This window comes from Lycium barbarum, chromosome 6, assembly GCF_019175385.1.
Source record: "Lycium barbarum isolate Lr01 chromosome 6, ASM1917538v2, whole genome shotgun sequence".
Lineage (NCBI taxonomy): Eukaryota > Viridiplantae > Streptophyta > Magnoliopsida > Solanales > Solanaceae > Lycium > Lycium barbarum.
The window spans coordinates 22,702,757-22,767,158 of record NC_083342.1 but is presented as its reverse complement, the minus strand read 5'-3'; the positions used below and the strand labels follow the sequence as shown (position 1 = coordinate 22,767,158).

At 34.9% G+C, this 64,402-nt stretch overlaps 3 protein-coding genes and 1 long non-coding RNA gene across 5 annotated transcripts; all 4 read left to right on the top strand.

The window, feature by feature from the left end:
• The first annotated feature begins 4,536 nt into the window (after positions 1-4,536).
• LOC132643614 (uncharacterized) lies at positions 4,537-9,439 on the top strand. 2 transcript variants are annotated; one of them, XM_060360086.1, is made up of 2 exons: positions 4,537-4,694; positions 8,675-9,439. In XM_060360086.1, the coding sequence occupies exon 2, from the start codon at positions 8,700-8,702 to the stop codon at positions 9,228-9,230; it is 531 nt and encodes a 176-aa protein (XP_060216069.1). In that variant the 5' UTR covers positions 4,537-4,694; positions 8,675-8,699; the 3' UTR covers positions 9,231-9,439. The 2 variants fall into 2 exon arrangements, with proteins under 2 accessions (XP_060216069.1, XP_060216070.1); XM_060360087.1 differs by having other exon boundaries at positions 4,565-4,694; positions 8,657-9,439.
• A 3,291-nt stretch (positions 9,440-12,730) lies between these two features.
• LOC132599643 (uncharacterized) lies at positions 12,731-22,788 on the top strand. The gene is made up of 3 exons (XR_009566910.1): positions 12,731-13,041; positions 13,547-13,611; positions 22,486-22,788. It is a non-coding gene; the product is annotated as an uncharacterized LOC132599643 (long non-coding RNA).
• Positions 22,789-33,628: 10,840 nt separating this feature from the next.
• LOC132643937 (glucan endo-1,3-beta-glucosidase, acidic-like) lies at positions 33,629-35,500 on the top strand. Its single transcript, XM_060360471.1, has 2 exons — positions 33,629-33,698; positions 34,476-35,500. Exons 1-2 carry the CDS (start codon positions 33,629-33,631, stop codon positions 35,426-35,428), a joined length of 1,023 nt encoding a protein of 340 aa, XP_060216454.1. The 3' UTR covers positions 35,429-35,500.
• A 7,530-nt stretch (positions 35,501-43,030) lies between these two features.
• LOC132599642 (glucan endo-1,3-beta-glucosidase, acidic-like) lies at positions 43,031-45,596 on the top strand. Its single transcript, XM_060312945.1, has 2 exons — positions 43,031-43,163; positions 44,556-45,596. The coding sequence occupies exons 1-2, from the start codon at positions 43,097-43,099 to the stop codon at positions 45,509-45,511; spliced, it is 1,023 nt and encodes a 340-aa protein (XP_060168928.1). The 5' UTR covers positions 43,031-43,096; the 3' UTR covers positions 45,512-45,596.
• Positions 45,597-64,402: the final 18,806 nt, after the last annotated feature.

Genomic DNA, 64,402 nt, shown 5'->3' with positions numbered 1-64,402 from the left:
ACTCCAGGTCTACACTTAAAACAATTAATGCCTAATAGATTTCACGTACAAAATTATGAGATGTAACAGAAAGAACATATTTCTTCTGAACAAGTATATGACCAATTATTAATTTGGTAGTTTCATAAACTAATCACTAGTTAAAAACTCAACGAACACCATATCAAATATTCACCAAGGATTTTGTTTTTTGGACATAACATAATGCAAGAATGTCATTAGATTTTATATCTTTTGTTCTTTCAAACTAAATTAGACACTAAGTCTAATATTAATTTTATCATAAGTCAAGAACCCCCCACATTTTAAATATTTCAAGTACCCAGTTCTCGGGCAACTCAAAATTAAAAGATCATATCAATAACAATGCTTATGCACACGAGACTTCATCAAACCACGGCTAATTCATACCATCATTCATGTTTCTATATATACTGAACTGAAACATATTACTTTCGACCATATTTCAAAATATATTAAAATTAACATTGTCACACAGTTATGCCATGCCTGCAGTATTAACATACTGTAATTTTTAATTTTCATTAGCTTAGAGAAGACTTCAATCTCTGTTCTTCACCAAATAATTGCATGTCAGACATATAAAAGGTCTTTCAACTGATTCTTTGTAACCCGTACTTATTTTAAAAGTTTGATGCCTTATTCTTATCAAACTAAAATATATGTATATTTTTATTGATTCAAAATAATATGCAAATATTTTTTCATGATCTCAAGAATAATTTCTCAAGTATAAAAGTAAGCCTAATTCATGTCTCAGTGCCATGAAAAGAATCTTCCACGTATTTTAAGCATGCTACCAAATTGTATACCAACTAATTAACTTCATGGCATGCAAATAAAATATATTTTGAAATCATCACATAATGAACATCTAGCCTATAAAATTCATAGAAGTTATACTTCATAACTCACAATGGGTAGAAAATATATACTGTATTAAATAATTATAAATTGAGAGAGAGAATAAAACCTGTTTTGTTGTCTTTCAATCTCTCCAAATAATGGTGTGATACAATAGAATCCCATTGTCCATATTCACCACTAATCATGCTTCATACAACACGGATCGAATCCATCACACAATTGCTAAACTTGCTTCACACATGTGAATGAACAAACTAGCGTAATGATAAAGAAAAGACGTGTCCATTTCGAGCAGTCAAAGCCTTTACTTAAAAGGTGTCAATGACTACACTCTAACGGTTCATACAATGGAAGTTATTCTTCTTCTTACTATTCACAAATTGTCTGCAGACTATTCTCCCTTCAAAGATAATTCATAAAAAGGAACCCAATACTTAAGGAAAATAAATTCAATATGTGAACCTTCATTTACTCAGGACAAAGCCCCTTCAAAATTTTCCTCTCTATTAGACATCGTTAGAAAATCGGTATTGTTTTAGAATTCATAAAACGGCGAAGTTTTTATATCTTCAAGCCGAATACATTTACTTGGTGAGGTTTTTATCTCTTCAAACCAAATAAAGAGTCAGTGAAGATTTTATATCTTCAAACCAATGAACATTACTAAATCGGTAAAGTTTTTATGTTCTTTAAACCTAGTAACTTGGAGTAGAAAATCACGTAGATTTTAATCTCCAAACAACGGAGTAGAAAATCACAAAGGTTTTAGTTTCCAAATATAGAAAGTACAAACCACAAAGGTTTAATTTCTGAAAAGAGTACTTTCTTCTCTCTGAAAGTATGTATATCTCTGTTTGCTTTAGTGGTTTAATTTCCTTTTATAAATTTAACCACTGGTTTCTTATCCAAAAAGAGAGTCTTTAATCATGAATTGGGATTCACCGTCTTTTCCTTTACTTTGTGTCAAAAGTTCATTAATATGGGAATAAGACTCAATCGGATGTTGCCAACTACCATGTTTTGAGTAATGGGTTTAGGAACCAAACACACTGTCATGTTTGACAACTTCCATCTTCACTTCCATGAATAAAACTTTTTACTGTATAAGTTTTCAAACATGAGTGAACAATTCATTCCCTTTGAAGCACCGGTTCAGTTTCCTAGAGATGCTGCAACAGTAGTTTTTCTTCTTTTCCTGCAGATTAGTTTTATAGCAATCAAGCATAAATTCCCAATTCGCCAAGTAATATAATTAACCATTGGACAAAACATCCAACAAAATGTTCTCTTCCTCAATAATCTTTTTTCTATCATCTGTTGATAATTTTCTTTCTCGTTTTCTTTCCAACAAAGTAGAACACAGATAAATAATAATAGTAAAAAAGGTAAATTCCTTAAAATTGTTGTCCAAAACTGTGCTCAAAACAATAAATGTCATTAGTAAAATAATGTTCAAACAATGAAATGATATTTTAATAAAACCGAAAAAACAAAATGACAAAAACACTATTCGAGTCCACAGAATCAATGTGTGTCCTTAAGGAATTTAATCTCCTCACTGTACCCGAGGTTATGGATTGCTTCCTCCCAGATAAAATGGATATACCTGTTGATGGCGTAGCGGTACCTCAAACCCCACCAACTTCGTCGAATGCAAATTCAGCAATAAATGACACGACTCTACTATTATTTTGTTTTGAAAACAAATGCAGAGAACAATTTAAGAGGGAGAAAAAATTCAGATTTGATTTCAGATTTTTGGTGTATCAAATCTGAAGCAAAGCCTTTGAATTTATAGACAATGAAAGGGTGAGATGGAGTGGTGCAATCCAAAATGTGCCTTTTGGGTACACTTCAAAAGATAAGTTTCTCATTTCCCATTCACACTCTAAAATCCTAACATTCTCTAAGCATATAAGTTCATTTGCGATTAAATACTACCTTTAGATGCTTCACAATGTAAGAAGTGGTATGAAACTAATCTTAATAAGAAACTAACTTTCATAAGAATGCAATGTTCCTAATTATGTATTAATAAAAAATAGTTTTTGTACGTTCAAAATAATCTAGCATGAAAACACCACATTCAATAGAATTTTGAAATAAAATTTATCTATAATTCATTTAGAACAACAAAAAAAAGAGTTGGAATTTCTCGTTCAATCAGAAGTTAACTCATACCCTAAATGGACGATCTAGCTACAACACGTACAGAAATAGTTTGTGCCATCTCCACATTCAATGCAATTCACAAGCATTGATTTATTGTTTCATGAAGGCAGACACATGTCCACGGTACTATTTATAGGTTCACCTGAATTCAGTAGCATTTGTCCAAATCATGTATATAATTACAAGAATTCATTACATACATATAACTATTAAACTGTGAACTCAGTTATTATTACTCTATATTAACTGAGGTAATTCCACCCATAAACTTTAAATTATGAATCTTCATTTGCATGAGGCAAAGGTGAAGATCTATTAAGAGAAACTTAGATATAATTAAATTAATCCATATATCCAAATTTTAACAGAATTGCTTTAGTATGGAATTGTCTCACTGGTATGTACAAACGTGAATAAGGAAAAGACGAAAACATGAACAAATAATTGGCAAGCTAAACTTGAGAAAAATATTTGAATTTGAGATATGTGAAATACCTGAACTTTAATTTTTTCGTGCAAGTAATCCTACATCTTCAAACAAAAATGTAGAAAGTTTGAGACAGCTAGACCTAACTTCAGACAAAAAGCTCGCTACCTAATTATTTGAAGTTAGCCTTTGGAAAGTCAACTTCAGATACATATGTCTGAACTTCAGACTCACGCATCTGAAGTTAATTTAAAGTGGTTAAACTTGTAAAATCTAGGAATTGTGGCTATGACATAAAAAAGGATCCCAAAATCGGCTATATGTGCACTTGACCCTACAGGATGTATATCCAAGCCCAAAGAATCATTCACACAAATGCCTCTATTTTAGGGTGGTCTTTAATTTTGCCCCTCAAATTTGTGGCCTTTAATTTTTGTCCTTCAACACTTTTGGCGCGGCATAATTTAGATTTCGCTCGGTAAGGCTTACGTTTAGCTTCGGCATATGTATCATAACATCCACACAAGTTATGCCGGATAAGACAAAAATTTCAACACTCAACATAATCTGAAAAACAACATAAGTTTAGATTTCGCTCGGCAAAGTTAACATTTAGCTTCGGCGTATGTATCATGACATCCACACAAGTTATGCCGGAAAAGACAAAACTTTCAAAACTCAACGTAATCTGGTACTAAACAACTTATGATGCATAACTTAATTCCTGCAGAACTTGTGCCGAGCGAGGCAAAAGCTCAGTTTCCGAAGATAAAAATATTATCGAACTTATGCTGAGCGAAGCAAGTGTGGATATTCTCATTAAATAAGCAACATGAACAGAAATTAAAGACCACAAGGAGGAGTCATTTGCACTTTTCCCCTATTTTGTGCTGATCTTAAAGTTTTGCCCTTCAAAATTGTACTCATGACTAGAGGGACATAAATTACGCCCGATAATATTCACACAAATTATGTCAGTTCCCTTTAAAGAATTTATGCCCTAACGGGCATAAGTTTGATTTTGAAAGATAAAAATTAAAGACCAATTCATTTTCATTTGAAGAAAAACTTGAAGCCCAAATTACGTGGAACGGGTTTGATGATAAACAAACAAATAAAGCCCAAATTCGATCCAGCCAAAATCTTCTCTACGGTCTTCTTCTCTTCATCGGCCATCTCCTCACAATTCTCCCGTCGGAATCTTACTGTAAGTATCTATTTGTCCTTTATTCTCTCTCTCTCTCCCTCTCTCTCTCTCTCTCTCTCTCTCTCTCTCTATATATATATATATATATATATATATATATATATATATATATATATATATATATTATTTGAACAAAACTTTAATCCCTTTTTTGCAATCAACTTTGTATTTATGATTCTGTGTTTGCTTCTACCAGAACTCTTTTCCCTTTTTCTGATGATACTTAGTGGGTTGAACTCATATTTTAGTAAATTATTATTATTATGCTGTGTTCACTCAAGCCGTGATAATATTGTGATTGTGATTTTTACGAGTTTTATACTTGTTCTTATTTGCTTTTGATGTTGTAATTGCTGTTAAGTTGTCATGGGTATACTGAATTAGCTTTAAGAAGAGTAATAATTAGCTATCTGAATATCTAGATCGACTTAGGGTGTGTTTGATATGAGAATGAAGGAAAATGGAAAAATTGGAAAAACAGAAAATGTTTTCCTTCATACCAAAAACACACTTAGCCCCCAGGGCTTAGTTCAAGCGGCACCGGTTGAGGGACTTGTGACTTAGGTCACAGGTTCGAGTGTTGTGTCATGTGAATCAAGCGTGGTATTTAAGTGGAGAAGGGTAGAGTGCAGACCCATTATATCGAATTTTGAAGACTGTCCCTAGACGCTGTTCTTGGTCATAAAAAAAGGAATAAGTAGATGGGTTACCCCGTGCAGGTAGAGAAGTAGGGAAAAGTGGGTGTATACCTAACATAGTCCTTCACTAATCACTTGCGTTTTTGAAATGTAGAAGACTAATTACTGATATGCATTAGTGCTCCCACGACCTCTAAGGCTAATCTGCCACTGCTGTTTCTGCTCTTCTGATCACCCATGTTTTCTTGCTAACCATGTGGTATATTCACCTTACGATTTATGTCTCTGTTTTCTTCTGGTGCCCCTAATATTCCAAGAAATGATCTAATTTCTTTTATTAGTGTATGTCATAAACTCCTTTCATTCTGTTTTATGTGCATTTTTGGTATTTTCTGGTTGTTATGCATTCACTTCATTACAGTTTTTGCAATTCCTTCACTCATCTAATTGTTGTTTGTGTTTATAGTTCTTTTTCCTTGCTTGATATATACTGCTCACACATTATGTGCTTTACGCTTAAAGTTCCAGTTAACCTTGACACTTTTGACTGGCAAATAAATGAAATCCATTTTGCTGCTTCATGAGATAGTTGGTGGATGAATATAAAGTGCCCTTTGTTCTTCGAACGTCATACTATATAGTACCATTCCATCTTATTTGTGTTCAACCTTTCTTCTTAATATGTCCAAATTATTTTAGGGATTCTTTTTTCCTTTTGGGTAAATGTAATAGGACATTCTGCTGCCATGGCTGGCAGAGTGGTTCCCTACAAGTTTTTTGTATCAAATGGACACACATTAACCAATCGACGATCAGCTGACCTTGTATTGTGATAATTCCTTTTGTGTTCCCCTCCATTTCTTAACAAGTAGATGGTTCATTATTGACTATAAACGGGATTCCTGTATCAAGAGGCGTATACACCAAAGCCTAAGAAAAGTTTCATCTTATTGATCTAGACACGTAGGGGTGTCTTATGTACTCCAAAGCAGACAAAAGCAGCAAAATCATTTGCAATTTTATGAGGGGTTCTATTTGCGTTCAGAAATTTCTCTTTCCATGTGTTCACTGGCTATTGCAAGCTCTGTTGCTTGTGCATCTCCTACCCCATGTTGTCCAACTCATCAGTATCTTTGCACAGTGTTAGGATCGGTCCATCATAGTCCAAATAGCTTCAAATTTATAAGGATCTCTTTTGGATCCTCTTACTATTGAGTTTAGCTTTAAGTCGATCATGAGATGGCTGGCATTCTCCCTACTCTCAATAGATAAGAAGCACCAATGAATGTCTTTGTTTTCTTTGCCTCAGTTTCCTCTTTGGTTCCCCATGCCTCCAGCCAAACAAAAAATTGACCTCCTAGCTTTTCCACAGTTCTTTCCACCACCAGAAAACATACACGACGAAAAGAAAAATGAACCTTAAAGTTGCATTTTGTTTGCCATTCGCCTGAGACACCATCTGTATAATAGTTGCACCATACATTCATTATTGTTGTCAGTTTGTCTTTATTCAGCCTGCAACTATGACCTCCCATGTTAATCAAATTTCAAATATAATCTGTCTGGAAGTCTATACTATATCGCTGGGGTAAGACAAGAAAGCAACGAGTTCATTTGAGAAAGGTAACATATGTATGCATCAGCTCTAAGAAGGTGTTCATATCAATATTTCCAACTATAAAAGCCCTCGTTCATCTGACAAAGATTCAAAAAAGTTCAAAAAATGCTTTTGCATCCTCTACATTGCTTTCTTTACACCAGAAAAGAAGAGACAAAACACATCTCAGCTTGAATTTCTGTATGGAGCATGTTATGTCTTCAAAGCACCTCGTATTCCTTTCTTTCCACACAGTCCACCATGTGCTGGCTGGATAACCTTCCACCACCTTTTCTGTGTGATACTACCTGCTGCATTGTTCCAGATCCACAGAAGATCCTTTTTATCTCTAGGCATTACCCATTTGACCCCAGCCAAAGACAGAAATACCTTGCAGTGAAGAAACAGATATGACTGTTGTTTCCTGCCTCTTCCCGGCACAAAAAACACCTGGAAGTTAATTGGATCCCCCTTTTCTGTAAGTTTTCATGTGTCAAACATGCTTTTCTATCCGCCAACCAAGTGAAACAGACCACTTTGGAAGGAGCTTTGATTTTACAGATAGATTTCCAAGGGTTTGGAAGGAGCTTTGATTTTACAGATAGATTTCCAAGGGCAATCAGAACTATTGTAGTCAGTATCAGATAGAAGATGATAAGCGGAACTGCCTGTGAACTTTTTGGTGGTGCTTCCATTCTATACCATTGAATCATCAGTATTTCTTATACCTTGAAAGACTTCTAGTATCTTCAGGATTTCAGCCACTTTTTCGATCTCCCAATCATTTAGCCATCTTCTACAATAGAGATTCCATCCCTGCTGGCTCCATGTATATTGAATTGTAGCTTCAGGTGTAGAGGTGAAACTGCACAAATGTGGACATGAATCTTTAATAGCACTCTGTCCTAACAAATTTTCAATCCAGAAATGATAATTTCCTGCCATTGCCAATTCCGAACCCAGTACTCACAACAAACTCCTTGCAGTATTTCCTGATTGCTTTCTATATACTAACCCCAAAGGAAGAACTTACTGATTTAGTATTCCAATGCCCCCACTGGCCATCTTTCTGAGTTACCAATTCTGTAAGAACATATGATTTTCACTAGATCAAAACAGAATTTTGCAGATAAACACCCAAGGAGTTGCTTGAGTAACTTTTTTTAAAAGTAATGCAAAGTGGAACTTAAGATTCTCCTTGTGGGATTACTAATTATTTCTTTTTTAATTAATTAAAAAGAAGAAGATTGCCGACGCATCTGGAATCATTAGGAGTTCTAATTATTTCTAAAATGATCCAATTAGATTTCCCTGTTTCTTTTTTCTTTTTTTTCAATTGCCTATCTTAATTACTTTTGCATGTGTCTGGTCTTTCTTTTAGTAAATGTTGTTGGATGTAAATTTTTTGACAGATTTTGCTGACTAGCATTTTTAAAGGACTGCTTATACATACATATACAACCATAAGCGTGATCAATCAATGCAGCAATCTGGTTGCACTGCTTTTTAACAATCCTGCACTTCTTTAGTAAAGAAGTTTAACACAAGGAAAGATGACTTTGTATAGGGATGGTTAGTTGAAAGAAAAGAGGAGGAACTGTTCTAGAAGTACATAAACGCTGGTTGTCTGAGCTTTACTGCTTCATTCTTTTTGTATTATGTTGTCTTCCCCTTAATGAGATGCAAGTTTTCTCATTTTGTCTCAAGTTGTCATTTTATATGACTAGGATGAATTGATATTTCAGATATTTGTGAAGAGCTGCTGTTGTCATGAGTGAATCATTCACTATACAGATCCACAGCAATTTAGTTAAACAGCTTGCTGATGAGGGTGAAAAATTGAAGAAGAAAACGAGGAAGCCAAAAACAAAGATACAAAGAGAAAACAAAGCAGCGCAGAAGCCAATCTCTGGTGATCCTGATGTAGTGAAGGGGCCTGCTGCTACAGGATGGCCTGTTCAGCCTCCTTTGTTCATGCCAGTCCCTCCACCAACTCATCCTGCTATTGCAGAATTAGATGCTATTCGATCTGTGCTCAAAGAGAGCGAGAAAGTTGTGGAGAGGTTGCAGAAACAGGAGGAAAACATGTTGCAAGAAGTGACAAAGAAGGCTAAGGATCTACACGATAAGGAGTTCAAACTTCCGAATCAAAAGCCTATCCCTTGCTTGGATGAGAGAGATGCTTGTTTTAAATGCTACAAGGAACATGAAAAGGACCCCCTAAATTGTGCTAATGTGGTTCAAAATTTTGCAGAATGCGCTCGCAGAGTTAAGCAGCAAGTCAGCCTGGCGGATAAGTAGATTTAGCTCGCGAAAGATATTTTACAAAGTGGTGGTCATTTCACTTGGTGGAAATAAAAAAATGTATTGTTTTAACCATGTAGACTTGAAGAAGTTTATGGTGGCTTTTTTTGGTCATTTTTTCGTTAGCTTTTAAGTTGTGGATGCAAATGATTGTGGGATTTGCCAAAATGAAATTTTCCTAACAGGATGTTATTGCTTCTAACTGATCAGCAGGTTTCCATTTGTTATTTGTTTTGCTAAGTTAGCCGAGTTGAAAACACACATCAAAGCCAAAAAAGGGGACAGAGAAATCATAGTTACGGATTCAACTTATACAGTGTAAATTTACTACTTGTGCAGGTTGTCTGTCATATTTTCTGGTTACTAGTTTCTCAAGGGTAGAAGCATGTATTTTACATTTCTGGTAATGTGACAGTGTATAGAAGTTAAACTCAATAGGTATTATTGGTGGTTTGACTAGAGTAAAACATAGATATGGCAAATCATAAGACTTGTTACTTTGTTAAAATGTTTGTTTCGTTTCATTGCTTGATAGGCAAACAAGTGATCCTTGGTTATAATTTTCTATGTGAAATCACTTTTAAACTAAAGGAATTGCAACTGTTGGTACTGATTTTAGACAGTTTTCCAAAATCTTAATGGTATATGGTTGAATTGAATCTATAACAGTGAGTTTAGCTATGAAATTGATCAAAATTGACTCGCAAGTGACAAGCAATTTGGGTACAAGGAGTACTATATTTTACCAGTAACGAGAGATTGATGTTATGTAACATAACACTTATCTTATTCGAGTTCATCATTTGTTGTAAGTCAGTGAAAGTTAAAGCCAAATAACATTTTTTTTTTATGATATGGGAACTTGCAGCCGCTACTCTTTGGGTGCGCACAGGGTAAATTCAGCTCTTGTGCAATAACTCGCAAATCAAAATCAAATAACATTCTTAGTATGTCAAGTTAATAACACACACCCACAAAAAAAATAAAAAATAAAAAATAAAACAAAATCACAGATTAAACGGGTTTGTAATCGTTCATTCGAAGGCGAAATTCTCGATTAATATTTGACGACTTATTTCGAAAGGTTATACTACACAATATACATAGCAAATTTCATGGTAAGATCTCAAGTGTTAAGTTTATTAAATATTCTATTATATTGGAAAGCAATTCGTTGTTAGATAGTTTCTAATATAAAATGTTTTAAATTGCACAGACGCATCTGTTCGTGAAAGGACAGGACTATTCTAAAAAATACCTCTCAAATTCTATAAATATAAAGATACTCTTGAAGTAGCATATAGAAAAATCTACGGAAAACATCACTAAACACCCTTAAAAAATAAAATATTTACCCGACATACTCTTAGGCCAAACTCCTTCCTCTGCGATACCATTGCAATATATTTATATATTACGATGATATCATGGAGGACTAAGAGAAGGACTGAAATAGTCCTCCATGATACCATCTCAGTATATTTACATATCATGATGGTACCATGGTCCTGAGAAGTGTCTCATTGAAGGACTGAAGTAGTCCTTCATGATACCATCACAGTATATGTATATAAGACGATGGTATCATAGAGGTTTTTTTTTTCCGAGAAAAGTGTGTCTTTTTGAATAAATGAACATGATCATCCATAATAGTATCTCAGTATATTTATATAGCATGATGGTATCACAGACCGAAGCTTCTTCCATAATACCATCTCAGTATATTTATATACCATTATGGTATTACGGAGGACTAAGAGAAGGACTGAAGCATCTTCTATGATACCATCTTAGTATATTTATATACCATGTTGGTATCATAACTTGGAGCATCTCGGGTAATTTTTTTTTTCTTGAGGGTACGAAAGTAATGAGGATATGGACGGGTAATTATTTTTGTTTGAGGGGGCATCCGTGATCTTTCCCAAAAAATCTACAGGTATAAACATGAGCTTTGTTGTATCTCGAAGGGAATTGCTTGTATTTCTCCCAATTTGTATACGAGCAATATGTCTTTAAGGATAGTTGATTTATCCACGTCTCAAAGTCATTTCTTCCTCAATTATGTTTACCTATTTTTTTTAACAATCTTAAAGAGATATTGTGTTGTGAAAATAATGGCGGATTGAGAAAAAGCAAAAGAAGAAAAACTGTAGATGCAGCGGTTCTATGAGACAATGACGAAACTTGACCGATGCTTCAAGGAGATGGAATCACTCTCGTGTTGGGAAACTTATTTATTTTAGATAGATGAAACTGAAGATGGAATTTGCCAAATAAAGATCAAAGACCCCTTTCTTTTGACCAGAACAACTAGTTGAAGTAAATGTCGATAAGTAGTTTTATGAATTAAATGCGGGCATTGACAAAACAAAATTGGATCGGCGACTACGGAAGGAAGAGATTAATTTAACGAAGATGGATTTAACTTTCTACATCTTCTGTTCTTAGATTTAATTGTGCCGAAAACATCATACAAGGACATGGCACTAAAAAAAAAAAAGATAATTTACAAAGGTTGAATGTTGTAATTCGCGGGGTTTTAGCCTCCACTAATTGCTTGAGGAGGTTAAAACTCCCGTTAATTACAACTTTTAACCTCTGCAAAGTATTCCTTTTTTTATATGTGGAAAGAAACAGACAGATAAAGAAAATCTTCTCTATTCTATATCAGGTTGAACAGAATCAGACAAACGAGAAAGCAACGCGGAAAATATGAATCCGCGTTATACTTTGTTAACTTCACTTATTATTTATTTATGAATTTCTACCCTTTTTGATTTAGTGAAATTAAATTTCATTAATGTTAGGATAGATGACTCATTTTATGATGATCTTGAAATACATGCTAAGTTTAGGAATAACATATTTGATATGCTTATTATAAATTTGTTATTCCGCGCCAAAGAGAATTATCATGGCATAACTATGTGGCATAAAGATCATGTGAATTTTACTTTCAAGTTGTGGGATTGTTACACCCCGTACTTCTGGAAGAGCGTTCGTCAAATCTGGACACCAGTACGTTAAGTTGTGGTCAAGAAAGTCGACCTTTGAATTAAGGAATAAGACCTCTCTTAAGTATATTTAGTAGTTAAGACCATATGTGGGAAGTATCGGGAGGATTGGAGGTCAAACAGATGAAAATAATAATAATAATGAAATGACGTTACACCTTGGCAGAATTTCGGACGTCCAAATTGAGAAAGGTATATCTCCTAGCATATAAGGAGTTATAAAGTGAATAAACTATCCAAATTGAAGTTAATCGAGTCTAGTTTCCAAGAAAAACAAACCGTTCATCGATACAACATCGGAGTAGGGAGTTATGGGCATTTTAAGACAGACTACCAGAAGCCTGCGAATCTACGCGAATTTTCTAGAAACTCACTTAAGGCCCACTAATTCAGCCCAATGGAGCCCAACACGACTTGGACCACTATATATACCCCATCCAATCTTATTTTTGCTTCATTTTAACCACTACAAACCTTTGGAAGCTCCTAGATACACCACTCACTATCCAAATAATAGTTTAGCTTAATTTAGGAAGGTTCAACCTCGAGTTAGGCTCGCCACTCACTATCCAAATAATAGTTTATCTTAATTTAGGAAGGTTCAACCTCGAGTTAGGCTCGCCACTCACTATCCAAATAATAGTTTATCTTAATTTAGGAAGGTTCAACCTCGAGTTAGGCTCGAAAAGTATGCATAAGCTCGTAGATCGCAAATTCCGCCAACGAGTCATCCTGGGAAGAGTGGAATCGTCAAGCTCGGGTGGAATTTCGCGCATGCAAACTCGGTTAAGGTAACCCTTTTCCTATCTTTACATAGATCACACAAATCCGGAGTAAATATTGTTAAATTTAGCTACTATTATGTTAAATTGGCGGAACTACGTAATGAGTCTATGGTAGTTGTCATGGATGGATTAAAATGGACTTTTTGGACAAAATCAACATGAAAAACTGAGTTAGATTATGGCGGATGATGTTGGGTTGTTATTGATGTCGTTGTTGGCATTGGGTTTTGTTAATTCGAGGATAAATTCGAGAATTATGGCGTTTTGGAAAAATTAATGGAATTAATCCCGTGACGAAAATTATTGGTAAAATTTCATGGAAATCGATATGGGTTAATATGGGTATTGTTGTATTGTTGTTGTTGGTGCTATTTTCGACACTTGGGATGTCATAGAACTAGAGGACATGCTGCCCGATTTTCCGTAACTCCGAACTAGTTGGGATATAACACTTAAGATTTTTGCATGCAAGCAAAACAAGAGTTAACCCAGATCTTATATCTGTATTTAGGTGCGGGGAAAGGACCAGCATTGGAATAGGGAATTCCTCCAGATCACGTTTTTTGGAAGGCAAAGGTATGTAAGGTTTTTGTTGCCTTCATTTCTTTGGCACGAATCCGATAACCGTACTACAAATTGTCCTTTATAACACATGTTCCACTCCATAACTCCAAAATGAATAGAAATGTATCAACTCCTTCAGAACATAGTTGACTTTCTCTGGGATGCCATATTTACAAAAATAAGATGTTATGTTAAAATAGTCACTTTCATTGCTCTCTTGTATTGACACTATTATTGTTATCTTGAAAAGGCCCCCATATCATTCATTCCGTTGACCTCCATTCGTGCATTTATATATATATATATATATATATATATATATATATATATATATATATATATGTATTGCACTATTTTACTACACCGAGCCGCGCTATAGTCGGCCGGGTACGACACGTAGATGTGCAACCACTAATCAGTTGGATATTTCATACCGAGTCCCGTAAGGGCCGGGTACGTTATCATACTGAGTCCTGAAAGGCCCATGTACGTTTCACACCGAGTCTTGCAAAGGCCGGGTACGTTATGATGATATTATTATTTACATGTATACTGTGACGGTTCGCTTTGGGCTCAAAAAGGCTACTACGAACTCGTTGACGCTTTTTCAGACTTGTTTTGAAAAAGAGTCGCCACCTAATTTTTAAGAAATTAGGAAAGTCGGTTTCGAAGGGTTTATTAAAATGCAGTGCAAAAACCTTCGTAATCCAGAGTTCTAGGTAAGGGTTCTGATGATTCCCTGGGGAAGGTGTTAGGCACCCCAGTATTAAGGATCCGTACTATACGGTTGACCTTCGAATTCCAGTGTATGAGTATTTGCTTAAACTTCTTATCTCGTGTTTATTTTCCCTTAAAAAAGAACTGTCATGCATATCATGTATTTTGGAAGAACATATCCCCTTTATTTACAGAGGTATCATAATTTCAGATTTATATCATCCGAGTATAAATAGTTTCCTTTTATGTACAAGGAATAAGTGTAAGTCGTGAAGTAAACGTTGTTTATAAGTTATTTTATTTTATACTCATACACCGGGGTTTGGGTTGACTCGTATTGGTACGTTTCAGTCTTATCCGAAACTTTATATTACGCGTAGGTTCTTTTATCGTTTATAAAGGCATTTTATATTTGAACGAGTATATCTCGCCTGAAAATATGCATTAAGTTAGGCCCATTCTGAGCCAAAACAGCATCATAAGTAAAAATCCCTTCATTTGTTTTAAACTCTTTCAAAATAAATGTTGTAACTTGAAAAATCTATTTTTATCCAAATCTGTTTTGTGCTTATTTTGTAAAAAAAAGAGAACATTACCATTTTTTGTGTGAAAGGAAAGTTTGTAAAGATTAGGAGTCATTTTCCTGGGATGAGTCCATTTTATCTAATAATTTTGATTTGATTTGAAAAAAAAGAAAAGCCAGTTCGTATTTGACTAAGTTAGAAACTTGTTTCTTGAAATTCCCTTGTTTAAAAGCTGATATCCTTGTTTCAGGTTTAGAGAAAAACTTTATCCTTAATTTGTACTTAAAAACTAGTTTTGAGTTATCCCTTTTACATACTTAGTCATTATAAAATGTTATATTCAAGTCTGTGGTTTTTTGAAAATGCGTATGGGGACCTAAAGTCGACTAAACGGCATAAGAACTGTTGTCCTAAGACATCTAATTCCAATCATAAAGATTTTCCACTATAATATGAGTTTGAGTACACACATTTTTACAAGTACATCAAATTGGGAATAAGTCAAAAAAATATGAAGAGACTAAGTTAGACTAGGGGCGTACCAAGCCCCTAGTTGGCCATTTTCACCCATGACTGGGCCTTCTGCGCGCCTTGCTATCTTTTTTTTCTTCCCGGACTCTATTTTGAAATAGTATTCCCACTTGGGCTTAGGGCCCAAGGGGTGGTTTTATGCATTTGTGACCCGAGTGGCCGCATGGTAGGAGGAGGGGGAGGAGAGGAAAAGAAAAAAGAAACCGGTTAGTTTATAATCGCTGAACTTATCACTAAGGTAAAAAACTAAAGTTATAAACACACACATACGTATAAGATAAAGTATACACACATATACATATATATATAAGGCAACCTACACTTGTTCCATACTTACCCCTTTTTGCCTACTCCAATAAAACTCAAATTATCCTAAGACTTAGGCATGGCATGGGGACTAGGTCTGGATCCCGTATTTTCGATGTCTCACAAGTTCCAGGGAGTTTCAAGGAACCCCAGGCATGGCTAACATCGGGAGATTAAGACAATCCCGAATTACCACACTTGGCCTTAGATTTATTTGGGCTTTATTGAGAGAGGACAGAGAGAACACAGAACCCAATGTGTTATGGTCATACAAGTAATCATACTAGAAGTTAGTACAATTTCCATGAGCAGCCATAGAACAATATACAAATGTGTACACTGAAACAAATATTATAGAGAAACTTGATGTCACAAAATGGCACTTGTCCAATCAAATATAATTTTTTTTTGAAGGGACAAAGACAAGCAGCACCAGCAGTTTGCAAACAAAGGCAAAAGGGAAGGAAATAAGTAGTTGCCAAGGGCAAATACAACAAACCAAAACTTGTATAGGCTCAAACAATCCAGCCAGATGACAGCCAACCTCAAAAATACTTGTACAAGCATCTCATGTCCAGCAGGTGACAACTAACCTCAATCAATTAAAACTTAACATGACTAGACTTAGGCTGGCATATCCAATATACATACTAAAGTGGAGAGAGGTGTACATGATCAAATGCAAGCAACAATGATTAAGCAGAATGAAATGCCTTGGAGGTTATGTGATCACACACAAGAAAACATACAAGGTGTTTCAACCAAAGGGAGGAGCAAGAAAGGAGAGAAACACATAAGAAAAAGAAACAAACAAATCAAGGGGATAGGAGTGTCCTGCAAAACCATAAGGAAAACAGTAACACAGAGTGGTATGGGTAGGAAACTCTTGACACTAGAGGTGAAAGGGGACAGAGGCAAGGCTACAAGGGAAGCTAACATGAAGAAAAATAGATGTAGGTCCTGGAGGAGGGGTCTGGGGCCATGAATCATACATACAGATGCAGCAGCCAAGACAAGGTCAAAGCATGATTGTAAAGAAAGGTTTCACTCCACAGATGTAAAAATAGGAAAGTGTTTATAGCAATGTCACATAGGTATAGGGTAAGTAAGGCACAAAGCTGGGGACTTCAAATGACTCACAACAGTTTGGCTCTAACTCTATGTCATGAGAGGGGTTAAGACAAAATATCAACAAAGAAGCAACATACACAGTCATGGACAAGTGGGGACTCAAACAATATTTCAAACCAATTTCAAACAAAACAAGGCTCAGGAACCTACAGACCCTTCAGACCAAAGGACTTTAAGACAAAAAAGAGCAAAGTAAGGATCACATTGCACTCAGACTGGGCAGACATTTGCAGTAGTTGATTTGGTTCTAGGTACATCTTTCCTTCCCTTTTAGACATGATTAGACCATTCTCCCCTACCTGAAGCCTTTGTGAGTCCCGGGATCATGGGAAGGTCCAAGAAAATGGAAGCAAGATTTTCAGACCCCTGAAAGGGAAACAGGATGGGGGTGGAGTCTTCACCGCCCCATCTCTTTTTCCGGAGTCTCCTTTCAGCAAAAAGGGATCCTGGGCCCCACTGGTCATTACCTCCAGTTCATGCCCAGGCTCACCTTTTCCTCTCCTAAAACCCTTTCTCCCCATCCTAATGTCCCACCCTAATCATCCAGTAACAACACCAGAGGCCTTAGGCAGACTTACAAACATTCAGGCAGATTTACAAACATTCAATCCTGTCATAACTTCCTACTAGCAGACTCAGTGGTCCAGGTCTAAAGGCTCCTGGTGGTCAAAGTTAGTTGTAAATGCTGGGAACAAGCCTCTCATAAATACACCTCGCGCAGTGGCAAACTAACTAATTCATGAGGACTAGGTTTAAGTTTCAGGGACCTTTTACATCAAATCCAAATGCAAATATTGGGAACCCCCCCCCCCCCCCCCCCCCCCCACACACACACACACACACACTTTTGTAACATGAAGCACACAATAACAAGATGGTTAAATCCTAAGACTATGTCTAAGTTGTATGAATAAGCCTTGGTTATCAAGTTAGGATATGGTGCACTGGGAACAAGCGTTTCATAGGCACACAATAGGTGGGAATAAACTAATCTTCCCTGACATCTTTAAACTGAAACAAAACCATGGGAGAGATTCTTGTTTTTGATCACATCATAATTCAAAAGAAAGAGCACACCTTTTGTTTATCAGAGTCAAACCACACAAGGAAGACAATCAACAGGTTTTCACACTACCAGTTTAGCCTTATTACCACTTTCCTCAAAAGAAACTCACCTCTCAATGTCAAGGAAAACACCACAGTGTCCAGGAGCAGATCTCCCAAGGCCAAGCTAGGGAAACATTTGCAAAATACCAGGGATCTTGTCATCCTTCTTTCTTTTATCTTTTGTCTTACCTATCTCTGTAACTAGGTGGCAAATTTTTTTCAAAGAAGAAGTTTTCCTACACCTAGACCTAACCCATGGACCACACACACAGTCAAATTCTTATTTTAGAATTTTAAAATCAACATTTTTTAGCTGGTATAGTATAGGGAAAAAAAACCAGACAAGTGAATGTAATACAGGCAGGTAAAATTCAATCATGACTAGTTTGTAATGCATGTGCCTTTAGAAAGGGATATGCAGAGGTCCTCTGTCACAGATGTGGCCTAGAGGTGAGGCCAAAGGTATGCCAGGTGAAAAGGATGAGTAATGACCCAAATAAGTTTTTAGCACACCTTCAAGAAAGAGAACAAACAGGTCTTGGGATTTTTAATCCTAGACAGTCTAGTTTCTATGTTTTGAAAAAAGAAAGAAAAGCATATAGATTGCAACACCAAGTGAACATGGAGGCCACAAGACAGTTTGAAAAGGATTTTTGAAGACAAAATGAGTCAAGCAAAAAAGAAATTTCCCAGTTTAAAAGGTAAATCCATATAACACAAGAGAAGTTTCATAATGAAAACAAGCAAGGTAGGAGAAGGTACTGGTCAAAGCACATAGTTGTATTCCTAAGAAATGTAAGGACTAATGCTCCATTTTCTGAGGCCAAATGGCTTCAAATTCTAAAACGCACACACAAACACATCTATGGGACTTCATCAAATTCTAAGCAAGATAAATCAACAAGAGACCTCAACTTAATTGGCTAGTTGTTCACAACAGTAAAGTCAAACAAGTATAAAAAAAGAACACTAGACTTCCATGACACAAAACCAACTTGAACCAAATCACAAGCTGCAGGACTTGCAGGTTTTTAGAGAAAGGGAAAAATCAATGGTCTATGTTAAGTCTAGGACACTGAAGACTAATTTTTTTTTTATTAAAATTTTACAGGAAGGGAGGGTTTGAAGAAAAACAGTTTTTATAACTTAAGATCAATCCACATGTAGGTTCAATGAACACAGACATCACAAGAGGGTCTGTAAACCAAACATAAGTTTAAAGAAACAAATTCTTTTGGAAATTCAGTAGCAAAGCAAGTATCTAGGACCAGTTATTGTAATTTTTCAAACCTGATCAAAACTTTTGACTCAAAATATGATCATGTTATAAGTACAGACTAAAATGGGAGGACACAAAGGAGAGGACAAGAATAGACAGTGAAACAGTCATGACACAAAAGCAATTCTCTTAATTCCTAGTATTTCATTAGCTAGATGATCACAACAAAAGAAAACCAGGGAAAGTGAAATAGGACCTCACTTAATTCTAAGTTACTTACATATTTTCAATATACTAAGTGGCTGTACCAAATGAGAGACTTTATCAAATTTAGACAAACGGGGGGGGGGGGGGGGGGGGGGGGGGGATATAAGAAAGACAACATTAAAGCAGTAGCCCAGACCACACACATAACTTGATTCTTTTAAGAAAAAAAAAATACCTGCCTTAAGTGATCATAACACATATGAGCAAAGATCTTCCTCTTTTAAAGTCAACTACCACATTACGCTACTGGTCTGGACAAATGAAAAGACTAAGTACCAACTTATACTAACTTTGCAAGAACTCCTCAATACTTGGTAAAAAAAAATGATTCAAAAAACAGTAAATGATTCAAAAAACAGTTTTGACACTTCACCCTTTGGCCAAAAGGAGTAGTTCAATCAAATAAGTAAAAACAGATACCAAATAAAGTTCAGTCTACATTTTCAAACCCTTCTCATCAGTTTTATCTTACCCTATATCTAGGTGGAGTAAATTTATATGGAAACCTGTCTTCTCTTATAAACAAACATTCCAGGCCACTTAGAAGAACCAAAACAAGTCGGGAATGAATCATATACATTTAAGTGAGCTCTAAGTAAGTTATTTTGGGAAATAGTAGTTATCAGACAACAAAGAAAACAAGGAAGTATTTGTTATTTAGAAGTACACCTAGCCAGTTCAAATTACAGGCCTACATTAAGTAAATTCCCAAAGTACACTTAATATGAACAAACAGGTTCAAGAGGGAGGGACCAAAACCTCATCATGAACAAACAAACTCAAAGGAAAAGGAAACAAATAAGTGTTAAATACAGTTTGAAGGAAAGAAAAGGGACAACCCCTGTATCAGATAAAGAACCAATCTCAACTAGCTAAAATCAACCTCACATAGATCAAAGTTATACCAAACTGAATAAGAAACTTAGTATCATCATAGGTGACTAATCAAGTCGACTAAGCTTGAAACACATGAATTCAGACCAGGATAATCAACAAAGAATCAGTTCCCAGGGATTAATCACTAGCCAAAATAGACTGTAACAACAACTACTCCAGCCATTGACCATTAAGTTTAAAGACAAAAAGTAAAAACTTAGTGGATATCTCAAGTTAAAACAAGAACCTATCTCATATCTAAACCCAGTCAAGTAAGAACAAACAAGACCAAACAAATATCAGTAAGAGAACTCTATTAAGCTACTGTCTTGACTAAACTTAACACAAGTCCTATGTGAACTAATTCAAAAAAGGGAAATGTACTTAAACTGGTTCATTTCTTCATCAAAATCCATTTATCTATAAAGGAAAATAAGAACAAATCCAGGGAGCATAATAACCTAGACTTAACAAGTTCTACTGATGCCTATGTCAAACTAGACTAAACTGCAAGAACACAAAATAGAAATCAATTAACAATATTAACAAATAATTAAACACTAACCTCTAAACATAAATAACCTCCATATAATCACAGTTAACTAGCAAAAACCACAAAAAACTCTGGGACATGAGTAAAGCAAGTATTAAAAGACTGAAATTAAAACAAAGGAACGACAAGAATGAGTATTACCTTTTGTTGGCACGGCCTAGACCAAAATCGAACCTGGATGTTACCTTCTCCAAACTCAAGCCCAGAAATGCCAAAAAAAAAAAAAAACAAAGAACAACAAATTTTAGAAACTAAGTTTTCGAGCAAATCGAAGAAACGTTAAATTTTTTGAGTAAAATCTAACTTTTAAGGACTAATATCTCAAATCCCTAATATTTTCTTAATAATCCGACCTCTTTCTTTCATGAATAGGGGTTTCTATTTATTAAAAATGCTCTGAAACTACAACCAATCGATGTGGGACTTGCAAGTTTTGTGCAAGTCTCACTCACAAACTTAAATTAACGGCTCAGATTTGAAGCAAAAATGAAATCAAAGGTCCAAAACACTTCGATCCTAACAAATACATACAACATGGGGGGTGGGTATACCTTTAAGGTTTGTTTGGCTGTCTCTTGGTGAGAGAAGGATGAAGCTTTTAATGCTTTGTCCTCTCCTACGCTTTACACCCTTCCAAATCGATGGGACGTGACCGAGAACAGTGGTAGGTAGGTGCTGGCGTACAGGGGGCGGTGCTAGGGTTACCCCTAGCTGACTCCCTCTCCTCTTTTTGTAAACAGGCCCCTAGGCCAAGTGAAAATAACGAGGAGGAGTATAAGACAACCCCCCCCCCCCCCCTTTTAGCTGCTTAATGGATCAGATTCGGTCCTGGTCCCTTGTCCGTTTTTTAAAAAGGGCTTGGTTAGTGTATATGCACCATGTATATTGATAGGTAGATGGTGTATATACATACATATATATAGAGGGTCGGGGAAAAATAGACTAATACATAAATAAATAATGAAAAACAAATTATTAGTCCATTAGGACTTAAATAATTTAAGAATACATCCCCCTAAATAAAAGTAAAAATCATTTTGCAGATACGGGTTTTTTTGAGTTAATTAACCAGATAAAAGAAAAATAATCGATTACGTAAACGCACAGAGTCAGTATTTAAAGGGTAAAATGGTCATTTCTTTTAATTACTCAAAGTGCCTTGGATAATAAAACTGGAATAAAACTACTCATTAATCTAGTTTAGTTTGATTTAATTAACTAAACAAATAATTATCCAAAAAGGGTTTTCTTGCCTCTTTGATTAATTACAAATAAAATATTCTTCAAAAAATCAATTTCCACAAAATTTGAAATACCTCAGATGTTTCTTTATCAACTCAAAAGGGTGAAATATTATCCCAAATAATTTCATAAAAATGGCCTAGACCTTTTTGGGGTGCATAACTGATTTTATTTATTGCCCAAGGACTCCAAGCACTTAAATAGATTTCGGGAGGTCAAAAATTAGGTGTCAACATATACTGCATATGATTTTCAAAACTCATGCATTGCACATTGTATGTTTCCCGTTGATTCATGTTAGCATTACTTCTTCTCTTATATCATGTTTATACTGTTATTTCCTGCCTTACATACTCATTATTCTCTTTCGTACTGACGTCCCATCCTACGGGACACTGCATTTCATGTTGCAGGTCCTGACAGAGTTACAGGAGGACCACCACAGTAGGGCTACAGCTTCAGCAAGGGTCAACAAGCATCACTACTCCGGGCTTGCTATATTTTGATATATCTATGCTACCATGATACTTGTCCTCATGTTATGGGTATGTCGGGGCCCTGTCCCGACGCTTATATTTTGTACGTATACTCCTAGAGGCTTATAGACATTGTAGCATGTGTATGTGTTGTCTGTTGATCTGGTCAGTCTTGGATAGTCGAAGTATGCTTTTGGACAACTTTGTTGGCCCTATGACTTGCTGATGTGATTATGTATAGCGGCCTCGTCGGCACACCTATATATATATATATATATATATATATATATATATATATATATATATATATATATATATATTATGTGTGTCTATGTTGTGTTCTGTGCATGGTATCCAAGTTGGGTCTTTTCTGTGTGCAGGTGTTTTCTTTAGCCCATGTAAACCTTATCATGCCAAGTGGCATCCGAACTAGAGGTCGGCCTTATGCCCTTGGTCGGGGTGTGACAAAAGTAGTATCAAAGCAGGTCAGTCCTAGGGATGTCTATGAGCCGTGTCTATTAGAGTCTTGTTTACGGGTATGAAGTGTGCCATACTTATAAACAAGAAGCTACAGGACATTTAGGAATGTATCCTTTCTTCATGATCTAGATCGTGTGATAGAGCCAAAAATGTAGGAAAGTTCATTCTTGATTCCATTGTTCCGTTTTGCAGTATTGCTGATGAAGAGAAAAGCTTCAGTTAGTAAGAGTGTGGGGAAGGCCCCAAGGGTTGATACTGGACCAGCACTACCCACCGATACAGGTCCGAGGATAGTGGAAGAAAGAAGAAGTATAAGTTACACGATCGAGTCAGACCTCTCAGAAAGTCAGACCTCTCAGAAAAGATCATTGAGACGGACCCTTCAGAGATTAGTATTGAATCGGATCCTTCAGAGCATATGACTTCTATTGAGGAAAATCCGTCTGAGGGCTCCTATGAGACGCCTGACCGAGCGCTACGCCCCCACCACAGGTTTTAGTCTCACCTTCAGGTCCTGTTGAGCAGGGTGAGAGAGGGATTGTACAGGAGTTAGCATTTCTAGTTTCTCCTATGGTCCAGCACTACGTTAGGTCCACTACGAACGTCAGCATTATAAAGGTACCGGATAGTCCTCAGTCGTGGGCATCTGTTATTCAGGGTCGCCAGTGTACGTTATGAGGTATGTGCAGGCTAAAGAGGATAGTCAGGCTGAGAGTAGAAGGGTAGCTGAGGAAGATAGGAGGGTGCCACTTTGTAGTGCATCCGATCGAAGCTCTAGCATACAGGACTAGGGCAGGCTGCTTACAGGTTACACTAAATTACTCTTTATTGAAATTATTTATATTATATGCATGTATGTATATTGGGACCTAGAATGACAATGTTATTTGTTAGAAGAAAGGTCTGGGACCTTAAAGCTGAAAGGAGGGCCGAGGCAATAATAGCGAAGTTTCGATACCGTTAACCAACAACTAAAATACAGAATGCTGCTAAAGGGGCAACATGATGTGCTATTTTAACCTTTCCCCTAGTTTGATGATGCCGGGCTTAGGGACTTGGATTTATGTTATGCCAAACTACCCGCTCAAAAGAAATTCGGAAGTAATGCCAAGTTGCTTGTGGTAAGATACTCGTTGTACGTAAGTGAGTAATAACTCATCGAGAGTAAGTAAAATAAAGGAGAAAGGTAGCATAACATCCCAAGTATGTAATGGGAATTTCGATACAAGTCAGTTATGGAATTAGTACTACTAGACAAGTAGAGGTGAATCGGAAGGAGAAATGTTTTCACTAAGAATATCTTGGGAAAGTCTCATGAACGATGATGTGATAGGATGTATAACATATAAAGCAAATAAGTATGAAGGAACGCTGAAGGAGAAACGGGAGTGCAACAACGACAAAGAAGTCTGGGCAAAAATGAGCTAACAAATGAATTATACAAACATAGGAATCCTATGGATATTATGTGAAGATAAAGATGTGAACAGAACCTTGACTTAAAACGAGCTACGTGATACACATCAAGGCGAACCATTAAATGTTATAAGCATCGCAATGAAATGACCACCTCCGAAGGTAAGAACAAGGAATGTTAGTTCTAGTCGGTAAAATGTTAAGTTAGCAATGACATCAAAATGCTACTACCAAAGATTCTTCATAAGGAGATGAGCATCTAAGGACAAAAGAGATAACGATGAGACAGAAGGGAGCATATTGATAGTTAATGAAGAAAGGACTTATATACACCGTTTGCAATAGTCAAAAGTACGAGCACGCCATATCATGTAGGCAATATGAGTACGGTGAAAAGGAACAAGTAACCGCGCATGTGTCTCACTAAATACTTGAGAGGTGTAGGAACTCCATAATGAACGGTAGGTGGTATATTAATAATTGAATTTTCACCCGGTAGGCCACAAGCAGGATAGGACTACAGGAAAGGGGTTGGAAACAGGGCAGGATAGGACTATAGGAAAGAGGTTGGAAAGGAGAAGATACGAAGACTCACGACAAAACTATAATAAAGGAAGGTTGGAAAGGGAACAACAGTTAACAGCTAGGTACCGGGCGACCAGAGGTCATAAAAGCAAGGATAGCTAGAAAGGTGTAAGAATGTGGGAGGAAGGCACAACGGAAACTACAAGTATAGATGATGTGAAACAATTAATGGATCAAGTGACGTGTGGGAGAAAACAACCAGTTCGTAGGGCAAAAGAAACAGTTCGGGCAACCAAGGAGGCTAGTAACGACTTGAATGGTAATTACATATACATAGATAACTACACCCCAATATCTAAAGTAGCCATTACAAGGAAAAAGGTAAACCCATAATGAAGGATCTCAGGACTGCTAATACAAGAGAGGCAACGCGGCAAAGTCTCGACAAGAGAAAACTAAGTAAGCCTTTGTGGAAGCGGTGGATGAAGACGGAACCTTAACATTATCCTTGGAAGGTATATGAACCGATATAAAAGATACCGGAACAGGGAAGTCCATCCACTCAGTGGAATAGGGAAACTGCTAGCAAACAGAACGACCGCAGTAAGGAATTAAAAAAAAAAGAGTTTTCAGGCGGTCGTATCCCTATAAGGGGGGAAAGTGATGAAGAAATTAGAAGAAGAAGGAGGAGTAGAGCTACATGAGGGTTAAAGCGTTGAGTAAAATTAAAAAGGGTGCGTCAATGAGGGTAATAAGCAGTTAACAAGAATAGCTTTAGACCTGGAACACAACTAGTTAAGTGGGCGATGAGGAGCATCTGTCTAAATGGCACAGAGATATACGCAAACTAAAAGTTCAATAATGACAGCAAGACAACACATGTAGCCACCCAAATGACGCAAATTGCAAGTATCAACCTATTTGAATTCTTGCAAAATAAGATCGATGAGACCGTGGGACAAAGGTAGCCATTTATGTTGTGTTCTGTGCATGGTAGCCAAGTTGGGTCTTTTATGTGTGCCGGTGTTTTCTTTAGCCCATGTAAACCATATCACGAGGGACAAAGGTATAATTGTCAGGATTAAGGTCATGCCAGGTGGCATCCGACCTAGAGGTCGGTTGCCCTCATTCCCCTGGTCGGGGTGTGACAGGGATGATATATGTAGGAATTAGGGGTGGGCATAAACACCGAAAACCGAAAAATCGGACCGAACCGAATTAGTCCGGTTTTTCGGTTTTGGTTTTTTCAGTTTTTCGGTTCGGTTTTGGTTTTTTTAAATAAAAACGGTTCGGTATTCGGTTCCGGTTCTTCGGTAATCGGTTAAACCGAAAATTTAATAAATAATTTTTACTCCCCTCACCTTCAGATCACTTAGCTGGTTAGCCCACTCCACTTTGTGTCTTTCTTAGGCCCACTTTGTGAACTATCCAAGCCCATCCTACCTGACCTAAATTAGTATTACCAGGCTACCAAGTCCAACTCGTCTCCAAGACTTCAACAATCAACAGATCAACCATTCAACCCTAACACCTCCTTCTCTCATCTCCTCTCCTCCTCACGCCTAACCTAACAGTCCGACTCATCACTCCTCATTCCTCACACGATCCACACTGCTCTGTCCAACGGCGGAGGGAGTTCTCAGGCACCTCACACCAAGGTAATTTCATTTTATCCTTATAATTTCTTTGTTTGATTGTTCTTTCCTTTTCATAAGTTTGAACCTTAATTTCTTTTTTCACCGAACCCTAGCTAGTTTTGGATAAAGAATCACTGAATTTGTAAGTATTGGGTTAGATTTGTTTTAAATTCTTTTCCTTTTCAGTAAAGTTTAAATCTTTATTATGGGTGTTAAATTTTCTTAAATTATCAGTGGGTATCTTTAGAATTGTAACGAAAAGAAGAAGATAACATCTGTTCTTGTAGTTTTGGAGAAATCTGGGAAAGAATTATTTATACTATAATTGCTAGTTTTTCTTTAGGTGCATAACTGCATATTTGCTGCTTCTTGTTTGGTTTTGTTGAGTGTTTGTTGAACTGCTCTACTGCTATAGAGCTCTATTTTTTTTTCTTCGAAACTAGCAATTGTTGCTATTGAGCTTCTATCTTATAGTTTCTCTTTTTAATTTTTCATAGATGGCGGATGAAACTAGACTAAGTGCGGCTGGTTCAACTGATAGCGTACCTAATACAGATGATAGCAATGACATTGACAAGTCACTTGACACCCAGACCCAGGTAACAAAGAAAAGAAAAGAAATAAGTTCTAGGTCAGCGGTTTGGGATCATTTTGATAAGGTCGTTGTGAATGGTATTGGTAAAGCGAGGTGTAGACATTGTAAAAATCTTTATGCCGCTAATACAACTATAAATGGGACAACGGGATTGAGACAACATATAAATTTGAGGTGCCCACTATATAAAGCCAAGATTGAAACTTGCACTCAGAAAAAGATAAATTTTGCATCTAAGGGTGAGCCGCTTTGGGAATTTGATCAACAATTAATTAGGAGGGCTTTAGTTGAGATGATAATTACGGATGAACTACCATTTAGCTTTGTAGAAAAGGAAGGCTTCAAGAAGTTTATGAATGTAGCCCAACCTTTATTTCAAGTTCCTTCCCGTAGAACAATAACAAGAGATTGTTATGAACTTTATGGCGAGTTGAGACTAGATTTGAGGAAGAATTTTAGAGAAGCAAAATAAAAAATCTGCCTTACTACTGACACATGGACATCATTGCAAATAATTAATTATATGTGTTTGACTGCTCATTATATTGATAAAGATTAGATGTTGCATAAAAAAATACTGAATTTTTGCCCTATCACTAGTCATAAGGGTGAGCATATGGCAGAGGTTATTAGTAATTGTTTGCTTTATTGGAACTTGGATAAGGTTTTTTCTGTTACTTTTGATAATGCTTCTTCCAACGATGTTATAGTTAGAGAATTGTCTAAACAGTTAAATATGTGGGGAACTAATATAATGGACGGTAAGCATCTTCACGTGAGATGTATGGCACACATACTTAATCTAGTTGTGCATGAAGGTTTGAAGGAAATTGATGCTTCTGTCAAACGTGTTAGGCAAATGGTGAGGTATGTTAGATCATCTTCAGCAAGAGGAAGTCACTTTAAGAAATGTTGTGAAGTTCAAAGGGTGGATTGTTCTAAAACATTAGAGCTAGATATGCCTACTAGGTGGAATTCCACCTACTTGATGTTGGATACGGCACAAAACTTTGAGAAGGCCTTTGATAGGTTTGATCTTTTTTATGAGAATTTTAATAATTATCTTTCTACTCATGTTCTTGAAGATGGAAGTATTGCAGGTCCTCTTCAATCTGATGATTGGGTGAATGTAAGGAATGTGATAAAGTTTCTTGAAAGATTTCACGAGCTCACCGTAAAGGTTTCGGGTTCACATTATGTTACTTCTAATGTTCATTTTGAGGATATATGTGAGCTTGATGTATATTTGAAAGTGTGTTTAGCAAGTGAAGATCTTAATTTGAGTAAAATGGCTGAGCGGATGAGAGAAAAGTTTAAAAAGTATTGGGGTGATCCTGAAAAGATGAACAAAATGATTTTTTATTGCTTTCGTGTTGGATCCTCATAATAAGTTTGTGTATGTTAGCTTTGGGTTTGAAGAGCTAATTGGGGAGGAAGTAGGAAAGAAAGTAAGCGAAGGAGTGTATGATTATATGAAATATTTGTTTGTAGAGTATCTCAAAAATTGTTCAAGAGAATTTCATCATAAATCATCTCCATCTGCATCTTCTTCATCTCAATGCTCATCTAATGTTTCTTCTAGTTCTGACACCTCTTTGAGAGCAAAAGCTTTGAGAACTAAGCTTCAGTTGAAGAAACAAAAGGAAGATTCTGGATGTGGGGGTGCTAAATCGGAGTTGGATAAATACATTAGTGAAGAACAAGAGCCTGAAGATGAATGTGTTGAGTTTAAGGTCTTAGATTGGTGGAAAATAAATGCTCCTAGATTTCCCGTGCTTTCGGAGTTGGCTCGTGATGTGTTGGCTATTCCGGTTTCTAGTGTGGCATCGAAATGTGCATTTAGTACCGGTGGACGTATTCTTGATCCATTTAGAAGTTCATTGACTCCTAAATGTGTGCAATCTCTTATTTGTGCCCAAGATTGGCTTAGAGAAGAGACTAAACCCGTTAGTGTGGAAGACAGTTTGGAGTATCTTGAGCAACTTGAACTTGGTAAGGTTTTATATTTTTTTGTGTTTTTTAGTGCAAAAATCATATACTTATTTATGTTGTATGACATATTTGATTAAATTTCCTTTAGAGATAGCAAATAGTAGAAGAGATCCTTGCATTGTTGATGTTTGATTTAGGGAGTTTGATTGCAATTTGCTACTAGTGGTAAGTTTAATATTTTATTTTGTATTTCTATTCTTTTATCTTGAAAGTTATATTCTAACTTTTGGTTTTGTCTTATTTTTTATTATGTTCAAGTTCAACAATGCCTCCTAATGCTCGCTCACATGTTTGGGAATATTTTGCGGTAGTTCAAGACAATGAAGAAAGGCGTAAATTAAGGTGCTTGACATGTGGTATGATACTTAAATATAATTCAAGAGTGAATGGCACAGGTTCCTTGATGAAACATATTGGGAAATGTCTTGAGCGTCAACAAGAGAGGCAAATTCGCCTTCAAATTTGAGCTTGTGTTTTGAATTTGGTGAATTTCGGACCGAATTGTGATTGCTAGTGTTGTGTTAAGACAATGGATTTAAGACTTAGTTTGTGACAGCTAATTTTTTGTATTTGGAGCTAAATTTTAAGACATTTGTGTTGTTTATTTATGTTGTTTGGCAGTTTGGCTGCTGCTCGTTTTAAGCTTATGTTATATTGTTATTTGTGTTGCTTGTTTTTGCCTTGTGCGTTGTTTTGCTGATGCTGGCTGGCTATTGTTATTGTTTTAAGTTGAAGGCTTTAATCCTAGTGGTTTAGTTTTGCTACTGCTGGCTGCTGCTACTGATTTTTGTGCCAATTTGGCTGCTGCTACTGATTTTCGGGTGGGTTGCTGCTACTGTTTTTTGTATTAGTGATGTGCTGCTTATCACTGTGGGCTGCTGCTACTGATTTTTGTATCTGCTATTGATTTTTGTGCCAACTTGGCTGTTGCTACTGATTTTCGGGTGGGCTGTGTCTTACTTGGCTGCTGCTAGCCTGCTACTGATTTTTGTGCCAATTGATAAAAGAGTTTGCTATGTGTCTTACTTTTGTATTTGGGGCGGTGATAGCATGTTTTTGTGGTTAGTAGTACATTACAAGCTTTATCAGGCAGGTAGTATTTGGCTCTGCTTCAAGCAATTGACATAAGCAGCAAAGTTTTACACGGTTATGCTAAATGGGTTCTTCTGAAGAGCGTTATAGGAGTAACTACAAACTAATATTACCTCTGAATATACTATTTTTCCTGTTTCGTGACATCTCAAAACATGAAACAATTGTATATAGTATTGTCTGCTACGACCAATCAATCAAGTATCCCAGTCTCCAACAAGTAGAAAACCGAATTAGAAAAACCGAAACCGAACCGAACCGAACTTCAAAAAACCGAACCGAACCGAATTAATTCGGTGCGGTGTTCGGTGTCCACTTTCAAAAAACCGAAACCTAAAAAACTGAACCGAAGTTTGAAAAACCGAACCGAAGAACCGAACGCCCACCCCTAGTAGGAATTCCTTTATTTTGATGGATAATATTTATACTTAAAAGTTGTTAGAATAATTTAAATTTCAAAGAAATGATAATTTATTACTAGATCATTTTGCATTCATTAAAAATTGAAGACTTTGTCTTCTTATTAAATGCTAATTATATGTTATAGTATTCGAACGTTATAAACTTGGTAACTAAATGATTTATTGGATTTAGTTTAATTGTTCCATATAAGTTATGGAAAGACTCCGAAGGATTAGTTGGAAATCCATTGAGAAAATTTTAGTCTTTTATTAAAATAAATGTGTTATATCATGAATGTGATGATCTATTGAAGTTAATTAGATGTCCACGTGAGTTACGAAAAGGACACTTGAAGATTTCAAAGTGTGGGGGTTTAGACTTATGACTAAACACCAAAACTGGAATTATTTCTAATAACTCGAGATTTTGTTAAACTCCCACAGAAATCATTAATTGGTTAATGAATATATTCTTAATTGGTTCGGTTTTAGTCTAGTTAATTGAATTACTAACCTGATGGTTGGTCATGTGTCGTTTCAGAAATATAGTGTTCATTTGTGAAAAAGATGTCACTTAGGTTATGTTCTCTCGTGTAAAGATGTCACTTGAGAGGTTTTGACTTTCATAATAAGATTTCAAGTATTTAGTCTTATTTGGAAAGGACACTTAAAATGTTTAAAGTGTGGGGGGTGCTTGGCTTATGATTGATAGCCAGTAACATTTGAAGAAGTTTAAGATATAAAATTATTTCTTCAACTCCCAAAAAATATATCCGTGATGTGGTAGTGAATTTACAACTTGGCAATTTTGGGGATGATTAGTTGACGAAACTACCAATTTGATGGTTAGGATATGAGCCTTTCTATAAATATTGTGTTCTTTCATAAAAATTGTGACTTTTTATGAAATGATGTATCTGTTGAAAGATAACTTTTTGTATAGACATGACCATTCATAAGCCGGTGTATTAATACATTAGTCTATAAGTAGTACTGAACTAACATATGATAATGACAAAATTCATTTAAGTTGGATTAGTAATATGAACGAAGGTGCTATAATTTGGGCATCAAAATAAATTTGTATTTCCATAATGGAATAAGAATATTTAGCGTGAAGATGCTTGAAAAGAAGGAGAATGGTTGAGAAATATGATATTAAAATATTGTGGCCACAACTGATGCAACCATTCTAAGCTATTTATGTAATGAAACTACATTAAGAGTAGCCAATAATCAGAATATACAATGAAAAGTTTAGGCAAAGTGTCTATGACATGCCTATGTAAAATTTTTGTTTTCAATTTGTCTTGACAATGATATATGTTGACCTTGCAAGATTTATTTAGAAGAAACGCAGTACAAATAAATTGAGGGAATAAGGCTAAAACCCTTAAACTAAACACAAGTGATGGGAACCCAACTTTGAGTTATTATACACTCTAACAACACAAGTTCAACGGGTAATAACAAGTTACTTTGTGTTGCGAAAGCACGAGTCTTCTTATTCCAATATATTGCATACTGTTATGTAAGCAGTTAAGGAGTTGTTATTTTCCTGAAATTATAGAGGCACAGTGACAAACTCCGTAGTGCAAACTGTTACCGGAAGGATGATTAATTCTTCATGAAATTAGTAATATGTAGTAACAGGGACGTAGTAACTAATTTCACCTATATGAATATTGACGTGGTGCCGCTTCAAGCAAGACTTAAAAGGGTCGGTCTTGTAAGTATTCAAAAAGTCAGGATGAGCACATGACCATAAACATGCTAAAGCAAATATTGAGTTTTCTAAGCTACTAAATAATATTATGTGTGTGATATTTTCGGTTTTGACACATGGAGTTGTGGTTCAAATCTATAAAGATATCAATAACTTCGTCAGAACATTAAAGTATTTATACTAATGGAAAATTCAAATCTATTACTCCCTCCGGATAAAAAAACAAAAGAGTCCACTTAGCCTTTTTTTCTTGGATAAAAAAAGAGTCCACTTAGCAAATCAAGAAAGAATTAACCTTGTTTTTCCATATTTGCCGCTATTAAGTGTTATATGATCAAATCCCAATGCTTATTCAATTAGTGGTAGTTTAGTCAAATTACCTATTTTTGTCTAGGAGTTAGTATTTTCTTAAGGGGTGTGCAAATGGCTAAGTGGACTCTTTGTTTTTTATCCGGAGGGAGTATAAGATACTCTCGGATATGCATGATATTATAAGAAATAGTACAAACTAGTGGGGATTGTTAGGTAGTTTGTAAGATAAGATGTCTTAAATAGCATCTGTTCGTGAATGGGAATGACTATTCTAAAAAGTCAACTCTCATATTCTATAAATATAAGGACACTCTTGAAGTAGCATATAGAAAAATCTGCATGTATAAATATGAGTTTTGTTGTATCCTGAAGGGAATTGCTTGTATTTTTCCAATTTATATACGAGCAATATCTTTTTAAGAAAAGTCGATTTATCCACGTTTCAAAGCCATTTCTTCCTCAATTATGTTTACCTATTTTTTCTAACATTCGTAACGAACAATTATTTCTTGAACTCATTAAACTCATGAAAAGCATATGCCAAAATGAGTTTCAAGATCAGTAGTTCATTTTAATTGTTAATGTTTACGTTTAATTGGTTAATTTATTTGTCCAAATAACTTTACGTAGTCAATTAATATAATAGAAATCATTTTTGAATTGCCACAATCTAACACATTGTAGTGAAAAAACATATAGAAAGTAATTGAGTCAACTCTTGTCATATTCCAAAATGCTTAAGGTCTACTCATAAAACAATTTCCTAGTAAATCTAAATTCAAAATACAATTAATCCATCAATTAGTTCAATATTACACTCTAGTAATTTTTTCTCCTATATAAGAAGCCATCATCTGGTCATTTTCCTACAGTGTAAATTTCATTTGTTTCTTATTGCTTCATCATGGCTAATTTGTCTGTGTTTGTATTTGTATTTGTTGGTGTGTTAATATTGACATGCCTTCAAATAATAGGTATTTGCTCATTATCTCATTAGCATGTTTTTTCTTAAGTAGTTTTTAAAATGATTATTTTAATAAGTTTTTTTTAAAATGTTTTAAAATGAGTGTTGTTGATGTTGTTGTTGTTATTATTATTATTTGTTATTGTTGTTGTTGTTGGTATATTCGCAACCACTGATCCCTTTTGAGTTATTTTTAATTCTTGTATCTTATGTATTTCCAATGGCCATATGATCTTATTTTCTCTTCTTAATGCCATCAATTGGGAAATACAGGGACCATTTATTTTCATTCTTGTCCCACAAATCTTTTATTTAAAGGTATAATACATACATTAAAGAATGCCCTTTTATCCCTATGGTTCATGAATGATTCAATCAGATTTGGGAACATTTTCCTCAAAAAGAAAAAAAAAGAAATTAAATTACAAAAGAAAGAGAGAAAAAGAAATATGTCATGAAAGGTGAAGAAATAGAAACTTACCAAATATCTTATTTTGTCATGTTATGTTACTGTGTATGAAGATGAGTTTATTTACACATTATAGATGCAGAAAATATAATTAGATTATTTAGAATGTAACTCTAGGTAATCTTCTTTATTTAATATTCATCGATAACTCGGACAAAATGGTTATTACTGATATAATAGGTTAATTTTTGTTGTTAATATAAAAAAAATATTTTTTTGACTATCATTTTATATAATAGGCAAACTATATTATAGAAATATTTCTTTCAAAGGGTTTTAATATTGGTACTTATGGTATGTGATGCTCCAACAATGCAGAGGCACAACTTATTGGAGTATGTTATGGGATAAATGGCAACAACTTACCATTACCTATAGATGTTGTAGATCTTTATAAAGCTAATGGCATAACAAAGATGAGACCCTATGATCCAATTCCTGAAATGCTCATTGCTCTCAAGGGAAGTAACATTGAAATCGTTCTTGATATTCCCAATGACAAACTTCAAGCCTTAAATGATCCTAAAGAAGCTACAAATTGGGTCATTGTCAATGTTATGAATTATTTTTCACAAGTCAAATTCAAATATATAAATGTTGGAAATGAAGTATCTCCTATTAATGTTGCAACATCTCAATTTGCTCCCTTCCTTCTCTCCGCCATGACAAACGTGCAACAAGCTATAACCAAATTCAAACTACAGAATCAAGTGAAGGTCACAACAGCTATAGAGACCGGGCTTTTGGCGAATACATATCCACCATCTCAGTCAGTATTTCGCGATGATGTGAGCAGTTTCATCAACTCGATCATCGCATTCTTGAAACAGAATAACTCACCTTTGCTAGCAAATATTTATCCGTATTTTGCTTATATTGGCGACCCTGATCATGTTGCACTCCCTTATGCACTATTTACACAACAAGAACCCGACCCATCGGGTTATTATAATCTTTTTGATGCTATGTTGGATTCAATTTATTATGCAACTGAGAAAGCTGGTGGAGATAACGTGGAAATTGTTGTTTCTGAAAGTGGATGGCCGTCTGATGGTGGTGTTGGAGCAAGTATAGATAATGCCGCGACTTATTATAGGAATTTGATTAGACATGTGAAGTCAGGAGCAAAAACTATACACAAGCCTGGAAATGCTATAAACGCTTATTTATTTGCTATGTTTGATGAAAATGAGAAGCCAGGGGCTGAGACGGAGAAGCATTTTGGAGTGTTCCATCCTGATAAAACTCAGAAGTATAATCTTACCTTCTAGTTCTACTATGTATCAATAAAAAATTTACGATTCTTCAAGGATTTGTAGGTTAAAATTATTGTCTCAATTAGAATCGAGACTTAATCTTTCCAAGATACAAAAATATAGTAATAAATAAAGTTGTGTTTGCAACTTGTATGGAATTACTTCAACTCTCTCTACTTCATTTTATATAGCATTATTATTGTTTGGAGGGTCAAAGAGGTTTTTCTCTGAGTTCAAGTCGAGCTTGAGCAAAGTATGAGCTAGCTTTTCTATTTTTTCATTTGTTGGTGTCTTAAAACAAATTTCCGGATCAAAATAAAATTAAATTGAGAGCTCAAATTTGGATAATCTAAACATTTTTTTAGAATAAATGAGGGTTCTAACGTGATATTTTACTAATAAAATACTGAAACTTATTGAGAAGTGTGGAGAAAAGAAATCAGACACAAATTCAGATTGAACAATAAATAGGATACATAATTTTCATTTTGTTCTTTTACAAGATTTATGTTGATTTTCAATTTTTAGGAAGAGATTAATAGATTAATGGATTGGTATTAGGAGACACTATATTTTGTAAGTACTTTAAGTAGGCGTTTGGCCATATGATTTGGGACTCAAATCTAAAGTTTTAATTTGAAATCAGTGTTTGTTCATATAATGTGAACAAAGCTTCAACTTCAATTTCAAATATTATAGTGAAGCTAAGGTTGGATTAGTATAGATGAACATGAAGTTCAATTATTGGTACTGCGCAATTGTAATTTTTAGGTATAATCATTTGGTATTCAGTATCCACTAGTTCAACTAATTCAAATTCGTTCCACATATGGCCCATTAAACTGGAAATTGTTCCATATAGGTGTAACGACCCGTTAGGTTATTTTGAACTTTTGACTCTTTTTCTAAAACGACCCTCCCTGTAGCTTTAGTTTGGTGTTTTTGAGTTGCGGGGATGGGTGGCACGGTTCTCAAGTCAATCGAAAGAGTATCGGAAAGGAATTTCCAAATTGAAAGTTCTTAAGTTAAGAAAATGAAAAGGTTTGACCAAAGTCAACGTCGGAGGTTAATGAAGTCGAATAGGAGTTTTGTTGATTTCAAGAGGTCCAAAATGCGATTTATGACTTAGTCAAGTGGTTGAGACGGATTCCAAGGGGCTCGGGAGTGATTTAGACCTTTGATTGAAAACTAGTTAAGTTAATGAATTATAGTTGACCACGGTCAACATCGAGTCAAGAAGACCTTGTTTCAACCTTTCGAGCGCCCGCACAGGTTCGTAGCTTGTTTATGATTGAAATGCATATTTAGATTATATCTGCGGGATCCTGGGTGAGTTTTGGTCTGAAATGCATATTTAGATTATGAGCTCGTTTGGATTAGCTTATAAGTTGCTTATAAGTCGTTTTCAGCTTTTTTGAGTGTTTGGTTGGTCAGCTTAAAGTTATTTTGTGCTTAAAATAAGCTCAAAAAAATAATTGAGCCTATTTGACTTTAACTTATCTAAAGCAGCTTATAAGCTGAAAACAACTTATAAGTCAAAAAAAATAAGTTAGACTATCCAACTTATTTTTTTTAGCTTATAAGTTGTTTGCAGCTTATAGGCATAAGCCCTTTCAAATAGGCTCTATATCCGTGGGATCCTGGGTGAGTTGTCAAGTTGAAGCTTTGAGTTTAGCTGAGTTGCTGGTTTTTCTTGTGCTAGGCACCCTTTTTTGCGATCTTGGGAGGCTTATGCGATCATGAAGAGTACTTCACGGTCGGGCCGAGTAGTGCATTGCGATGGCTGGATGGGCGCAATATGAAGGGACTGTGGTGAATTGTGATATTTCCCTACTTTGAACTTCAATTTCCATTTTCGTATTTTGAATTCTAAAAGTCGGTTTAACGTGATTTCAAAGGCTAAGATCACGATTTGATTCAGGGGTAAGTTTCTAGTCACTATTTTATCGATTCCTATTAAATTCTTATATTAAGTTAGTGTCGATTCCTATTAAATTCTTATATTAAGTTAGTGTTTAATTCATGATTTGAGTTGGTAGAAATGAGAATTTTATCCCTAAAGTTAAGATCATGCAATTTCTTAATTTGGGATCCAATTAGTGGATGGATTTAGATAAAAACAAAAATTGGATTTATACTAATAAAGTTATGGATTTTCAGTTTTGCCCTTGGGGGTTTAGGTTTGACTTTTGGGATTGGGTTATAAGTATAAAAATATGGGTGTTTACGAATTTATTTATGTATGACGCATATTTAATAGATTGGGAGTGTTCCGAGGCACTTCGGAAGGGAAATACACTTTTGTGATTTCATTGCTCGGCCTTGAGGTATGTTAAGACTCTTTGCTTCGCTTGAGAGATGTTTTTTGATAAATATAATAAAGCAAGCTTAATAATAAAGGGTAATGGAGAAATAGGGGGTCTCATACTCGTGATGTGACAAGCATTGGTACAAGTGTCGGTGTCATGTTATGGGTAATATTATAATTGTATAGTTATGAGCCATGACACAAGAAGGCCAAAGCATGTGGGCATTAACTGTTATGTGCTACTTTCTTAACTTGAGTGTTTATTAGTATTCATCACTCTATGGAATCTCGCACACTTGTGATAATCAAGTTGTTGAACTTATTTGAAGAAGTTGATTGTTATGTCCGAATTACTGAGATATACTTTCTCTTATGTGATTCATCATGCACACACATTTGATGTGGCTCAATATGATACCGCAGATCATAATTTCGAGGGAAGTGATGGTTACTTGGTTTGAATGGCCAGTTGATGGATATTTTGACCTCATAAGGTAGGTTGCATAATATTTGAGCCAAAAAGGTTGGGTGTCCGATGTAATCTAGGAGATCTGGTATTCCAACCGGTATATGGACTTAGAGGTCCCCCATGTATCACATTTTCCGTATAGTCCCGTGGAGCTCTATATGTATACTGAGATAATTTTGTATCACATCACATCGCATATTTCATTCCTTAATTGAATATTTGATTAGTCGTCTCTCTGATTATCTGATTACCTGAGTATTTTGGCTTTACTTGGTATTTGTTTGTCCTTTATATTGTTGATGGTTCGATTTTGGTAAAGTAAACTAGTAAGAGTAAAAGAGACTTTTCCTAGTACTTCGTCGCTATCTCTTTCGTTATCGGTCTATGAGATATAATAAGTACACGTGCTTCCCGTACTCATACTACACTTGTTGCACTCTTTGTGGTGTAGATTTGGTTCTGAGTACAAGTGAGACTCGCAGAGCTGTTTGAGTCCGAGGATGTGATTTCAGGAGATTGTGGTTGTCACGCCCCGAACCATGGCCTGGGCGTAACACGACACTCGGTGCTTGACTGCATGTGACCGAGCGAACCACATGGCTTGCTGAATCATCATGAGGCATACATGAGTGGAAATATAACATGAAACATGATGGGCTTGAAGAAAATACATGAAGTCATAATAATCTGTAAAATACTAGTTTAGAACATAAACGCGGATAATATCATAACTGAGTTAAAATGGCTAACCGACTCTGAAAGTCTGACATGACATACTGGCTTGTCTAGTCTATGAAACCTCTAACACGAGTCTGAACATGAAAACATACTTGCTGGGACAAGCCCCCCTAGCATACCTTTAGATGCAAAATCAAATAAAAAAGGACAATATCTAAACCCCGGATAAGATGGGGCTCACCAATAAGCTGGTACGTGTAGATCCTAATTAGCAGAGGCTTCGTCCTGTAAATCAGTACCTGCATCGTGAAATGCAGGCCCCCAAGGCAATAAAAGGGGACGTCAGTACTTTGAATGTACTGGTATGTAAACACATGAGAGAAATAAGCAGGCACATAATATATAGACATGAAACTGAAACTGAACATGAATGCTGAAACTGAACATGAACAAGAATACTGGAAATATGAAATAATCTGTAACTGAGATGAAAATATGATAATAACTGTAATACCGACGTAAACCACCATGGGGAGAACCGTGGAGTCTGATCTCGGCCCGATCAGCTAAGCCATCTTGTACCTCGCCAGGGTACAAGACATGAACATGACATGAATGGATCCAAAATCCCTCAATGGGGAAAACATGAAGGAATCGTCCTAACTGGGCGGAGCGATCCTTATCCTACGTTGGTATACGTAGTTTCGAGCTATCTGAGCCTTCTCGGTATTAATACAACTCCCGAACATGAAAGATAACTGAAGACATGATTTCTGATTCTTAACATGGACATGGATACATGAAGACATGACAACAAATACACATATAAAAGTTTTTCATGGAAATAAGCATAGTATCTCATATTTTGTGTTATAGAACCCATGGGATGCAAATTATGAGTTTTTCATAGATTACGGACTGAGTCTCAATCACCAAAACAACAATTTAAGACTAATCAACATAATTAAAACTGACAATATAATATATCATAGTTTAAGTGTCTAGGGTTTATCCTGAGTATACCTAGAATCCTAAACCTAGTGTGTTTAAACATGGAATACTGAGACATGGGAAAGAACAAGGATGTTTCCACACGTGGATAGCGTCTACATACCTGGTAATGTTCCAATTTGCAACAAAAATCTGATCTTGAAAGAAGAATCCTAACCCTTGTTCTTGAATTCCTATAATTGGGTTTTCTTGAAAAAACCCTATGTTAAGAGCATGAGATTCTACTTAGGATTCAAGGGAAATTAATGGAATTCGCTTAGGATAGTGTTAAGAGGCTTACCTTGATGCTTAGAGAAGTTGTGAGGAGAGGGTTTTCGTGTTAAGGCTTGAGAGGAATGGAAATAATGAAATAAAATTGAATTCGCGTTCTTTGAACGTTTCAGTCGCAGCAACATGGGCCAAAATTCCAGTGAGCAACTTAGTTTGGAGGTCAGGTTACGGTCACTTGTTACAGGCCGTAACACGTGTTACGGTCCATAACGATGAACCGTCCTTTGGTCCAAAAGTTACGAGACGGTGATTTTCCAAGCGTGCCTATTACAGTATGAGAGACGGGCCGTAACACATGTTACGGGCCGTCCCTTGGAGCGTAACACATGATTTTCTGAACTGAAACATATTTTCGATTCCAACACTCTCCTTTGTGGGCTTCTAACCTCTTGAGTCATGGATATGGTTTAGTACGGATTCTACGAGGTGTTACAGTGGTGAGCTGCTTGGCGAATCCGCAACATCGCTTCTCCCTCTATCCTTTTATTATGCATGTCTTTCCTTTGTATCCAGACAGTGTATTAGTGGATTTCACACTTGTATTGTATTTGTAGTGGCTCTTGTACTTATGACACCAATCTTGGGTGGTTTTGGTTATTTATGTACTTATTTAATATAAAAGACTTATTATTTGGATATTCGGCTTATCTATTTACTTTTCCACTTATTTAACTTGATTGAATCAGTAATCATTGGGTTGGCTTACCTATCTGTTGCGAGTAGATGCTATCACGAATTTCTTTTTTTAGGTCGTGACAATTGGGGGTTTCTCCATTGCAATTGTACTTCAATTTTATTGATCACTTCTCATCTTAAGCATAATACATTTCACATCATAAAAATTAGATGGATCACTTGTGCTTCAAAAGACAAAATCTCAATCGTAGTTTGACTATTTATCTTCGAGAGATTACACTACAAATATCTACTACATAAATCAGGGGAAGATGAAGTCCAATGGTAACAGCTGGGTTCATGTGAGCCCAATAACTTCTGCTTAGGTCACGTAGTTGTAATAAAACAATTATTAAATGCGTAAGAATATTTAGTTTGGAACCCAATTTGTTGTTCTAGTAATTATTGCATACTAACTTGGGAAAGAACACCCACATGACTTTTAGGAAATAGATAGGACAAACTATGCCAGTATTTTGTACCAAAGTACCCGAATTTGGCTGTAGGATCAATTTAATGGCAAATCTAGCCACCGAATCTGCTTTCCAGCAGAAAGCTACGAATTGCACCCACGTCTTTGGCTTTAACAATTCTGTTTTTTTTTGTCGTTGTCGCTGCCCTCCGCCTCTTCTTCCACGACTACTTCGTCGGCGGCACCACGTAGTTCGTGTTCGGAACCGATGACGACGACAACGGCGATGAAGCGACATTCTTACCGTTGTTACCAATGTTGGTGTTGTTGTTGTTGTTGTTTTTGTTACTACTGCAGTTCAAAGCCTTGACTTGCAGTTTCAATGCTTTAGTAGAAGAAAAACTATTAAAGCCGAAATGAAGCCCTGCCGTAGGTAGGCGTCCGCCCGCGACAACGATGACTTTGTGCAATGCACAAACATTTTTGAGTATTTCCCGCGAAGAGTAAACTGCTTCAAAGTCGGACTTGTTTCTTCAATCCCCAAAACATGTCTAATACGTGTATGATAATTGCATAATATGTGTATAATTAGTGAGTATACGTTGATTATACATTTATTACATACAAATTATACAACAATGATACATTTTCTATATAAATATTGTAGGGATACATATTCTATACAACAATGATATAGTTTCTATACGTATGATACATTTTTCTATACATATACAGTAGTGATACATATTTTATACAATAATAATACAATTTCTATATATATGCTGGAATTAGTTGAAAAAGGCTACGAAATGAAATTATTTTAAAAAGACTAAAAAATGTCATAAAGCTCTTGGGCCATCCGGTTTTCAATAGTTTCACCAGATGACCATTTATGTTTTTTGTCCCTATTAACTTGAGATTACTGTAAAAATCAACAAACTTAAAATTCTGGATCCGCCTCTGACATAAATACTATATAAAAAATTTCATGGTACGTAACATCTCAACATCTCTTACTTTTGTTAAGTTTATTAAACATTTTATTATATGCTTGAAAGAAATTGGTGTGTGCGCCTTTTCAGGACCCTGTGTGAATGTGAGATGCTTCGTACACTGGACTGTTTTTTTTTTTTTTCTCTTTTTATTTCTTGAAACTCATGAAAAGAGTCTTCCAGAATGAGTTACAAGATCAATGTGGACCAATAGATATATAATAAAGTTTTTACGAAACAGTAACTACAGTCCAGATTACACTAGCCTTTACTAGTTAAAATTGACTATTGTTTTTTTAATCTTTCAAGTGTGAATTTAACTTGAATCATAACATCAAAAGTAGTCGAAAGATATAGTTTTATCAATTAGTGGTATAAAAACTTTTATACTCCAGTGCATTTGACTGATTCACCCAAAAGGCAACCCACTCTCTTCTCAGATCATTAATAATTCATTTTGATTGTTAATATTTACCATTAATTGATTAATTTGTCCAAATAACTTTTACGTAATCAATTACTTAATAATTTAAGCTCATTTTTGAATTGCCACAATCTAACGCAATGTAGTGGAAAAACCATCGTCATCTATATATCCAAAATACTTAAGGTCTACTCATAAAACAATTGCCTAGTAAATCTAAATTCAAATACACAATTAATCCATCAATTAATTTCCAATAAGCTTATAATATGTATTCCAAGAAGGTAGTTTGATATATTAAATGACTTTAGATATACATAACTTGGGCCAGATTACAGTAACTAGTTTCAATTATACTAGTCAATTTTTTTCCTATATAAGAAGCCACCATCTAGTCATTTTCCTACAGTATACGTATACATTTCATTTGTTGCTTATTGATTCATGATGACTACCTTGTCCGTTTTTGTATTTGCTGGTATGTTAATATTGACATACCTTGAAATAATAGGTATTTGCTCATCATCTCATTAGCTTGATTTTTCCTTAATCATTTATTATTACTATTATTATTACTATTATTATTATTATTATTATTATTATTATTATTATTATTATTATTATTATTACTATTGTTATTATTATTGTTATTGTTATTGTTATTATTATTATTATTATTATTATTATTATTATTACTATTGTTATTATTATTGTTATTGTTATTGTTATTGTTATTGTTATTGTTATTATTATTATTATTATTATTATTATTATTATTATTATTATTATTATTATTATTATTATTATTATTTTTGTTGTTGTTGATAATGGGGCAAGAAAGATAAGAGAAAAGAAAAAAAATTTGTATGATTTTACTCTACAACGTTGAATTGCAACTACTAATCCCTTTTGATTTATTTTCGATCCCTGTCAGTTAAATATTTATAGTGGCCACAAAATAGGAGATATAAGTATTTGATTTTAGAATACATGAAATATATTTGTATACTTGAGTCATATATTGAAATATTTATTGTTTAGTGAAATTTACATTCATTTTTGTATCCTCCATGTTTTATGAATGATTCTATTAAATTTACACCATTTCTATTTAAAAGTAATTTTAATAAAGAATTACTCCTTGATCTTATTCCCCTCCCCGCCCCAAAGAATTAAGAACTACCAAAGAGAGAAACGGAAAACAGGTTATGAAGGCGAAGAAATTTCTCAAATTGACAAGAGGGGTTGCTCAGATGGTAAGCATATTTCATCTCCAACCCGAAGGTTGTGAGTTCGAGTCACAAGCAAAAAGGGGAGCTCCTGGGGGAGGGGTAAAAAACAAATATATATATATAAAAAGAAATTCCCAAATTGCATATTTTGTTATGTAACTCATGGAAATAAGTTTATATTCTATGTGACGGTACAAAAGTATTTTGTAATAATTAAATTATTTAGATGTAATTTAAGATAATTCTCTTTAATTAATACTAACTGATGACTTGAATAAATAATTATTCGCGAGGGTAGTGTAACCCCACTTGTGGATTATACTGAATTTGTTGTTGTAGTATAATAAGTCAAACTATATTGTTAGTGTTAACTTCTATGCAAAATAGGTTATGTATTACTTTCAAAGGATTTCAACTAAGTACTATGGTATGTGATCCTACAATGTAAGGGCAATCGGTGCACAAAGCATCACGCGTTAGCAGGGTTCAAGAAGGGCGCACCCTAAGGGTGTGATGTAGACAGCCTATTCTAATGAAAGCATTAGTGGCTGCTTCCACGTCTCAAACCGAGACAACGTTACCGTTGCTTCAAGGCTCCCCTTACGTGATCCTACAATAACTCTGTTTATTTATTGAATCTTTTTTTTTTTTTTTTTTTGTTGTTGATACAGAGGCACTCTCTGTTGGAGTGTGTTACGGGAGAAATGGGAATAACTTACCATCAGCTCAAGATGTTGTAAATCTTTATAAAGCAAATGGCATAACAAACATGAGAGTATATGATCCAATTCCTGAAACACTTACTGCTCTCAAGGAAAGTAATATAGGCATCATTCTTGACATTCCAAATGAAAATCTTCAAGCATTGACAGATCCTAAAGCAGCTACAGATTGGGTCAACGCCAACATTATGAGTTATTCCTCAAATGTCAAGTTCAAATATATAAGTGTTGGAAATGAAATATCTCCTGGCAATGTTGCAAAAGCCAAATTTGCTCCATTCCTTCTTCCTGCATTGCAAAATGTGCAACAAGCCATAACGACATTTCATCTGCAGGATCAAGTGAAGGTCACAACAAGTATAGAGACCGGGATGTTAACAAGTACATACCCACCGTCTCATTCAGTGTTTCGCAACGATGCTATCAGTTTCATCAAACCGATCATTGAGTTCTTGAAACAGAATCAATCGCCTTTGCTGGCAAATATTTATCCATATTATGGTTATAAAGCCAACCCTGATCGTATTCCACTCCCTTATGCACTTTTTACACAACAAAAACCCGACCCATCGGGCTATCAAAATCTATTTGATGCTATGTTGGATGCAGTATATTATGCAGTTGAGAAAGCTGGTGGAGATAACATAGAGATTGTTGTTGCTGAAAGTGGATGGCCATCTGATGGTGGTGGTGTTGGAGTAAGTATGGATAATGCTGCGACTTATTATAGGAATTTGATCAGTCATGTGAAGTCAACATCAGGAACTATACACAAGCCCGGAAAGGCTATAGAAACTTATTTGTTTGCTATGTTTGATGAAAATGTGAAGATAGGAGGAGAGACTGAGAAGCATTTTGGAGTGTTCTATCCTGATAAAACTCAGAAGTATAATCTTACCTTCTAGTTTAATTACAGCAGTTTAATTTCATTTATGTATTTAAAGAACATGATGCTAAATTTATGATTTTTAAAGGATTTGCTGGTTAAAATTATTGTCTCAATTAAAATCAAGGCTTGATCTCTCCAGGATATAAATATATACTGTAATATATAGTACTAACATAATTTGTGTTTGCAACTGGTAGTTCACTATATATAACATTATTATTTTCCGGAGGGTGGTCAAAGAGTCTCTGAGTTCAAGACGAGCTTGAGCAAAATAAGAGCTACCTTATTTGTGTTGTGTTAAAATGGATTACCGGGTCAAAATATAATTAAATTTAGAGTTCAAATTTGGATAGTCTAAAAATTGTTTAGAAATTAGAATAAAGGAAGGTCCTAAAGTGATATCTTAATAATAGAATAGTGAAACTTATTGATATGTGTGGAGAAAAAAACTATCACTTTGAGAAAATGGACACAAATTTAGATTGAACAAAAATAAAGAATAGTACAAGTTTCTATTTTATTCTTTTACAAAATTTATGTTGATCATTTTCAATTTTTAGGAAGAGATTAATAGATTAATCAACTGGTATTATTGACAAGATTAGGAGACACTACTTTTGAGGTACTTTAAACTAATTGGATACTCATAAAGATGAAACCAATGGAATTTGTCCACTTTATTGTCATATTATAGTGGTGCTAAGGTTAAATTGGTCTAGATGGACATGAAATTCAATTTATTAGTACTATGCAATTGTATTTTTCTATGGTATAATCATTTATTAGTATTCGGCACCTACTAATTCAGATTTGCTCCACAAGGGTTCATTTACAAAGGATGTGCTCCCCATGAGAAGTTTCTCCATTACAATTGCAGTTAATTTGATTAATCACTTCTCATATATGCTTAAAACATTTCACATGAGGCAAGAAACAACTCCATAATATTTTTGTGTCCGAAGAGGGAGATGGAGAACAGGAGAAGATGCCGCTGGCTGCTAGTGTAACAAAAAGTAACAAAAATATGAATATGAATGATATAGTAGGTTAAAATTCTCGTAATAAAAGCAAAATCTTGTAATTATATAAGCCCAAAAATTACGATTTTTTTTTTTTTTTTAAAAGGGGGACAAAATTGGATATGTAAAAGGATCACAATTCACGACGACTGAAGGAAAGGAACTGTAGGACACTTGCTGCTCGATTTTTCTATAGGGGTGTTTGTATTGTCTTTTTAAAAATAGCTTATAAGCTAAAAGGTAAAAATAAATGTTTAAAAACACTTCTTATTTTTTTCAAACACCACAAAAAGTATAAAAAAAAAACTAAAAAAAAAAAAACACTTAAAAATAAGCCAATTCAAACACCCTCTATACCTAGCTATAGCATCTTTTGGAGATGAACCATTATGTGCGGTCATGAGAACTTGAGAGGTAGATATTGTAAGTAAATACGACTTTGGCATCTGGCATGTGGTGGCGCTCTAGCACAATAAAGATGAGTCCGCAACTTAAATAATCCAAAAAGTGATTGTAGGGATCAAAATAATGCAATTAAAAAAAAAAGTTACCAAAGTAATTTTTGCGCACTAAATTAGTGCTCAATAGGACCAAACTGCAAATTTACAGTTAAGTCCTATTGCGCAATAGGGGTTATATTTTTTTTTGTACAATTCTAAAGTTTAGAAATTTCACGTTTTTTCATACTTTGACCAAAGATTAGTGATGTTTTAATATTCCGAAATATCAATATTTTATATAGAACTTGATATCTTTTTTTGCTGACAATAATGTCGGCTCATTACATCAAGTATACCTAAACGTTTGGATCGTCGTTTTAGGGGTTGTAAAGTGCCTCGAAGTAAGTTTTGTTTGTTTGAATCTTGTTATCTAAAGGTTTAAGTGTTTTATTTTATAGCGCAGTAATTTACTGCGTTAATGACATCATTAAAAAAATTGTTTGAATAACGCAGTAAATTAATGCGTTATGCAAGTCCCATAAATTTTTTATCTAGTAGACTTAAGTAGTTATATAAATTGATAAGATAAAATTATCAAATAATGAGTATAAGGAGAAAAAGTAGTTGTAAATTGGTGAAACTTTAAACAGTCATAACTTTGCGCTCAGACGTCCAATTTACGCGATTTTTTTGTTTGTTTTTGATTTTGCATATATTTTCGAGATATAGCCGTGCAAACTGTCGCAAGGCAGTTTGGTCGAGCCAGTTTTTAGAAAAAAGTCCTTTATCCCAATCAATTTGAATTTTTTCCCAAATTGGTGAACAATTTTCATTCATCTTTAGTAAAAATCTAGTGATAAAAAATATATTTGAAGATGGTAATCCCGTGGTAATGATGTTTTAAATGTCAATTTCAAGGCTCAAAATTCAATTTGTGAAAACAAGTTAGATGACATTAGTGAACATTATAAAAAATAAAAAGTGTCTACATTGTAGCTTTCACCAACTTGGCTTGATGGTTTACATCTTTTTAATCCCAACCACCTGGGATCAAATCTAGGTGGGAGCATTGAGAAGGCATTGAGAAAACTTGGGTGCATGATGCATGGTTTAAGTAAAAATTAAGTATATTTTTTGCATATCTATTTCTTAATGATAAATATTATTTTGCTCTTTGTTATTGTTTATAGCTAACTCGTGTGACATCCTAAACTAATTATAAATAAAACACTTAAACCTTTAGATAACAGGATTCAAACAAACAAAACTTATATCGGGGCACTTTACAACCCCTAAAACGACGATCCAAACGTTTAAGTATACTTGATGTAATGAGCCGCCATTATTGTCAGCAAAAAAAGATATCAAGTTCTCTATAAAATATTGATATTTCGAAGTTTTAAAACATCACTAATCTTTGGTCAAAGTACGAAAAAACGTGAAATTTCAAAACCTTAAAATTGTAAAAATAAAATAAAAAATATAACCCCTATTGCGCACTAAATTAGTGCGCAATAGGACTTAACTGTAAATTTGCAGTTTGTTCCTATTGCACACTAATTTAATGCGCAAAGGTTACTTTGGTAACTTTTTTTCTATTGCGTTATTTTGATCCCTACAGTCACTTTTTGGGTCATTTAAGTTGCGGACTCCGTTAAAGATATACTTGTATAGGGTAAAAAGCAATATGTCATTGTACGGAGTAACTATCGCACCCCATTAACTGGGTTTATGATAAAGCGTGATATTGGAGTCGTCACCTAACATGTTAACTAGGCGTGTTACAATACCCATTCACTATCAATTGTGGTATTAACTCCATAAAATCTATGAAACCTAACCCTCTGTTTGGATGGTTGTTTCCTGTGGTTCATTAATGTACAGTACGGTATGTTACAGTATGGTGTTGTATTGTATTGTATTGTACTGTATTAGTGAACACAACGTTTGGATAGACTGTATCATTTGTTGTGGTTTAATAACATTTGTATTGTTTGGTTTGACTGTATGGTACTGTATAATAAGGCCCCGTTTGTCCATAGAAACAAAAAAAAAAATCACTTTTTTAGGAATTTTGGAGTTGGAGTTGGAGTTGTGTTTGGCCATAGTTTTTGAAATTGTAGTTGGTGCACCCCATTTTAACCGGGTTAAATTAGGAGTACAACATTTTGGTGATTCCTATTTTGTTTGTTTTAAGGAGTCGCCACCTAATTAATTTAACGGTGAATTAGGACACCTAGATGTTAACTAAGGTAAAGTTAAAACTAAACCTCCGTTAATAGTCTGCTAACCAATGTGATTCCAGGTAAGGGCTCTATATTATCCTAAAGGGAAGGGGTTAGGCATCCTTTAGAATCCGTTAACTACGATTATCCGGCCAAACTTAGGTTAATTAATTAAGGCTAAATACAATGCTTAAATTTTAGAAAATGACTTAAAAATATTGCTAAAGTTTTAAAAGAAAATAATGTTAGTTAAAATAAGATTTACAGAAAATACAATAATTTGTATAAAAGAGACTTTAAATGCCATTTTGAAAACACGACTTATGAATGTTGTTAAGGTTTTAGACGAAAGTATAATAGTGTTGTTTAAAATAATACTTGTAGAAAATATAATAATTTGCGTAAAAGAAGATTCTAAATATTAAATGAGACTTGAAAATATTGATAAAGACTTAAATGAAAGATACTATTTAATAAGATTTATAGGAAATGTGATAATTTGCATGAAATAAAACTTACAAGCATTGTTAAGATAAAAAATGTCATTTAAAGAAGACTTATAAATGTGGCTAAACTTTTAAATAAAATGCTGTTTAACATAAGATTTGTATAAAATGTAATAGTTTGCATATAATGTGATAGCTTTCAAAAAAGGGGGTTATCAAATTTGGATCTTTGGATAAAATTATGTCATATGGATATGGTGACATAGAAAATCTAAACTTATCTTTATAAATAGGATACAAAAGAAATGAGTTTTCTTTCTCTTTCTTTATTTGCTTTGTTTAACCAATTTCGGTTAAAAATATGTATAATTGGGTAAATCTTGAAAATGTTTATAAAATATACTCGGATTCATATTTTGTGTGTTAATGACGTTTTGAAATTTTAAAATAGTAAGGATAAAATATGATTCCTTTATCTAAAAAATGTGTAATCATACTATTTTGAATGTCAATTATTCTAAGAAAGATAAATATTCTAGATATTATAAATATTTCAACAGAAAATAAGAAGGAAACTTATGCAAAAAAAACTAAACCCCACTAACTTCATTATGGTTCATCTAATCTAATAAGACAAAATAAAATGGTAAGTCATATGAGGCGAATAAAATGCACAACAATAAAATAAGGAAGAGAGTAAAGAGTGAATGGGTTAGGCCCATTTTCTTGGACTGTTACTGCGGTCTGTTGACTGTTGGGCTTCGGCCCAGCAGCCTTAATAGGTTGCTAAGAACTGTTCATCGCCTATTGGGCTTCAGCCCAGATTTTTGCTTTCCTATGTGGCTGCGGACAAGGCTGGACACAAGAGGAGTCGTGTTGGGCTTTTAGCCCAACGCCAAGTGCGGAGGAGAACGAGTCCCTCGGACTCGTATGCGATAATCATGCATGAAAACGGAAGGAAAAGAATAGTAAATTATCAATGAATAATGTTAAACACAAAATGTAAACTAAAAAAAGATCAGTAGATTGTGTGTATTATGTATATCCTATGTATATCACACAGCAGTAGCATAACAGCACAGAGGAAGAAGGGAATTCGAATACATCCACCATACATGAGGAATCTAAACAAATGATAGCAAGACTAGGCAAAGCAAGGTGGCAGAGCTTGTTTCACCTTAAACAATAATCGTTAGGTTGACAAGTCCCTAACTTCTGTATCATGTTTTAATAGCTAATACATCAATTTTAACATGTCAAAAATGTGAAAGTACAACCCATATTCTTAATTTGTTTGCACTGAAACCCTCCCTTTTTTTTTTTGATGAAGCATGCAGTTATTACTAAAGGCATCAAGAAGAAGCAAATCAAAAGAGATTATGCTTAATGTTGGCATTGACATTTTTAACAATAAGTCCAAAATTACATTCATCAACCTCTAAACAATCTAAATGGTATATGTCACTAGATGGTGTAAACTTGCAGGTTGCTTTACTGCCAATTAGAGATTAAGAAAGAAGACATTTATAGCTGTAGGCAAAGCAAGGCGGCATAGCATATCATAGGCGGCAAAGCATATTTGCTCACACGATAACATACAGGACTCAGACAAAAATGCATTTTTACAAACAACCAGCGTGGATATAATTCAGACAAAACATACTTGCAATTTTGGGCACACACAAGACTGAATAAAACATACTGTTGTCTACAACATTTACATGGCTAAGCCAAGGTACACTTGCAGGACAGATTTAAACTGAACCAGAAAAGGAAGGCAAAGCATGACAGTGGCTGAGTTTAAAACAAGAATAAAGGAGCATTCTAGTTCCACAGTATTTGGATCTGTTTCTAACGCATTGTCGAAGTATAACTCCCATGCAAAGCATCAAAGGAAGGAAATGTTTCAGTTTTAAGAAACACCACGCCCTATTCCAAGAGATTTGTTCCCCCTTTTTATCTAAAAATGAAATCAGGCATGCTCAAACCACGCTGAGGCATGCCAAACCTTAAAAGCCTTATATGCAGATCATGTATACATGTTGGAAGCATGAGACTCTACTAGCTGGGAGGGGATGACACTCCACCACCATACACGCAATCAACTAAGAGCACATTAGCAACCAATTTACAGCTGTAGAGGAGTAAAAATAGAATGGATAGGCTTAAACAAACCAAATGTCGCTTGACAGAACTAGGTGACATATCAGATTCTAACATAGGTACTATGGATAAAATAACATGGAACTACCATACTTGCAATCATATCTAACATATTTTCAGAGTTAAAATCCACCTAAACTTGGCATATAGTGATTCAATGCAAACCAGGAATGAACAGCATGCGTGCATTGGATCATAATCTTCTAACACCTGGGCTTATGAATAACTAACATATATACAAGACACATAAAACATACCTAAACAGCCAAGACCAGAGTTCGACAGGATTAGTTGGGATAGGATGCCAAACCAAGGGCAACATCAAAATGTAGTATACCAACACACACTTACAGAATATCAAATTGAGATGGGATCTTTTCTATTCAAAACAGACTCACTTAATCATGGAGCGAAACTAGAATCTAAACTACACAACACACTGAAGCTCAATGACCAATCGGAACCTAAAAGTAGATAATGAATTACCCTATCCAAATATAGTCTAAATAAACATGATAAAGGTTGTTCTTAAGATTCAAAATGTCTAGAATACAACAAACAAGAATCAATCAGCTTGAACCCAAAGCAATCAGCAATGTCCAATCAATCCCATATTCGAGTCATTCATCCAATTGTCCAAGCATGAAGCCAAAAACAAATTCTAAAAAAATAGGATCAAGCATGAATAGATTTAAACTGAACAATCATGCTAGAAGTACAAGACAAATTAAACACTGATCAGAAGCACTCGACATGTCTTAAACTGAACTAAAATAGAACGAAAGTAAAATAACAACACTCAACCAGATGGAACAGCAAAATACATCATATCAGCATTTTAAGCATACCCTAACGATAATTAAACTAAACAGAAGACTAATCACATAACACATTATATGCAAGAACTGAAAAATGAATGAAAGGAATGAAGTTCACTGACCTTCTTCGGGTGCAGCGAAGTGAGGCGAAGGTTTCGATCTAACCTCGAACACTTCAAATCTACTTCGAAACACTAAAAAAAACCCGAATTTGTATACCCTTCGAATCCAAACAGATGCCAAGGGCAAAATAGAACGAAAATGGTGTGGATTTTGACTCGATATTGAACAATACGGCTAAAAGAATTAATGTCGTCTATGGGGATTTCTTGCGACTCGAAAAACCTCAGTTTCTTCGGGAATTTTTTGAATCGAAAAACCCTCCTTCAACTGGATCAAAAAGTAAGTACTTATAGGGAAATTTTAGGGCTTTTCGTTTGACCAGAAGAGAGAGATGAGCGGGGAACAGGGGAAAGTGGGGAACAGAGGGAAGTGGGAGCGGGATGTAGGCGGCGGTGGTGGGGACGAAGATGATGAAGGAGAAATAGAGAGAAGGGAGCGGGAGAGAGAGAACAAAAAGGGGGTGGCGGCGGACGGAGAAAAAAATGAAAGGAAACCTAATGTTTCCTTTGTTTTGAACGAAGAAGGCGGGTCGGGTCAATCAGTGGACTGGGTTGGCTGATTTGGGCTGGTAAATTAAAATGTGGACTGATCCGAAAATTGGGTTGATAAATTAAAATATGGGCTGGTCATTAATGGACTGGTCCAAGAAGGTTTGTGGATTAATTGGAACGGATGAGTCCACAATTTGGCTGCTGGACTTAAAATACGGGGCTTCATAAATTTGAATAAAAGACCATCAATTAATGATATAACAGCGAGCGTTAAAATATTACAATTATTAGTGCTCAGTTAATAAAATTATATGTCGTCGTAATAGCCATGCAATAATATTTCGAAAGTCCACAGTAAATAAACACTATTATTTGATTATGCGAAGATAAATGCGATGCGTGTGCGTAAGCTGGTAAAATGCCGAAACGATAAAAATTGTGAATCATAATAATAATAATAATAATAATAATAATAATAATAATAATAATAATAATAATAATAATAATAATGGCTAGTAACTGTAATAGAATAATGAAACGCCGGTATTGATAAGAGGCTAATAATTATAGTAAAATATAAATATATTTTTAATTTTCCAAAAAATATTAGAAGCATAAATAGGTATTTCGGAGGAGAGGCGGAACAAAATTGGGTGTCAACAGTAGTTTTTAGTGAAATGTAGTTGTAAAAAAGTGAAATTATTTGAAAAACAAGTTTTTTGAGTTTTTGGTATTCCGGAATACAACTTCAAGTTGTATTCGGAATTCTTATGGCCAAACGCTTAAAAGTGAAAAAAGTGAAAAAAAATTCCAGAATAAAGTGAGTAATTCTTATGGCCAAACGCCTACTAACTTGTAAGTTTATTAAAATACCCTTTAACTCTTAATTACAAATTAGTTTATATATATTAATAAAACTCGGGTAAAGAATAAACTAGTAACTTTAAAAAATAAGTAGGTAGTGGGTGGGGTGTGTGGGCGGTAGGGTGGGGGTGGGGTAGTGGGTGGTAGGGTGGGGGTGAGTGGTTATGGGGTGGGGTTTGGCGGTAGTGAGAGGTAGTGGGGTTTGTTGGGGTGGCGTGGGGTAGTTGGGTTTGTTGGGGTGGCGTGGGGTAGTTGGGGTGGGGGATGGGGATGGGGGTGGGGGTGAGTGGTAGGGTGAGGTGGATGGTGGGGGTGGGGGTGGGGGTGGGGGGTGGGGGGTGGGGGTGGGGTGGGGTATAATGGAGAAATGAAATACATAACCACAGAAAAACCACCAAATCTGTAGTTACAAAAATTGAGACTTTTCATGATTATATTGCCATGGAATGAACCACGGGTTTACAACACCATACCACATAATTTTAAGAATAATGGAATCAAACATGGTTTCATAGAAAACCATACATTAATGAACCACGGGAAACCACCATCCATACGTAAGACACAGCTGAGGGTTCACATTAAATCGTTGAGAAGGTATTAGACACCCTTCGAAATTCACTTACAGCGATTTCCTTCGAACTTAGATTAAGTTGGGGCTACAAGTGATTAAGTTATTATTAATCCAGTTAAGTGTTTATCCTAAATTTCATTTATTCGGTCAACTAATTGAATTTGTTTAGAATCAATTCACGAGCAATGTAATTAATTCAAATTATATTAATCCTCTGATAATGTAAATAAATCGCAAGTAAAATTATAAGAATAGTGATGCAAATAAATAATGTAAAATAATTGATAAAGTTGAAGAGATATTTATTTTGATTTTTCTGGTTCAGATGATGAGAATTGCAGAAAAGAAGTGATGAAAAGTCATGTTTACAGTGAATAATCGTATCAATCGTGTATAATTAGGTGAAAATGAGATGGTTACGACCAATCCAACATACATGAAAATTCGTAATGTTATCCTAACATAGAAATGATGCCTATAACACCACCTTTAGACGGAAATATGCTCAATTAATCATGCAAAAGAAGAGAAACATAAAAAACAGGCATAGTAATCAAATACCGCAACATGTTATCCTGGTACCCGCATAAGCGCTCGTCGGCTATACATTATCCCCGTATGCATAGTATGTCACAAATCACATATAATTGGGTAAAATTTTCTCATCGGAGTCAACACCTTAACTTACATCGGTCCGAAACACCCTAGAAGACTCAAATATATAGCCTTTAATTTCCTTAAATCCTACAAATACTCCTAATCTCTTCAAAAGAATACACTACAAGTTAAACAAGTTTTATGATACTCATATTGCACTATTAAATAAATTCATATTCAAAGTCAAAGTCAACCAAAAAGTCAAACCCGAGCCCTGGGATCAAAATCTAAAATTGATTAGCATTTCACGTTCCTCATAATCTCTCGAGTTCAAGTTTATAATCAAATCATCCTAACACCGCTTCTTAGGTTTAGGTCCAAAACCCCCCAAATTTCTACTTCGAATTCATGATTTAGGCATTAAATCAAGCATATAATTAATCAAATTCGAGTTAGAATAACTTACCCAACAATTGATGATGAAAATCCTCTTTTGAATCGCCCAAAACCGAGACCCCAATATCCAAAAGTGTTGAAATACTTAAAATCTCATAATCTGACCACTTTTATACTACAGTACTGTCGCAAACGCGACAACTAGGTCGCAAAGTGGCGGCACCAGAAAAGAATAAAATCTGCAATTGAAATGAATTTTTTTGCCCAAAACTTACTTGAAACCCTCGGGTCCCAGCCTGAACCCCTCAAACAAGTTCCAAATAGCATGTATGACCTGTGTAAAAACTCAGAATTGAGGGTCGAGTTGTTAAACATTTTTTTCATGATCGAGACATTTTGTTTTATCTTGTTCGTGGCTTTCTTGCTGTTAATTTCTTAAAAGATTCTACTGTCCACTTAATTTCTTGGATGACATATCTGATATCTCGCTAACGTCACTCTGGATGGATGTAGTATTTGAGCAATGGGTGGAACCACATCCTTTGTTCTTGATTTGAAGCATATATATAGATGAGAAATTTATAATACATGCTTATATTTGTGTTCACTGGCTTAAAATTCTGAATATGTCTATGAGTATAATCCATGTGTTACTTAATTAGGACTTTGAGAGCTTGAGAGTTCTTTGACTTGATGCTTTTAAGTAATTGTTTGGAATATACATTATTTGCAAATATTTCTAGCACATAAAAAGATAGCAATAAAATGAAGGGCATAAAAGACTAGACAAACAACTGCATCAAATTCAACTAGCAATATGACATAAATATCCACATAAATATCAGTTAATTTACTAACAAAAAATTATTTTATTAACATAACATATTCAAAAAGAAGACAATGTCATTTGCTAGCAACTTTTTTGTTCCATTTCTTTCATACAACTATATATAAAGCTATGATATGCTTGACTAGCATCTCTCCGTTTCAGCCCCTTCTTTTCCTCTTTCATCAAAAATAGCAAACAAATAAGTCTCAATATGTCTTCCAGGCTTCTTTGGAGTTCCAATTTTCCTCATCAAATTTCTGCAGTAGTTTCGTGCATTTTCAAATGTTACTGTAATATGGGTAGATATTAACTAGTAGAGACAAATTGTTCTCATTTAGAAGATTAACTATTTGATAAGTGAAACCTCTCCAATCAGGATGAAAAATACTAATTTTGTAGTGGCCAAGTATTTGCTAGCAAGGCTGAATATGTTGCCGTTGAAACCTTAATTTGATCTTTGAAGATATCTATAGTTTTTACTTTTATCCTTACTCAACAAATGTGGAGATAGATCAATGTGGTGAAAATATAATGTTGTAGTATTAAATTGATATAAAAAAATAAACGGAAAAGGGTCAAAATGCGCTTAAACTATGCGAAATTGAACAAAAATATCCTCCGTTGATAGTTTGGTCCAACAATGCCCCTATTGTTACTTAATTGGGTCAAAAATGTCATTTTCCTAATAAACATATTGTTTCTTTTCTTTTAAACACATTATTTTTATAAAAATATATTTTTTAAAGAAACCTTTTCTTGTTTCTTTTCTTTTAAAATCTCTTTACCTAATAAAAAATGGAGGTAATTTTTTTTTCCTGCTTAATCTCATTTTATCAATTAAAATAAAATTACCACATGTAAATTTTTAACTGATAATATAGGTCATATATAAGATCATAGTAACCTCATCCTTAATTTTCATTTAGATAACGATAAAATTCTTTTTCCTAATAAAATAGAAAATACTTTTATTTCTTAATCTTTTCCGAATTGAAGTAGGATAAGCATTTGCTGATATAATTTTATTTATGCTCTCAATCTTTTCCGAATTGAAGTAGGATAAGCATTTGCTGATATATTTTTATTTATGCTCTCAAGCTTCATTTTCTTTGATTTCACATTTTGTGTGATCATGCATTTTCAATGAATCAATTGCAAGGTAAGAAATTAGTTCTTTTTATTTTTCTTTTTCGTTTATCATTTGTTTAAGTCATGGAAAATGAGTTCTTGATCCTAATAGGGTTTTGTTTGAATTTTAATTCTACTGAAATGGTTGATGAAGCTTCGAATTTGTTGTTTTGACTACCACAAGTTGTATATATTGTGTGATTCTATTTTTTTTTTAAGGGTTGAGAAGGAAAATGGTGCAAGTTTACGAATAGGGTTTCGGTCCTAGATTTGCGAGTTCAGGACAATTAATTCCTCCCAAAGGCTGTTCCTATCTTCTATAATATGGAATCCATAAACAACAATAAATATTAAGATTCATAAAATTAACTCATACTGGATACAATAAACCCAGAACACTAGGATCCCATAATAGAAGCAGGGCTTGTCTATTTGGTGTTCTCCTTCTTCACATCTTCCTTGTTCAATTGAACCAATATCTTTGATAACTGGGGCGATAAAGTGGAGATTCATTCCCCTCGCCGCTAGTTTATTCCATATGAACAAGCTAACCATTATTTTTGTGTCCTTCAGAGGACCTAGATCTAGTTTTCTTTGAACATCTTTGTGCACCTGAGGTCTTTTAACTGGATGTTGATTTGAATGTTTAGTCACCACACTTGACACAAAGTTTAAAGAATAACATAATTATTACTCCTTTCGTTTTAAAATGTTTGTCAGGTTTTGACTTGGCACGTATTTTAAGAAAGTAAAGAAGACTTTTGAAACTATATAATACTGAATTTACTTTTTTACTTTGTATACAAGTAGGAGAGCAGTATGTTGTGTATCCTCCCGTTACACCAAGCGTGCGGTGTAAGGAGTACAATACACCCATCGCACTCGTTCAGTGTTGTATTGGATGACAGTGTGATCCCCCGAGTACTACATTGACCTTGGCCATACAGCCAACTTCGGTCTCTGGCATGTATAACTCAATGTAAGTATTGCAACACTTAGAATATTTTGATAAATATTGTTATTATTATTATTAACGTTTGTTTTTTTGATAATGTAGGGTTAACGGGAGATACGACCCTCAACGACTTGCGCGAGGAATGGATGTTGCTACCGCTTGTCATGGATGTGGCACTGTCTTGGGAGAGAATTTTGTAGGTGATTTTCACGGTTGATAGATCTGTACACTTTGTATAACTAGTGTAAGGCCCCTAAAGCATATGCTTTATGCCCCCAAAGTATCTGCTTCATGCCCTCAAGAGTGGCCAAAAATTGATCTTATTATATAACTAGTCATTAGATACAATTTTTTGGGATCTGATACATTTAGCAATTTTGATGAGGTTCAGTTATGTTATCTACTACCGCGCAAAACACGGTTAAATTTACTAGTTTTACTTAAAACATATACTCCTAGTATACTTGTCTAATGATTGTGTATGTTTTTATAGTTTATAGTTTTGTATACAAAAGGTATGTATCACATTTCTTATTATATAACTTGGGGATAGGTTCTTTAAGTTAATAAAATATAAACCATTTGTTGCAATACTATACCTTAGTTCTTGTTGTCAAAAATCTTATTGGTAGATATGAAGATGTATGTTTAATTCAAAGGTCTAAAATACTAGACAAAGTTTATGATTATACAAGGAAATAATTAACTTTTCTAAATATTAATTGTTACTTTGTGATATTTGTAATAATTGTTTAGTGGTTATAAGAAAACTTATCATGATGAATTGAAATTAATTGAAACTTGAAATAATGAAATAAGAACTTGATACTATGGAAAGAAGATTTAGTACATTATTATGTCACTCTACAAGAAAATTACAATTTTTTATATTATAAAGACTTGGAAATGGTATTTTACTCTATACAATATTTTTTTTCTTTCTAATTATCATAAATAAAAGGTTTTTTTATCTTTTTTGTTTTAGTTTGAGTTGTTAAATGAGTGAGTAAATTAGGTTAAGTTTTTATTTCTCATTAATTAGTACATATATCTACCTCGTTGGTTCTAATTTTTCCTTTTTCCCGTACATTTGTTCTTTTTTTTCCCTGTTTATGACTGCTTTATATTCTGTTTCATACTTACTTTTTCCAAATCAATTATTTTTATTTATACATTAAAACAATGTTTCAATGAATTAATCCTAAAAGGATAAATTTATTGTTTTGCATCTATTAAAATTAAAAGATTTAATTTCGAAAAATTAATACATAAATTTTATTTAATATATTTATAAAATCTTAGTATCAAGTTTTGGCTTCAGGTCACTGATTGTGTTGAACCGCCCCAGATTTTGATTCTATTTTACTGCTGTGGAGCTTGGGGGTGGAAGTGAGCTGAAATAGACACTAATTGAAAATGTCAAAATACGAAGTCAAGATTATAAACTTTTACTTCTTTATCCTTAATTTCTAAATTTCATATCCTCATCGTCAGTATAATTGTTAGCGTGGAAACGATTAACTATACTGACGATAAAAACACATTAACTATCGTGGTTCGGATCGATGTTATCATAGTCCATGGAGAACGGCCGACACTTTTATTACTATCAAGGGAGAAAGTAAGTTACAAGATGGAATACTCTTAGGTTCTTCTTTCTGTTCTACCATAATAAACCCTAGCTAGCATGTATTTATACTACTAGGTCTAAGTCTTTTTTAGAAAGGATCTAAATCCCAATAACACTCGAAAACCAACAAATAAAAAAATTCCTTTTATTTCTTTCCGCTGTTGAGTAGGATTGACTTGAATATCTTCTCAACTTTACAATCTCCACCTTGAGATGAATTTCGATCTTCCATATGAACGTCATTTAGTCCAATGTCTCTAAGCCTACGTGAGCTAACTCCGTGTAGGAAACAAGAGACACTAACCGAAACCTTGTACATACTAGTAGCTCCAACTTGCCCTGTCATTCTCCATCCTGACGCATCAGTTGATGCAAACTCCTGCCAAATTCATACAATGACTGAACTTGACAAGAGGAACCACCTTGTTCAACATATTAGTTGTGTTGTCCTTTGTGTCAACCTTCAAGACATTAACTGTCCCTTGTTCAACAACGTCACGAATAAAATAGAATCTGATATCAATGTGTTTGGTGCGATCATGAAATATCTGATTTTTTTAATCAAGTGAATAGCATTCTGGCTATCACATTTTAGAGTTGGTTCACGTTGAACCCTACTCAATTCTGACACCAAACCTTTCAACCATATAGGCTCCTTTACTGCTTCTGCTGCTGCCATATATTCAGCTTCTGTTGTGGACAAAGCAACTATAGACTGGAGAGTTGCCTTCTAACTTATGGCACTACCTGCAAGAGTAAAGATATAGCCCGTTGTTGATCTCCTTCTATCAAGATCACCTGCAAAATCAGAATCTACATAACCAAGGGTCGAGTAGCCTTCATTTCTCATCCTACAAAAAGTTAGACCAACATTCGAAGAACCTTTAAGATATCTCATTATCCACTTAATTGCTTCCCAATGTGTCTTACCCAACTTAGATATGAATCGACTTACCACACTCACTGCTTGGGCAATATCAGGCCGAGTGCAAACCATAGCATACATAATGCTAGCAACTGGACTAGAATAAGGAACTTTTGACATATACTCCACCTCTTCCTTTGATTGCGGTGCCATCAAAGAAGAAAGTCTGAAATGTTGTGCTAATGGTAAAGTAATGGGTTTCATTTATCCATGCCAAACCTCTGAACTACCTTCTCAATATACTTTTTCTGTGAAAGATGTACCTCATCGTTCTTCCTGTGAATCTCCATTCCAAGGATTTTCTTAGCTTCGCCTAAATCTTTCAAGTCAAACTCCTTACTTAGAAGTTTCTTCAAATAATTTATCTCTATCATACTATTAGCAGTGATAAGAATATCATCAACATATAACAGTAAATAAATATTTGAATTACCAGACACCGTCATGTGATACACGTAGCTATCAAATGTACTTCTCAAGAAATCTTTAGTAATCATGAACGCATCAAATCTCTTGTACCACAGTCGTGGGGACTGTTTCAAACCATACAAATATTTCTTCAATTGACAAATCTGGTCTTCTTTTTCTTCATTAAGGAAACCCTTGGGCTGATTCATGAAGATTACCTCTTCAAGTTCACCATGTAAGAATGCAGTCTTGACATCAAGCTGATGAAGCTTCAAGTCATAATAGGCAACCAAAGCTAGTAACAAACGAATTGAGCTATGCTTCACGACTGGTGAGAAAATCTCACTGTACGTAGTCGATTCCCTCCTTCTGACAAAAGCCCTTATCAACCAATCTCGCTTTGTGTTATATCCCGCGTTTTTGTGCAATCGGATAATTCAAGACAATCGCGGGAGGACAACAAGCAAGGCCATATTTTTATTTTGTTAAGCATATGAATGGCTTATGAAGAATTTAGAAGTGGAATTATTAAGAAAGGTCGAGGACATAAAGGGAAATTCACAATATGCCTCGCGGAATTATGGAGGAAGACAAAGGGTAAATTTGGAATTTGGAAAATAATTTTTTTTCATAAGTGGCAAGAAAAAAAAATGTGTGGGCTTGACCATTTGGGCCAAGTGGCCGTCCACTTCTTAGTGGGCTTAAGCCCACATGGCTTTTAAATAAGTTAAATAAAAAGATGACAAAGTCATCTTATCTTCATAAACCTCTCTAGAATTTTCAAGAACTTGAAGAACAAAGAAAGAAGGAGAAAACTCCTAGGGCCATTTCGGCCATAGCAAAAACTCCATAAGAAACCTTGAAAAATTCCTCCAAAAATTGTATTCTACTAATTAAAGGGTCCTTAACAAGGTGGAGTTGTTGTTGGAGCAAGAAAAACTTATATTCTTTCAAGATACCAACATATATAGCCAAGTGAAGAATTGAAGAAAAGGTAAGGTTTAAATCTTTCTTATATGTTATGGAAGATTTTGCATGTCTTAGTGTACAAAAATAAGTGAAATTGGGAAGAATATGGAAGTGGGTGTGTGTGGTCGTGTGATATATGTGTGTGTGTAGAAATTATGTTGTAATTATTTTGTTTAGTATTTGGTTGATATTGTTGTGAATGTTATGTGGATAATGAAAGTTGGATGATTTTGGAAAGGTTGTAGTGGTGTATGTAGGATGGTGGCCGTATAGTGTATATATGTATAGCCGTATATATGTGTTAAGTGGTGAAAGAAGATGAGCCAATTTTATTTAGAGTTTTGGTTGTCGTTGTGTTGCGGATACTATGTTGTTAATGAATGCATAATAATCTTGTGAAGTTGAAGAAGTTGGAGACTTGCGGTTGGAGTATTTAAAATTGAATACTATGTTCTTGCATGTATGGAAGATAATGTTGTTAGTATGGTGTTGTTGGTATATGAATTATAATGTTGTTAATGTTCTTATTGGAGTTGGAAGGTTTTGAAGGAAGTAGTATATTGATTGAGTTGTTATAATGTAACTTGGAATGAATACGGAAATTTTTAGTATTGTGTTGATATTGTGTTGTTAGTTTGGCCGGGTTGAATTCCCGGATTGTTGTTGATTGAAATTGGCCAAGTTGAACTTGGTGGGATGGAGTATTTTACAGGGGAAGTGCTGCCGAAATTTCGGTAGCCAAGTATCATTTTAAGAATTCAATTCTAAAGGCACTAATCATGTTTGGTAAACTTGACCAATTTGTAGATTTTGGCGGATTTGCGAGTTGAATTCGGGATAGCCAAAGGAGCGGAAAGAGGTATGTTAGGCTTCACCCTTCCTTCTATGGCATGTCTTAGTCGTATTAAGTTGGACACGAGCCTCGGGGACAACTCTATTCCCCGGAATTCCGCACCTAAAGTTTCTCCTTTTTCCTTCAGTAGAATCGAACTAGAAATTGTGCAAAATGTTGAAAAAACCTTCCTAGCCCTCTAGAACTTGCATAAAGAGGACTCGATTACCCTAAAACCCCGATAAGTAACGCCATGACATATAACATATAAAAATTTAGTACGCCGCCTCATTTGACTCGAGGTGGGCCCACTATTCCCAAATTCCCTCCTATTGTTCCATTTAGCTTATTTCCGTACTATAATCAAGGGAAACTTTTAGATTACTATTCCGACTACTAAACAATAGTTGTTTAACTAATCTATTGACCCTAAGGTATGATCTTCTCCCCAATAGCTCAAAAAGTTTTCCAAACGCCCGCATTTTCCCAAAACAAAGTCTGTGGCAAAGTAAGTTTTTTTGTCAATTACGATGAGTATGTTCTACAATGACATGGATGATGTCAGGGAAGAAAATGTTCATATGATGAATACGACAATGATGATTCCATGATTAAAGATTCCAAAGTACATGAAACGATACCTTATGATCCTGTTCTATGTTCTCTCATGATGTTATCCTTTATGGATAGTCTCGCCTTATAATTGTTGTTCCCTCAAGGTGAGACCTGACGACCATGACAATTTCATAATGTAATCGGAGGCTACCGACCTTACGTCACTCCGATAACGTTATAGCTTCTTTTTGGGCTCGCTTGCATGCTATGGTATATATGTATATGTACACGGGGAAGAAGGGAGCAGGGCAGAGCGCTATAGACGCGGGGTTACACACGGTACATGTAGCCGTATTTGACTTGATATCATCCCGGACGCGGGATATTTACACACATTCATGGTTAAATGGATCGGCTGCCGACGCCTCGGCAATATATATTATGTTTTATTTTCATATATGAACACGAAATGTTTTTTTTAAAGACAGCTTAGCATGCATGGCATCTGCCCTGGGTGGCA

Excerpts from the sequence above, each read along its gene's own strand:
- LOC132643614 (XM_060360086.1), top strand. The coding sequence starts at position 8,700 with ATGAGTGAATCATTCACTATACAGATCCACAGCAATTTAGTTAAACAG.
- LOC132643937 (XM_060360471.1), top strand. The coding sequence starts at position 33,629 with ATGGCTAATTTGTCTGTGTTTGTATTTGTATTTGTTGGTGTGTTAATA. Across the intron at positions 33,699-34,475 it reads GACATGCCTTCAAATAATAG|AGGCACAACTTATTGGAGTA; the intron begins GTATTTGCTCAT and ends CCAACAATGCAG.
- LOC132599642 (XM_060312945.1), top strand. The coding sequence starts at position 43,097 with ATGATGACTACCTTGTCCGTTTTTGTATTTGCTGGTATGTTAATATTG. Across the intron at positions 43,164-44,555 it reads GACATACCTTGAAATAATAG|AGGCACTCTCTGTTGGAGTG; the intron begins GTATTTGCTCAT and ends TTGTTGATACAG.